Source organism: Pipistrellus hanaki, assembly GCF_964339955.1.
Source record: "Pipistrellus hanaki genome assembly, chromosome: 3".
NCBI lineage: Eukaryota > Metazoa > Chordata > Mammalia > Chiroptera > Vespertilionidae > Pipistrellus > Pipistrellus hanaki.
The window spans coordinates 17,591,621-17,663,709 of NC_140505.1; positions in this window are offsets into that span (position 1 = coordinate 17,591,621).

The window sequence follows — 72,089 nt, forward strand, 5'->3', positions numbered from 1 at the left end:
TACGATTTGACATCATCATCATTATTGAAATTTTTACCATTCAAGGAGTTTTGTAAAGATCGAAACAAAAAGTAATCAGATGGTGCAAGGTCAGGACTATATGGTGGATGTGGCAAAACATCCCAACCAAGCTCCATTAATTTTTGCCGAGTGACCAAAGATGTGTGTGGCCTTGCATTGTCATGATGGAATACAACACCTTTTCGATTTGTCAATTCGGGCCGCTTTTCTTCAACTGCATTGTTTAATTTCGTTAGTTGTTCAATGTAGACATCAGAATTGATCGTTTGGTTGGGTGGTAAGAGTTCAAAGTAGACAATTCCTTTGTAATCCCACCAAACTGATAACAAAACCTTCTTTTGATGAATATCAGCTTTTGATGTTTGAGTTGGTTCACCTGGCCTGCTCCATGATCTTTTCCGCTTGATATTGTTGTAAACAACCCATTTTTCATTGCCAGTTATCAGTCGTTTTAAAAATGGATCATTTTCATTACGTTTCTTTAGCAAATCGCAGCTGCTAATGCGTTGCGTTAACTGTGATTCTTTCAGTTCGTGAGGAACCCATGTATCGAGTTTTTGAACATAGCCAAGTTGTTTTAAGTGATTTTCAATGCATGTATGTGATACATGAAGCTTCTCTGCAATCTCATGTGTTGTACTGTGACAGTCCGAATTGATTATTGCTTTGATTAGGGCGTCATCAACTTCAACTGGACGACCAGAGCGTTTTTCATCTTTGAGTGAAAAATCACCAGAACGAAATTTGGCAAACCAATTTTGACACTGCCGTTCTTTTAAGGCCTCGTCACCATAAACAGCACATAACTTTTTATGAGCTTGCGATGCGTTTTCCCTTTGCGGAAATAAAAAAGCAAAATATGACGAAAATGTTCCTTTTGATTTTCCATTTTTCAACGAACGCCAAACGAAAACTACAAAACAGATCAAAAAACTTTTTTTACTGATTAACAGCTGAATAGCCAACTATCAAATAACAAAATGTGTTTTACATTTGTACTACGTCTGCAAACCTAAAAATTCAACTGAAGCCATATATGTGTGAAACCCGCAATTACTTAGCTGCCGACCCAATATATAGATACGCATATATAAGTATGTAACATACATATATATTTACCTAGAATGAGATCATACCATACACTTTAAAAAATAACATGGACATTTCTAACAGTCGTTCTTGCTCAAAATATTATATTTTCTACCTTATTCCTCATTCTATAGTCTTCTATAGTGAGAATGCACCATAATTTGTGAATCCATTACCTTTGAGTGAATTTTAAGCTTTATTTAACTTGTTATTATGAACAATTCTACAATGAGCAACTTTGTGCACCCTTTTAAGTGTATCTCTACAGGGATTTCTTAGAGTACAAATTGAAGTACTAGCTTAAAAACATTATATAGTTTTTAAAGAATAGACATACATGCATACATTTTCCATAAGTGCAATCAAATCACATGTTCTCTATCCTTTCTCCTGTGCTCTATATTCATACCTTACTCACCAATCTACCTTTCCATTCAAATTTATTTCAACCTTTGATAATGCCAACTATTGGCACTTTGTCACCTTCTAAGGAAGGCATATCTGCCACTTGGAAAAGGGACAAAGAGGCTAAGAGGCATATGAAGGTTTTGCTGGCTGTGTTCTGTATGTCTCTCCATATCAATCCCACCTTTTCATTCCAAACAGGACTTAAAATTACGGATAACTTTGACTGTAGATGTGAATGACAGGAGAAGTAGTTACATTTTTCTTTTTACATTAATGTCTCATTATTTCAGAAAAAACAAACACCTTTAAACCCTTTCTGCTCTCTCTACCCTTTCTTATGGATGGAAGAGGCAGGTTATTGGTTCTCTGTCATCAAATCTCAATCTCTTCACAGTGAGAATGAAGTGGCCCACTTTAGAGGAAAGCCTTGCTCAATTAGCATTAAAGAATGTTTCTGTTTCTAAAGGTAGAGTTTTTATTCCCTGCCATCACACTTTAATCAAACTACCAATTGCCATTCTATCCATTTAATCACAGGCTTCCTTTTGAAAGGTTTGCTGCTGAGAAATTACTTTCCAGGGTCACTGAACCCCTATGAGCAGCCCCACCTCAGGGAGGGCTCATTGTGAATTCAAAGCCTTGCCTGCTTACATCTCTGCTATAAACCTGAAGATGTAGTCAACCTGTGAAAACATTGCTCAGAAATAGTTATGAGGGCACAGCCAGCCCCCATGAAGGTATTGAATTCAGCTCTTATTTTTAATCATGTTTAAAGATGGGATCTCTTTTTTATTCTTTTTAATGAAACCTGTCTTTCATTATGAAAGGCAAACCCAGGCAAAAATAAAACAGTGCCATCCATTCTTTCCACAGTGTATGTGTAATATGGACATATTTTGGAATCATGAATATAAAAATGAATGTGTTTTAATCCTCACCCAAGGATATTTTCCATTGATTTTTAGAGAGAGTGGAACAGGGAAGTAAAAACAGAAATATTGATGTGAAAGAATAACATCAATTGGTTGTCCCCAGGGCTGAGCTAGGGAGGAGCCTGTCTTGATCAGAATCGAACCTGGGACTCTTTGGTTCACAGGCCAATGCTCTATCCACTAAGCCAAACTATCTAGGGCTGAACATTTTATTTATTTATTATTATTAGTGTGAAAATTGATCTCAATGAAAATTTATATCTTCCATTGTCAAGGAGAAGAAATTTAGTGAAAATAATTCCATGTCACTCAGAGGCAGGGGTAGCTTGTGTGTGTGTGTGTGTGTTTTAAACAGGTCTAAGTTGGTTTTAATATGTTTGTGATAGCCTCTGAAGATCCAGGTAGCTGGGAATAAACTGATCTGGATTCCATTTGATTTCACAAATCAGTGAACAAAGTGGTCTTCCTCAAAAACGATTGTAAACTCTTTAATACAAATGACAATGAAGGAAACTAGAAACCACAGATGGAGCTTCGCATCCCAAGGGGGTTTTCAACTATGTTTGACTTGCAAATCTGTTATGGAATAAATATGAAGTGCTTCAATGCCAGTCTTACCAGTCCCTCTTTTCTGAAATAATATCGCATATTTATTTAGCTTCTTTCCTCCTGAAAGATTTTCAAACATTCTATAAGCCATGGTTAGAGATATTCCCCAGGGAAATAGAAAAAAAAACTAGCAGAAAGGAGCAGTGAATATTACCCATTCTTCAATAATGATGGAAACTATTTGAATTCAGGCTAGGAACCATCTATATTCCTCCAACATCAGGCAGTTTTCCAGCTTTTAAGTTAAACATTTGACATTGTATTAGTAAACTACCACATAATAAAGTCTATTTTATAAAACTTCTTTATAAAAATGGAGAGAAAGAAAGCTTTAAAAACATTTATGACAGAAAAACCCCAATTTATTTAAAGTGACTACTAATTAATATGTTCTAATTTGAAAAAGAGTTTTGCAACATTTTGATGCATTTTAATATTTCAATAGAGTTTGGGAAGACAGCCTTCAAGGAGTGAGTATATTTATTTTAATTTCTATCCCAAGAGAAAGAATTGCTACTTTGCTCTCTTTTTCTTTAAAAATCTTAGGGACTAAAGTATCTTGTTTGCTCTAATCTCAGTTGATCCAAATTCACAAACATTCAGTCTCTGGAATTCAGGACTGTGTTTTGTGCCTTGTTCAAGTTGGATTACAGTGAGCTTTCTTAGAAAAAAATACTATCAACTACAGTGTTCTGTGAAACCATGGAATTAATTTAGTTTTGGTATGCTTTCATTTAATAATTTATCAACTTTAGACATAATATGAGAAAGACACTCTCTGACCCACTGTGTTTACACACTATTGGACAACAATTTAATAAATGATTTTAATAGAATTATTTTCAAGAATATCCATAATATGTCCATAAGCAAAGCAACGTAGGGAAACCATTCTGATCAAGGTAATTAAGAGTTCACATTTCAGCTAGATATTATTTTGTGGTTGGGTTGTCTAATTACAATCCTAAATTTAGACATGATAGACCAGGTGCTTCTGGAAATATGTAGCTGTGAAGAACTTGTTTATTGATCAAGATTATATAACTCTGAAATCTAAATTTTCTTCCATAAATTCATGTGAGAGTACCACAAGAGATTGCTACATAGAGCATTCCAGCTTTTCATTTTGATATTTAATAATCATATAAAGTACATTTTTAGGCTAGAAACTTTATATATGTATGTATATATGTATGCATGTATGTATGTATTAAAAATCCTTATTGTTGAGAGTATTACAAATATCTTCCCTTATTCCCCCATTGCCCCCTCCCCGGTTCCTGCCCTGCCACAGGCCTTCACCGCCCTATTTAGAGTAGACATAGGTTGGCAGTGGCCTTAGTTTACCATACGTCTGCACTAGATACTATGCAACAAATCAAATAAAGCTGTTCCTCTAATCCCACAAAGCTATTGTAAAATGCAAATGCAATAACACGAATGAAGTGCTTTATAAACTGTTGAATATCATGCAAGTTCAAGATAATTTATATACCTTGAATAAAGTCCTAATCTCTGTTAGAGATTGTTAATCTAGGTAAATTAATTATTATATTCTTTAATTTAGGAAACCATATGAGTCTGTGAGTGTAATATGTATCAAAAAGGGGGTAAAATTGAAAGAATAAACACAAATAGTTAGAATTCAAATTGGTATATTTACTATTAAATTTTTGTGTGAAATGGTAACATAACATTTATTCAGCTATGTCATTTTCAAAGTCTTTCCTTCTATAGTAACCCAAACAACTTTTTCTTTAACAAGTGTAAAACATTTTCAAGTAAAAAATGATACTACTGAGGCATTATTTAAATCAGCTGGAAAATTACTAACAAACTTTATCACTAAACTGGAATTTTTCTAAAATTCCTTTACAAGAGAGACTCATGAACATTACATAACAGGATTGTCATGTAGTATAGAAATCTAATTGTTATAATGTGTATTCTGCCAATAAAATAGAAATTTGACCTTATATTTGGATAAAATCTCTTAAGTCCAAGGTGAATCAGCTACAGTGTCTTGAAACATACATACGTATATGTGTTTATACATATATAACGGAGAGAAGTTCAGAAACCTTTTGTTCATTTTATCATTGCAAACCATGGTGTAGACCACATGTGTCAAACACAAGGCCCGCGGGCCAAATCCAGCCCGCCAGGCCTTGCAATGTGGCCCGCACCGCGCTGTCATCACTGCACTCCTCTGTCAGTTTATGACATTGTCAGTTTATGACTGTTCAGTAAACCATTCGGCCTGCGATTTAGGCTGGATTTTAGATTTTGGCCCCTTCTCTGATTGAGTTCGACACCCCTAGTGTAGACTATGACAGGACCATCACATTTGACACTGATGATTTTTTTGTGTAGGTAGAATCAGAGAAAACTTACTAGTTTGCAAAGAAAAAATAAAAATAGAGAAGGGGCTTGTAGAATAATGAGAGGTAATTACTTCTTTTTTTCAGTGGGCAAAATATTAAGTCTGAGAAGCTCCTTGAGTGACAAAGCTGAAAGGCTAACAAAACTCAGCCTTGCAGGTAAGGATAAAATCAAGACTTTAGCCATCACAAACATATTAAAACCTTAAAAAATTGGTTAATGTAGTGCAAAGTAAATCCGTCAGGTAAAGAATATGTATCAGGGAATCAAGGCTAACGATGTGGTTCTCCCCACAAAGTTTGATTAGCTCCAAATGCTTACTAGGAAGTCCATAGAAAGAGGTATGCTTTTTAGGAAAACTGCAATCTTGGCTATTGGGTGTGAATCTTACTACAATCCAATAGAAAATAAGACATTTCTTTTTGAGAATTATAGTATCTGGTAAAGTATGGAACAATACTAAAAACTTTCTTATTCTTTTGAGTCTTCAGAAGAAAAGTATCCTTGGAACCTTAGACCTCCATGAATAAGTTGAAAGAGCTGCTCTGCATTCCAACAGGGTATATTTTCCACTATCCTCTTCAGATGTGTCAAGGAGGATAAAAAACAAAGATGTTTTCAAAAGTCAGTGCCAATTACCATAGAAATCACTGGGTTGTGGTATCTTTTCCATGGATCAGAACTGGGGTTTAATCAAGGACTATTAGCTTTGTCAGGGCAAAGGGTCCACCCAAAATCTGCCTGTGGCTTTAGAATTGCTATTAAACAAGCAATGACAGCATGTTTCCTATCCTCCTTTCTACCCTTTTCTGAAGGAAAATGTTAAGGTTGTCCTGTTTATGTTCTACCATTTTATGTTGTATACTCAGTGTAAGGAGGTGAGGACATGGGAAAATAACATGTCTATACTTCATAAGTGTCTGGATCAAGAAGAGTCATATCTGGCCCTGATAGAAAGGTTTTAAACATTATCCTTGATACAGAGACTACCATTTACACATAGATCCTAGACTGTAACTCCTTTCTTTGACTAAGTAGGACTTTGGGGTTTTCTTCCTTGGGAAAGAGGTGAGTCTATTTTGTGTGTGAAAGAAGAATAAACCAAATATTTAGAGGTAAGGAGGGAGAACTATGAGAGTTTATAGGACTATTCACAAATATGCTGTATTTAATTTTTTCTTTTCTTTTCGTATAATAGGATCAAACTTCTCTGCATCCTTAAGTTTACCTTTGACCATCTGGCTTGTTCTTCTCAGTATAATGTGAGAGGAACTGATGTGTCATTGCTGGTGAGAAGTTTAACAGCCAGGGTGTGTTTCTCCAAGCCCCCTTCCATTGCCACAGCTATCCATGGTGCTCCAAATATTGGCTATTCCATCAGTTTGAGTCCTTGAGTGAGATGCAAGTTAGGCCCATTCTTGAGGTTGACCATACTAGAAATGTTGTCTGGACCAAAAATAAATCTGGATTATACAGTAGCCTGCTCTTTTCCCTACTTTTTGGAAGCAATCTTACCCATAGTGTGTATGTATTTGCTTCTGCTTTTACAATCATACACTTATAGGTTTAATGATGCCTTAGGAGAGGTATATCAATAAGCTCATTTGTCTACAGATGCTTAGTTAAGTCTTCAAGTTTTGCCTTTGTAAGTAATAAAAGTGACTTTGGCCCCTATCGGTGAATTCTTTGTCTTATTTTTAATGACACTATTTTAAGTGCTTTATGTATAGTATCTTACTTAATCTTCAAAATTACATTATGAGGGATGTTTTATTATTATTACTATTATACCTTTATAACTTGTACTGCTATTAAGGAAGAGGGAATGAGATGCAGAAAAATTGATCTTGTCCAACAAATTTGTTTCATTTCCTTTACCTCATGATTACCAATTTTATTAAATATAAGGAAATGCCATCAAAAGTAAAAAAAAAAATCATTCTTTTTTATTTCTACAATCCTCTTGGACTTTTTGTTTTTAAAATTCAGCATTACATTTTCAGGAGAGAAAGATTTAGCTCTTTGGAATAAGTAATCATTGTTCCACAAATAAATAATTCACTAAAAAGAATTCTAAGCAAGTAAACAAATCTGAGAATTTATTTTTAAAATGTATTTATTAAGATGACATCAGAACAGAAAAACGAGAAACTCTACAATGCTTCATATTGTCCATTATGAGCAGTATATTGTGAAAATTTGATTTCACATTATAAACAGGGTAGTGAATCATTAAAGTGTAATTTTTAAAAATAATTGCCTTGACGATATGCATAGATAAAGATAGAGATACATAATGGTTGTACAAGAACATATTTTTAAATGCACCTAAATCTGGGGCTGAGCATTTCAGCACAGTCCCATGGATGCTGACACTGATTTCCCTGGTTGTCCACAGGATGCTGGTGTATGCCTGTTGCCCTTGAACTCCCAAAGGTGTCCTAGTATGAGCAATAATTTAGTGATCATCCTAACTATATGCCATCTCTTGATTTGCTTGCAGTTTATATGTTTTTGTACTCAATATACTGTAGAAAATGAGATACTAATTATCAGCTAAGAAAGATAAAATTTCAAATCACAAACTTTCTATCAAGACAAAAATTAAATGTGCAATATAGATGTGGTTCTTGTAACAGAACTAGCGAAAGTATTAGGATTATCTTTTGTGTAGTTTTCAAGGTTGATATTCTAATGTATTTGATTAACTGAATGAATGTTGATAGAAGGGTAGTGTGTTGTGGATGGAGTAAGGGGTTCTTTATCCCTGCTGTCCTCTGTATTTTCAGTAAGAAAAAGAAAAGCTTAATTACCTTATCAACCAAAGCAATCTCCAATCTAGTTTGGATATATAGTTGATTAAGGTTTTTATGAGCACTTAAGCACTCAAAACAATCATGTATTATCACATTTTCATATAAAATAGTTTTAGCCACCAGTCTCTTTCAAATCTGTAAGCTTATTTCCCAGTGTAAATTTACCATGAATTGGTCTGGAGCCAGAATTCCTGACAGGTAGAGTCAAGCAACTAATGAAGTTAGTGCTTCCTCTGCACTTGCTCCTCAGGATATAACCCCATTAAGTTATGTTAGATGGAGGAATAGTCTCAACATAAATGAATTATGAAAAGAAATTCAATTAACTAGGTGGATAGAAGCTCACTATATTGTAAGAGTTCTCAATGTTGGAAATTCTATTGTTTATACAAATTTGTCCTAGAGCTATCTAAATAAATGTTTAAGTAACATTTTATTGTTAATCAGAATAAAATCTATTGATCTTGACCGCTTTTTAATCAATGTTGGCTTGGTGGATCAGTCCTGAAGATAGACCCAATAATTTTGCACATTTCATATATTCTCATTATCATTTATATAAATATTTTAAAGGTCAAGAGGTCTCATTTGTATTTCAGCTCTAAAATTATGTGGTATATATAATTTATTCCTTCAAGAATGAAGGTATAAATGTTAAAGAATTTCACCATTAAAAAGCATATTCAAAAATTTTTTTTTTGATAATTCAGAAACAACTAATCTCAGTAAATTTATAATTGTTTTTCAGTTTATTTAAGGTCACATCATTGAAGGTGATCTGAGGTTAGGTAAAGAAATAGGTCTCTAATTCAGCCATTGCTAATCTCTCACACTTATATAATGCTTAATTTTTTCCAAACATCTTTTCTAGGCATTAATTCTTTCACTTTGTGATATAAAACCTGATTTAGGTATTGCTGTCTTCACTTTTTATGAGAATATTCAGGCCTGAAATCATAGTCCAAATCACATAGTTATGAAATGACATGGCTCAGATTCAAAATCAAATCTTCTGCTTCCAAATACAATGTTCTTTTCAGATCAGTGATGTGCTGGTTTTGTTGTAATTGGAAAACTCAATGTGTGTTAATGTTTGTTTGATTTTATTTTTTAACCAGGGGTTTGATGTTTTCTCTATATCCATACAAGAGATTTGAATAACCACCACAAATAGATTTAAAAGTAATCTATTTGTAGTTCATATGGATTGATTACTAGGATACATTAAAATCAATGTACTTTCAGCACATTAAACAAAGGAGATTCCACACTAAGAGAAAAAAAAATCATTAACCTACCTCATACTATTATATCCATTTAAGTAGATGAGTTCATTATCCATGCAATCAGGTCACAGAATGGGCACTCTTGTAGTCAAGCACTATAGTGAAAGCAACCAATAGAGTCCTCCGTGCTCATGCTTTGGTGTTCATGGCTGGCATACTAAACTCTGCCCTCCCTGACCTACTGCACATGCAAGTTTCAGACTTCGTTTCTTTTCCAGGCTTGATCCTTGCCTGCCCTGTCCTCCTTATGGTTGGTACTCTTCTATAGTTTAAAATTCTTGCCTTGCTTCTCAACTTTCACTCTTTTGAATATCTGATGACATTGCTTTTGGATGTTCTGGGTAAAAATTCTTGCTGTCTAATCCAGCATTTTTTAAAGTGTCAGTTGACGCCCAAGAATGGAACAACAACAACAACAACAAAAAAGGGAAATACCAACCTCAGTGGCTTCACCTTTTATAAATAAAGAAATATTGCTCACAGTGACCTGTTTTAATCTTCACTTAAAAGTGAGAGCAGGTTTCAGAAGCCAAATTCAGTTCATATTAAATATGATGTCTGTCTCTGGCCTCTGACAAGAGTAGTGGCTACCCTGCTGGCGCATTCCACCTTAGGAATGGCTGTCATTGCAGCAGTGGAGAGATTCCCACTTCCTGCATACATATTACTTTCAGACTGAGATGAAAATGCTCTGTGTGAACGTAAGTTATTAATAATCATCGGTAGGATTAAAGACTTCCAAAATATAGGCTGATGCCAAATACATTAATAGTTCTGAAGAAGCCATTACAGTTGATGGTGCCAGTGATCTGATGAGAGACTATAATAGGGACATCATCTCTGTGACCCAGCAAAATACCACTTATACTTTCAGTGTGATGAAATGAAAGACATTAAACTTATGGGACTCCTTAGGGCACATAGAATGGTAGGAGAATGTTAGGTGACCTTGTGAATCAAGTCTCACCGTTTCCAGGAATAGTAATAAAGGCTAAAATGGCATACATACTCACTTATTTATGAAGTCTTTCCAACATATTTTTGAAGCTGCATTGATAATTAAAATAAATAATCATAATCTGTAGTATGATATAAACCAACCACAGCTTTAATAACCACAAAACAGAATTTCTTCAAATCCCTGAGCTAACTATCCAGCCATGTTATTTTTTTGTTGTTGTAACTTTACTCCTCCAATTTCCAGTCTCAGCAGATTAAATATAAAAACATCTATTTTGTATAATGTAAGTTTCAAATTTATTTGTATATTAGTTTAATGTATGTTTATTAAACATCATCAACATATTTACATTTCCATATGTCTACCCATTCATTGAGCAGAATTCATGAAGTTAGGGCTCACGAGGGACAGTTCATTGTTTCCCTACTTCAACTGTGTTTATTTTAGTTATTTTCCTCCCACCAGCTCTCTTTTTACTGCTGTGAGTGTTTTGCTGATTTCACTTTTGGGAATCGTTTTTGCATTTCTCTTGATCTGTTGGAGCAATATCTCAAGTAGACACCAGAGGAGAGTCAGAATCAATATACTTAAGCAGCAATACTGGTAGGGAAATTAGGTCTTAGTGTAAGTGAGAAACAATTTAAAAGAAAATAGAAAACAACAAGAAATTTAGGGGGAAAAATCCTTCCCATAGCTACATGTTTTCTACTTCATTTATATTTATTTCAACAGAAGCAGGAAATAGAGCATGAAATTCCCTGTCAGCACATAGGGGTTTTCAATGGGGCAGGTTCAGATATATCCTAAATAGTAAGCAGAAATTATAATCTAAAATCTGTCAAATGGCAATGCTATGCCCAGTCATGTGATGCTATTGTCATCATAATATCTGAGCTCCTTGGTCTATCAAAACTGTATATTTCTGTAGAAGATTACAAACACTTTCTTGGATATAAATGCTTTAGAATCTGAAAATAACTGTGAAAGGTAGACAGAGGTTATTGTTTATATCATACAAATAAGAATATTAAAACCCAAATATATTATGTAACTTGTCCATTGTCGCATAATTTATAGGTAGCAGAACAGAGATTTGAAATCTAGTTTTATTCCAGAGCACTGATTTTTCACTATTCTCTTACTCTGCCTCCAAAGACCTTGCATGATTAAGAGGTGGTAAAGAAGTCATATGCTATTTGAAAAATGCTGTCTCTTACTTAAGACACCTGAATGAGCCATGCTGGACTTTACCTAAGCTTGCGGAGTGCTACAGAAGCTAACACCTTGATCAATAAGAATATTCTAGAGATAAAAAGTTATGATTAGAGAAGATGCAAATGTATAGAACCAAGAAGTAGTTCATTGGAAAAGCTTAGGTCATCATTACATGATCACATTCTACTGTTTCCACATAGTTTATATTAATGCATATAGCTTCCATTGATGATAGGAGAAGGAATAAATTGCTTTTTTTCTAAGGTTGTTTTCCTACTAGGGGATACTGGTGGAATTGGGGTGGGAATCTTGGTAGAGAGAAAATTAATTGCTACGTTGATATATCAGTGCTATACAATGTTTCTCCATAAGTACACATAGGTTGTACAGGTTTGCATATGTACATGCATATCTACACATAAATGTGGGTGGGTGTTAGGATAGAATTTCCTTAGGATTCCCTCTCCTTTTAGACACTCTTTTGAAAAGCCATCTCTGTTTTCACATAAGGGCAGAACTGACTAATAAGAGTCATTATCTTTGGTTAGGCAGACAGGAACCTGGAAAGTGGCTGAAGGTGGAAGCTTATCAGAGCAAAAAGATGATTCTGCCAAATGATATATAAAAAAACCAAATTTGAAATCCACGTGCCTCCTAAATCCCATCTTACTCGTACTCTTAATCACCACGGTAAAGGTAGGGAGCTCTTCTCTTACCCACATTCCCTGTAATTATGGGCAAGAAGCATACAAATTTACCTTAGATCAATGGTTCCCAACCTTTTTTTGGCCATGCCCCACCTAAACATCTCTAGAATACTAATGCCCCTCCACCCATAACATATAATTCTCATTATTCAAAAAATGAATTTCTATTCATGTGGAGGAAGCCTAAAAGGCCATTAACGTGGTCTAAACAAATTTCCAAAGAACATGGCATCCATGAAAAATAAAAATAAAAGGATGAAAGAACAGTTGAAGTACTGAGAAAGAAATCACTAAGAAATTGTTAAAAAAAATAATGAAGTAATATGAAAGTAAAATGAAGTAATATGAAGAATAGCAAATAAAGTTTCAAAACATATAATAGAGAACTGAAATACATCAGTATGTCACAATATATTTATATACTGTATAGAGGCCCCTAGAATCATAAGAAATGCAAAAATTTCACTGTTAATTACTCATTCTCAAATTGCCCACCTCCTTAAAAATCAAATTGCCCCCTTGCGGGGCATGTGCCCCATGTTGGGAACCACTGTCTTAGATTTATAGCAAAGTTGTAAAGATAGTTTAGAGAGTTTTTGTATACTCATCATCTAGTTTCCCCTGTTGCTAATTTCTTATCTTATTTTTGATAACTTTATTGCTAATAAAAAACCAATTTTGATATCCTACCATTAATTAACTTTCATCACCTGGCCAAGGTAGTATTTTCTAGGTTTCTCCATTCTTTGCTAGGTTTCTTTAATACTCCTTTCCATAATTTAGTTTTTGGAGAAGAGTCACTTAGCACAACCCACACTCAAACTTGGGAAAGAGTATTAAGCTATTTACTGGATGTTAAGAGTATCTACCTAAATTGTTTCAAATTCTTTTAGTTTGAAGACGTTGTTTTAATATTTCTTGTAGTGCAAGGCTACTGGTGACAAAACATTTCAATTTTGCTTCTCAGAAACTGTCTTTGTTTTGCTTTCATTTAAAAAAAATATCTTTACAATTTATATTCTAGGTTAACAAGTTTTTACTTGCTTTCAGTATTTTTATACTTCATTCCATCTTATTCTAGGTTGCATTGGCTTTGATGAGAAGTTAGCAGTTATTATTATTTTCCTGTATATAATGGCTGCTTTCAATTTTTTTTTCTAGAAATTTGGATTTTAGCAATTTGACAGTGATGTGCACAGGAGTGGTTTTCTTTCTATGTATTTAGACTGATTTTCATTGAGCCTTTTGAATTTATACAGTAATAATTTTCATCAAGTTAAGAAAAATTTTGGCTATTATTTTTTCAAATGCTTTAAAAAAATCTTGTTTTACCTTACATCTTCTTCTGGGATTTGAATTACAAATATCATCAGACCACTTCTTGTGGTTCTGTTAGCAATTAGATTGTTGTTTTGTTGTTGCTGTGTATATTGTACATTTGTTTTCTATGTATTTAAATTTTAATCGTTTTATTTGACCTGTCTTTTAAATTTACTGATTTTTTTTATTGCAGCTTTCAATTTGCTATGAAGCTAATTTCACTATGGATAGTCTACTTCACCATTAGAATGTCCTTTTCCCTCTTCTGATTACTTAACTGTTCGGTTAAGGTTATATTTTCCTTTAAGACTGTAGATATTTACAATAGCTCTTTGAACATCTTGATATCTAATTTCAACATTTGTGTAATCTCTGCATTAACTGTTTATTTGTTTTTCCCTCCTGATTAAGAGTCACATTTTCTTACTTCTTCTTATAGTATTGTTTTTATTTTTTTTTTAATTTGGGGTAGGATATTGGGAATGTTACATTATTGAGAATTGATTGTCAACTTCAGCTTGTTCTAGTCAAAGCTTGGTTTTAGCTTTTGCTGGGGTAGGTCTAGACAGTATCCTTCACCCTCAAATGAGGCCTTTCTAAGGTCTCAATCTAAGGCTGGTGATGCTTAGTGAGGCCTTTCCACTCTGCATAGAAATAATTCCAATGCCTCCCAATGTCTCTACTTGATTCACAGGCCCCCTAGTAGTTTTCCTTTAAAGACCTTGCACAGTACTTCCTTGCATATGTATAGCTCTGTATTTGACCAAAAGCATTAGAGAAGTCCTTTTCAGATTTATGGCACTACTTATTTATGAAGCTCCCTCCTCTCCGGTGTCCAGACCATCTTCTCAGAAAACCTGAACTATATTTTTTTCCCTCCTGATTAACAAGATTGCTGCTCTCTATGATACTCCACTTCTTTGTGCTGTGATTTGAATATTAGCTCCAGGCAAAATGTCTGGTGAATATGAAGTTCAGATTATATATTTCCTTTATTTCAAGGGTTATATTCCTATACTGGATGCATGAGAAATTAGTCTGGTTATGTTTCAGGAAGGGGTTGATAAGTTTTGAAGCTTAACATACTGTTGGCCTGAGCAGGCCTAGAGTGATGAAGTGGCCTGAGAAGCAAGGAAAAGCATAAGGCAAAGATTGTCACTGAAAGTAGGGAAGAACCTTGATGCAAGAGCTGCTTCCTACACTTCAATTTAGAATCCACCTGACCTAGAAGTTAACAGGACTCGGCCCATTAATCTTTGCAACACTCCAAACTAAGAGTTAATAGTGGTACAAAAAAAGGGATATCAGAGAGTAGTACAGATAACTTAATTTTAATCTACACTAATAAAAGAGAAATATGCAAATTAGCCATGCCTTGGCATTGTCCGTAGCCAATCAGGAGTGCGTTTGCAAATTAAGCAACAAAGATGGAAGGTTAATTTGCATACATAGGTGTGGAGAGGCTGGGGGAGGGGTGGCCACTTGCACGTGAACCAGCACCAAGCTGCCTGTGTCCCTGGGACAGGCATCCTTGGGACCCAGACCGCTCTGAGCCTGTAGGCCTACACACAGGCCTGGAGCAGATGGGGCCCCAGAACGACCCCTCGGCCACTCTGGGCCTATATGTGCAGGTGCAGAGCAGCCAGGGGTGGGGCATGAACGTCCCACAGCAAGTCAGGAGATAGCAGACTATGGGGGACTGTTTGTCCCCGACCCTGGTGGCTAAGGGCAAGCAGGCCCCCACAGAGAGCAGACACTAGGACCTGCAATGGTGTCAAGCAGACAGATCTGCAGAGAGCAGAGAACCATGGGGAGGCCTAAGCCATCTGTAGGACATCTTGTGAGGGCTCCCAGATTGGAATGGGTGCAGATCAGGCTGAGAGACATCTCCCCCTGCATGAATTTCATGTACCGGGCCCCTAGTATTAATATACAATATTCACCCCTTGGTTTCAATTACCTGAGGTTAACCATGGCCTAAAATTTTTAAGTAAAAATTTGCAAAACTAAATAATTCATGTTTTTAGTATTATTTTTTAAAAAATATATTTTTATTAATTTCAGAGAGGAAAGGAGAGGGAGAGAAAAGATAGAAACATCAATGATGTGAGAAAATCATTGATTGGATGTCTCCTGCATGCCCCCTACTGGGGATTAAGCCACAGCCCAGGTATGTGCCCTTAACTGGAATTGAACCTGGGATCCTTCATTCCGCAGGCCGATGCTCTGTTTACTGAGCCAAACTGGGTAGGGCTTTTTAAATTATTTTTGTTCATCCTCACTCAAGGATTTCCCCCCCATTGATTTTTAGAAAGAATGGAAGGGAGGACTAGAGGTCAGAGGGAGAGAGGGAAAAAACACATTGATGTGAGAGGGCCACATTGATTGGTTGCCTCCCACATATGCTCAGACCAGGGACAGGGGTCAAACCTGCAACCCATGTACATGCCCTTGACAGAAAATTGAACCCAAATTATACTTTGGTGCTCAGGTGTACACTCTTGACAACTGAGCAACACCAGCTAGGGCAATAATTCATGTTTTCATTTCACACTGTTCTTATTAGTGTGATGAAATCTCACACATTTCCACTTAGTCACACCCAGGATATAAATCACCACTTGTCCAGGGTATCCATGCTTTATATGCTCCCCACCTGTTAGCCACTTAGTAGCCAGCCATCTTGGTTATTAGATGGGCTGTCCTGGTATTACAGTGCTTGTGTTTAAATCATCCCTTTTTTACTTAATAATGGCCTCAAAGCGATTCACATAACTTTTATTATAGTATAGTATTAAAAATTGTTCTATCTTTTATTAGTTATTAATGTTAATCTTTAACTGTGTCTAATTTATAAATGAAAATAATGTGAAATGATTTGATCTTCAACATAGAGCTTGGGACCAGAGCTCAATGCCTCTGGCTCTTGGCTCTGGGTTCTTTCCAGGCCTCCTCAGAGAACTTTATTTTTCTGGTATGGACACTCTGCCTGCAGCTACAGAACAACCCAAAGAAGCAAGATTAATATCTGCCAAGATTTTTGAATGCATGTTCATACTCTCAGGTGTTTCTAAAACTCTTTAAGCATGCTCTAGTAAAGTTTTAGACAGGAATATATATGCATATTTCTATCTACAGACACTGATCTATCCTTATAATATATATCATTGTTTTCCATAAATTGTGTTGGAAATGTTACTACCCAAGAGGTTGAAAAGATTGATATCTATCCTGGAGTTCTTTCCATTTCAAGAATAAATATATGTTGCAAAACTGTCTTCTGGTTTTAGTCATTGCCAACCCTGTGATTCCTGAGATTGTATAGGCACATCAATAAGCACCCTTAGAGGGACTTACATTCAACATTTTGTGGAATGAGTAATTGCATGTGTTAATGAGAAACCTGATACATGGAGTACCAACAATTCAGATTCATCTTCTCCTTGTCTAAAAGGAAGGCTATCCAAGAATTACTCCCAATTAATTATAGCTCTTCATAAACATAGACTAATGTGGTTTTAAAAGTTCAACTCTTCATTTTAAAAATGAGAAAATATTTATATAAAAGACTAAATGGGCCACCCGAGGCCACATAGATAGTTTGTAGCAAAGATACAATGGAAGCTGGACCTAAGGACTTAATTAAATTGTTAGGGCCTCTATAAAGATGTGTACTATTGCAATGAAAAAAAAAGAAAAAGAAAACAAGAAACAAGGAAAATATCTTAAAGAGCTAAGTTTTTAATATTTAAAAAAAGAATAAAACAATACAATATTTCATGATAGGCTGTCATAACATGTGTCTTTTATTAGATCCGACACTCACAATCAGACATACAACACAGAGACATATACATACTCATAAACCTATTCTGCATCAAAATTGTGTGAAATTCCCCCAGATGCTGCTATGTCAACCACTGGTATTATCAAATATTTTTAATCTCTTTTCTGAGTACAACTCAGATAGTCAACAGCTGGGAATAAATAAGCAATATAAATCTCTATTTCTTGAAAACAGGAATGAAGTCTATCCCTTTCAGATAACTTAATAACCTCTAGCATCGATTATAAATATCCAGCTTTCTGTATAAATTACATTGGGTTTGAATATTGTACTCAGTCCTGAGTTATTTGTTTCATGTATTGCATTTCTAGGTATACAAATTAAAAAGAAATGCTTTGAAATGTGATTAAATCATGATTGGAAGGAGGTGTGTATTGTCTACATAACTCTAAAAAGTATTCTTTTCTCTGGGTTTCCTGGTTCTTTGTTCTAATTGCATTTAATTAAATAACTGCTCTAGAATTTCAAAATACATCATGAATTTTCAGTATAAGGGAAACTACCTAGTAACTCTGATATTGAAACTGTTTAATTTTGCCCTGGACAGTGAGAACTCAACATCTGATAGTCACAAGCTTTTATTAGCTGTTCTTATCTGATACAAGCATGGCAAAGTTTTAGCAGTTTTATGGTTCAGGTTGAGCTGTGGTACTTTGTTTAGGTTTGAACAGGCCTGTTGTATAACCAATCTGACCTTTGTATCTGTCAGCAATGCTTAATACTGATCAGCGAAGTCATGCTGAATCAGGACAGATCTTAATCAGGGCCCATTCATCTATGGCTCTCTATCAGCACTGAACAACATGTTACAGGTGGTGGATGGGCCTCCTTCTCAGAAAGACTTTGAAAAATTCAAATAGATCTTTATTATGAAGTCAATAAGGTGAAGCACTGAATAAATGGAAGCCCTCTGTTCTGGTATGGACATTCTGCCTGCAGCCACAGAACAATCCAAAGAAGCAAGATTAATATCTGCCAAGATTTTTGAATGCATGTTCATACTCTCAGGTGTTTCTAAAACTCTTTAAGCATGCTGGTGATGGTTATTTGGACAGTTCATTAATTGTCAGTTCAACACTTCATTTTTAAAAAAAATATATTTTATTGATTTTGTACAGAGAGGAAGGGAGAAAGATAGAGAGTTAGAAACATCGATGAGAGAGAATCATTGATCAGCTGCCTCTTGCACACCCCCTACTGGGGATATGCCCGCAACCAAGGTACATGCCCTTGACCGGAATCGAACCCGGGACCTTTCAGTCCCCAAGCCGACGCTCTATCTATTGAGCCAAACCGGTTTCGGCTCAACACTTCATTTTAATCAAAATGCATTCTCAAAGAAGCTCATATCTGGTATGCAGAACAATGAATTTATATCTGCCTGTATATAGAGATCCACACATAAAAGGAAAGTATCCACAGAATAAGATGCATCAGTCTCAATATCTACAAATTAGTCTCCTGAAGTCACAGATTTCATTATGTAAAATTTCATTACAAATGTTGCTTGGGTCCCTGAGTTCTTGACCTTTTTTGTTGTTTTATAACAAAGCAATATTAAGTTCAACACATTAATATTTTACACAATATGTAAAATGTGTTTGAAAGAAAATGAAATCCATGTCATATAGATGTATATCCATACAAATTTGTTGTTTCTCCCCCCCACCCCAGTAGATTTTTATCTCTGAAGTTTGCAACAATAACATGACAATAGCACTGTGTGGCTTAATCTATACTCAATACTGTCTGGGCATATCAGGCGCACTGAAGGAGGAGGCATGGCAAAATTACATTTGCATGAGGTCCTAAATGCACTTGGGCAAACTCATATGTGGGGAAGGAAAAAGCTATCCATCGCTTGCCCTTTCCCTGATACATCATGATATTAAGAACAGACACAATTTGTAAGAGGAATTAAATGACGTCTTCTTAATCTTTGTATCACATTGAGACACAAGTGTATTATCTGGAGACCACTTCTCTTCCTCAGTGTAATCATAGATCACCTTTTACCTTTGAAGCCCACAGCTTTCAGGGACAAGCTGGGATGTCCAGTGGTAGATGTCATAACAGTAGTCATTTCACCATAGCACATTTCTTGTCCTCAGAGGACTACTAAATTAACAGAAACAGATTAGGAACAGAGAAGACCAATGTCGAGTTACAGTTTAGCCACCAATTTTCCAAACCATAGACTCTTGGAGCTTGGATTATGCATTTTCATTAATTCATTTTACCAATATAGAAACTAAGATTCATTTTAATTCTTTTGTTCTCATGTTTTTTTGTTTTGTTTGTTTGTGTTTTTTTAATTTTTATTTCAGAGAGGGAGAAGGAGAGATAGAAGCAGCAATGATGAGAGAGAATCATTGATTGGCTGCCTCTTAAATGCCCCCCACTGGGGATTGAGTGCAACCCAGACATGTGACCTTAACTGGATTTAAACCTAGAACCCTTCAATCTGCAAGCTGATGCTCTTTCCACTGAGCTAACCTAGCTAGGGCTATTCTCGGGTTTTTATATCCCTCCTAGTGTGACTATGATTTCAGAGGATTAACATGCATATACAGACCTATGATTAATATCACCATAACAACTTATAATGATCTTTCAAGATTCCTATGGTTCCTATAAACATGTCAAAAAGCCTATATTATGTTGTGGTTTAATAAATATTATGTAACATTAGTGGTTAATAGTGTACTCTATGAAACCAGGCAACCTTGGATTATAATTAAGCTTTTAAATTTATTAGCTATATGATTTTAGGCAAGTAAAGTAACCCCTCGATGGCAGTTTCATTAACTGTAAAAATGTTTATAAAAATAATTCCATCTTAAGAATTGCTATGAGGTTGAATGATTAACACATATAAAGCAATTAAAATAATACTTGACATACAGCAAGATTTCAAAAATATTAACTCAATACCATTTTATTTTTACAAAAAGAGAATATATGAAAATAAAATTCTGAACATTATGCTTGCCTAGAAAATTTCATTAATTCCATGTAGGTCCTGAATTACTCTTTATGTGATCCTTCTTTCCAAGGCCGCAGAACCAAGTTAAGTTCCTTAATTATAATATAAATTTAATAAATATCACTGTGAATATTTTTCCCTTTGGCATCTGTTAGTACTTGGAGGAAAAGGGGAAAAATTCCCACTAGAAAATAAATGGCTGTGACCAGTTTTGTGGAGTGTTTTTTTAGTTTGAATAGTGTCAAATATTTCTTGTAATCCCCTAAGAATCACGGAAGATGAAGACATTTCGTCCCAGGTTGTCAAATACAGACAAAAAATACAGTAAACACTATAGAGTTTTCACGTCTTTATCAGTTCTAAAACATTACACACACAAATTATAAATTAAAATTTGATTCATTCAATATTAAGCTCAAATTGGAGGAAGGACTATATTATTCAATTAAGCAACTCAGTTTGAGATCATTGTATGTTTATGTGCAATTAATACAGAGAAATAATACAGAGACATATCATGTACCCTGTAAGGTTTCTCAATGTCAAGTAACATCTTACAAGACTATGGTACAACAATATCACACCACAATATTGATATTGACACAGTCAAGATTCAGGGGGCAGACAGGATTTCCCCCACTTACCTTTTATTTTTTTACTAGAGGCCTGGTGCATGAATTTGTGCACAAATGGGGTCCCTCTGGGTGGCCTGCAGGGATCAGGCTGAAACCTGCAGTCCAACATCATCTGCAGCTCCTACCTGCTGCTCCAGCTTTTCCTGGCCCCACTGTGCCTGCCATGGGTGCACCAAATCAGTCCATATCAGGAGAGGCTCGTGCTGCTGCAGCAGTGCTCACCAGTGATGCGGCCTACATCTGGTACCCTCTGAAGGAAAGTGGTCTGTAGGATCAGGTTAAAACCCACACTCCAATATCCCCCAAGGGGTTTCAGATTGCAGGCCAAGCTGAGGTTCCCACTGGTGCATGGTCAGGCCAGGGAGGGACTGTGGGAAAGCTTCAGGCATGTCTGGCCCATCTTGCTCAGTCCCAATAAACTTGACCCCAGCAACAAGCTAACCTACTGGTCAGAGCATCTGTCCCCTGATGGTCAGTGCACATCATAGCTACTGGTTGACCAGTGGACTGTCTGCCCCCTGGTGGCCAATGTACATCATAGCAAGCAATTGAGCAGCCTTAGCATATCATTACCATATTATGCTTTGACTGGTTGTTTGGCCGTTCAGTCTATTTGCATATTACCCTTTTAAAATATAGGATTATTTAAAAAAAAAAATCCCCAGCTGAAGATATTTTTCCATTGATTTTTAGAGAAAGTGGCAGAGAGAGGAAAAGACAGAGAGAAATATCAGTGTGAGAAAAACACATGGATTGGTTACCCTCTGCACACTTTCTGACCAGGACCAAGACCAGGGCCAGAGCCCAGGCCAGAGAGGAGCTTGCAACTGAGGTACATGCTCTTGACAGGGGAATTAATCCTGGGACCCTTCACTCCACAAGCCAAACCTCTAACCACTAAGCCAAGCCAGGTAGGGTCCCCCATTGCCTTTTAAGGCCACATCCATTTTCCTCCAACTCACTCCACCTTCTTAAATCATGCAACCACTACTCTTCATTTATATAACTTTTTTTTTGTGTGTGTGAAATCTGTACTAATAAAAGCCTAAGTGGTCCTGGGCCCTTGCACGATGACCTCATATAATCACAAGATGGTCGCCACAAGATGGTCGCTACAAGATGGCTGACAGGGGAAAGCAGTTGGGGGGTGAATAGGCCAGCAGAGGAGGGAAGTTGGGGGCAATTGGGCTGGCAGGGGAGCAGTTAGGGGGCAATCAGGCTGACAGGCAGAAGCAATAGGGGCAATCAGGCAGGCAGGAAAGTGGTTAGGAGCCAAAGGTCATGTATTATGAGTGGGATGTCCCACTGCCAGTTTAGGGATTGGGCCTAAACCGGCAGTTGGACATTCCTCGAGGGGTGCCAGATTGGAAAGGGTGCAGGCCGGGCTAAGGGACACACCCTAAGGGACACACCTTCACTAATTTCATGCACTGGGCCTCTAGTATTATATAATGAAGTCATACAATATGTAAACGTTTAAGGTTTTTTTCAACTCTGTTATTCTCTAGAGTCTCATCCACTTTGTATGTATCAATAGCTTGCTCTTTTTTTTAAATTAGTGATTAGTATTCTATAGTATGAATGAATATAATACTATTTAAATATTTACCCTCCAAAGAATTTCTGAATTCTTTCCAGTTTGGGGGGATTTTCATGTACAATTTTTATATGTGCATGAGCATTCGTTTTTATCTGAAAAAAAAAATGACTAGGTGTACAATTACTGGATTATATCATAGTTCTATTTTTAACAAACTGCCAACTGTTTCCAGACTGTCTATACTGTTACATTCCCAATAGCAATGCATTAAGTGATCCAGTTTCTCCAATTCTTATAATTTGTGTCAGCACCATTTTCTACTTTAAGTATTTTGATAAGTGGGTAGTGATGTCTTCCTATAGTTTTAAATTGTATTTCCCTCAAGAATAATGAAAATGAGCATCTTTTCAGGTGTCTATTGCCACGGGCATTTGTATACCTTCTGTAGTAAAATGTCTGTTTATGTCTTTTCCATATAGTCTAATTGGATTGCTTGATTTTTACTGTTGTTGTTGTGTTGTTTTATTTTTTATATAGTTCTTTATGTATTTTAGATGCTTTCTGTGTTGGATATGCATTACTAACAGCACATGTTTTTTTATTACTATAGCCATATAATAAGTCTTGAAATTAGATTAATTGATTCCTCTAACTTTATTCTTCCTTTTACAATTATTTTAGAAATTCTATTTTATTTGCTTTTTCATATAAAATTTAGAATAATCTCTATAATTACCAAAAATTATTCTAAGATTTTGACAGGATTTTTGTTAAACTTGCATATCAATTTGGAAAAAATTGGAATTTTTATTATATTAAATCTACTAATCCATGAATTCATTATATCTCCATTTATTTTGGTGTTCTTTATTTTATCAGCATTTTGTAGTTTTAGCATACAAGTGCTATACATATTTTACTATAATTATATTGAAGTGTTTTAAGTGATTGTAAATGATTTTTCGGTGTACAAGAACATATGCTAATATAAAAAGTACAAGTTGTTTTTGCATATTTATCTTGTATCCTGCAACCTTCTATTAATAGTTCTAGGGTTTTACTTGGCCTTTCTGATAGCATATAGGGGGTACATGGGTTGTTTCATTACTGTTTGGCAAGTGTGAATGTTTAGACTCTTTACTGGCCTTTCTTGGTGTGGTTGGAAGTAAGATCACAGTTAGGTTTCCTGTGATATTTGACTATAGAAGTTATTGTATCAAAGTTTCTTGTCTTGTTTGGCTATCCATCTCCTGATCCTCTGGCTTAGGAATTAGCCTCTGTTTTGTCTCTTTGGTCTGTGCCTGTTGACATTTCTACCTGCTGACTTACTTAGCTTCAGGCTGGGATATACAAGACAAAAATAAAACCCAAGAATTCATCATTGCACTATTTTTTCAATTCCCGAGTCCTCTATTTGATTTTCCTTATCCTCTTTACCATTCAGAGTATTCTAAAAACAAAGATTTTAGTTGTACTTAGTGGGAGGAATAAGGAAAAGTACATCTATCTTCCTGGAAGAGGATGTTGGATATGTTTTAAGGGCTATAAGCTGTTTCATTGTTAATGCAATTAATTAAGAAATGTCAAACTCAATTTTATTACCATGACTTGGTTATTAAAATTCCCATTACCTGTTTTGTTCAGTGGTTGAGCATCGACCCATGAACCAGGAGGTCATGGTTTAATTCCTGGGTTGCAGGCTCAATTCCCAGTAGGGGGGATGCAGAAGTCAGTAAATCAATGATTCTCTCTCACCGTTGCTGTTTTTATCTCCCTCTCTCCCTTTCTCTCTGAAATCAATAAAAAAATTCCCATTGCCTTCTATATTAAATAATATGTCTGAGTTGTGTGTTAGAGTAAGAAGCAATATTGACTCTTGCTTTTCTTTCCTAAAGGTAATTTGATATTTTTTTTTTGCATTAAGAATTATTGAATATGAAATTACTGTAATAGTAATCAAAGCCTCAATTCAATGAACTCCAACTAGTCAGCAGTCTTCTGAGACCACAATTTGTCAATAAAAGCAAACATCAAGGGTGTTTAGTCTGGAAGTATCTTTTAGAAGCTAGAGATAGGCTTAGAGTCATAACAGATAGCTAAACAAACTGACATGGAATAATTTAAAAGAGATGGAGCATGACTATTAATGCAAACAGGATTAGGCATTAGAGGACCTGGGAATCTATCTGATGATGATAGAATGGAAACAGAACTAATTCAAAAATGTGAAGAACTACATTGGAGTCCCAGCTTGACTTCTAGTCAACTATGAAAGCTTCCTCAAATCAGTTAAACTTCCTAAACCATAGACACTGTTGTTATTTGGAGAGTTCAATGAGCTTATTCACTACACAGATAAAAACTACTATTATTATTATTATGCATATTGATAAATGCATTTATTTATATGATAATTATTATTTTGGAGATTTATATTTGCTTGGTTTTGAAATGCCATAAGTCACAGATTTATAGATTAAAAAAGAACATTTAAGGTTATCTAGCTAAGATTCTATAGATCATTGATTCTCCAGTGTGATGCACATTAGAATTACCTGGGGAGCATTTTAGCAGCCTCAATGTCCTGGCCCATCTCCCAGAAATTTTGATTTAGCTGATCTGGGGTTAGGTCCAATCATTACTACTTTTGAATAGCTCCCCAGGTGACTTAATGTTTACAGGACTGAGACTCACCAATCTTGACAAATGTCTTCAGTCCTGACTCAGGATGTCACTCAGCCTGAGTAATTCAAAATTATTATTGGTCTAGTAATTTTCAAAACAGGGGGAGAGAGTTAGTTTGTCTTCCAACTCCTTCTTCCTGCCCCTCAAGAGGAGGCCGTCACATGTTCATTTTAAAAACATTCCATAGTAATTCTGATACCTGTCTTGCATTTTCGAACTGCACACCCTACCTCCATTTTTCTAATTTTGTTCTACCCTCCCAGTTGGGAGTTGACCTGTTTGAAAACTTTCTATGATTGGAACCTCACCATCTAATTTTGTTTCAATAAGAAGAGTCTTCAATAAAGTAAGATGGAAGGATGACAAGGAGTTAGATCTCAGATAATTATAAAGAAGATAGTGTGTGGTAATTTAAAATTAAATCACAACATAAATTATAATATCTCCTGGAAATTGCAAACTCTTTTAATACTTACTATACTTCATTTACTAAGCTTTTTTACCTCAAATCTGTCCTGTGGAGATTGTATGATCACCTCTAATTTTCAAATAAAAAGGCTAATTTCCTAATTTTCACAGAAGAGATAGCTAAGGCATATGGAAGATAAATAAATTGACCGAGGCAGCCAACAAATGGGATTGGAACTATAGCAATCACTCCTACAGTTACATTCTGACACAAGATTTCTATCCTTGGCAAGATTCTTTAAAAAAATGAAGTGGTGCTCTTTCAATATGTTCACAATATGTTTTCAATACCACCACTGTCTATGAAGAAAGGTTTGATATACAAAAGAGGCAAAGGGTTGCTGTTTTGGCCAACATTCAAAAAAGGATTGGAGAAAGGAATTGAAGAATCAGTCTAGGAGTTGTTTTATGGAAGACAGCACGAGTGAGGGCAAGGTAGACTAGCTCAGCTGACTTTTCCATTGGTCCCAGCTAAGTGTGAACTCATCACTCCTTGCATTTAAAGCCCTCTGTAGTGGCTAGCTCACCAATTCACTGCTGACTGGGCATGTGTAAGAGAACACATTAAATATTTAAACCTTGTTCTTTCTCATATGCAGAGCAGCAAAGATGATTTTCTGGGGAATTTAGCATTAAACTCGGGCAATTTGTACAGCTGTGCATATAGATGGCTTTTCACGTAATCTCTAGAGGCCAGGGTCAATGTTCTCGTACATTTTAATACTGTAGATGACACAGTGAGATCCTTCCAATTTATATTTTTTCATAATTGGAAGGGGCAGTATGTACACAGAGACATTGATTTCTGCTGACAGTTGAGCGGAAGTTAATTGTAATTTTAATGTAATTTGTTCTATGGGTGGCATTGAGCCCTGGAACACAACTAAATCAATTTTAAAAGAAATAGAGGGGTGTGTGTGTGTGTGTGTGTGATAATATTAGAATGAGCCAATTATACAGTTGTCTTGAAGACATCAAATGTAACTTTCCCAGATGAATACTTTATTTCCCCACAGATATATTTGTTTAAGTGAATGGAAACCTGACCTTTATTATCAACACAGAGTTTTACTTAGTCAGGCTTTGGGGTGACACAGATGTCACCTTGATTGAAATAAGTGCAGACATTATTTACCAAAGTACGATGTAATGTCATTTAATTGTTAAAGTTAAGCTTATCTACATGAACTGTAGTTAATATTTAGTCTGGGTGAAGCAGTTCTTTATTAAGATATTTTTCAGTTAGTAGAGCAAGAACATGCTAATAGTTGTGTTGGTAATTCAAACATTTCCTGCTGTGGTAGAAACAAATGTAAAACTGAAGAATGATGGTGTTCTCTGGCTCTGAAATTTGCTAATTGCAGAGCTATTCAATTATAGGTAATATCCTTTTATTGCTAATAAGATTACCGTGTGTCAACACAACTGCAATTCTGAAATGGAATTTGCTCAATTTGCCTTGTATGGAATTTAAAACTGTTCTGTGTAAAAGATTTTAGAAAATTAGCACTGAAATATGAATGACAAGAAAAGGAAATCAGCAAACTGCCTAATATAAAATCTCTTTCCATCCAGATGATTTTTCTTTTGGGACAGTTTCAAAATGTATTTTGCCACCAAAACAATAACAGCAAACCCAACAACACACAAAAAGAGGCACGTGATTGAACCTACTGCTATCTAGGTGAAAAATTTCTGTAACTATATCGCAGTCTGCTTTGATAAAATTTGTTATTAGCCAAACCCTCCACTTCAGCCAGTGTGTATTATCATGCTAGGTACAGAACAAGCAAAGAATAAATGCAAGGTTATAGTTTAGATAAGGCAATTAACAAAGCATTAGAATCAATTAGTTGAGAGGAAAGGGCACATAAAATATATATTCCTGAATGTATTAATCAAGGTTCTCTGATGAATCAGAATCAATTGAATAGAGTGTTAGATAGATGGATGATAGATAGGAAGATATATATGGATATAAATGTATATATATTGAATAATTGGTAAAGAAACATATATTGTATGTAATTTATATATAGAGAGAATGAAGATTATTATAAGGAATAGGTTCATGTTATGAAGTCTAAGAAATCCCCTGATCTGCCATGTACAGGCTGGAGAACCAGGAAAGCCAATGTGTCAATTATAGTCCCTGTCCCAGGAGCAATGACAGTGTAAGTCCCAGTTCAAGGGCAGAAGTCTGAAGTCTCAGGCCATGCAAATTCTTTCCTCTGCCTTATGTTCTACCCAGGTCCTCCATGGAGGGGATGAGGCTCACCCACATGGAGGGTGGGGGCTGTCCACTTTGCTCAGATTACAGATTCAAATCCTAATCTCATCCAGAGACACTCTCACAGAAACACCCATGGGGCCCAGTCAATTGCCACATAAAAGACACCATCACACTGGGCCTTACCTCAGATCAATGAAATCAGACTCTCAGACTGTAGAGCACAAGAATGTGCATGCTGTATTTGATCCCCCGTATACTTGTACGCATCACCTTTGAGAACTAGTGGCTCGAAGTAATCATTCAGATACCTGGTTACTGGCTTTTGTGCGTATCCCATGTCCCTCAATCTTGGCTGCAAAGACCATAGAACAACTTTTCATCTTTTCCCAAGAAGACTGTATTTATACCCTACTGCCACACATAGCTGGAGCAGAGGCTTCCATGATGATGATTTTTAAATCAAGTGTTTCTAATGATGCGAGCAAATACAGGTGTCTGGCTCCTCTGCACGTGATAGGATCCATAAGAGTATAAAGGACAGATTGCTTGGGAAGCCTTATTTTTGTCCTAAAATGTTATTTCTAAAAATGTGATCTATGGCTCTATGGATCAGAATAATTGAGGATTACAGGCCCAATCAATCAAAGTCACAGAGAATGAGTTGAGAAATCTGTATGTTTTCACATGCTACATTACAACACCCATTTGTCCCACCCTTCCCCCAATTGAGTTACTGGCATTTGGTGATCTTTGGAAAGAAACTTCTTTTTCCAGAGGATTTTGGACTAACTAGGGAGAGCAAGCATCTCAGTTTGCATGTAAATTCTTCAGCTTTAGCATTGAATACATGTAAATTCTTCAGCTTTAGCATTGAATACCCATGTTCTGGGACACTCCCCTGTACTGAGCAAATTGGAACATTTTGTCCCTCTAACTAAGACCTAATTTCAAACCTTGTTCTACAATATATTACCTACAGGGCATTTAATTTGGCAGTAAACTATTTGAGATACAATTTCCTCATCTGTAAAATGGCTTTAACAGCTATTTCACAGAGACATTGTGTGGATTAAATAAAATTTGATGTGATTGCATATGTGAAGCACCTACCAAGCAGACATTGCGCAAATGTTATTTTACTTCTATGCCATTGAAAAAAATTGTATTCTCAGGCCCAAGGGGAGGATACTGTTACACACAACAAGAGGGTGGATGCCATTTAATTTGTTCCACCTGCCAAAAAAGAGAGAGGCTTCTTTGTCAGTAAATAACGGGTTGTCATAAGCTGTTTTCAGGCAGATTTGTTTTTTGTGTTGCTATGGTTTTTTTTTTCCCAATTTGCCGATATGCAAATTGAGTCATGATTCATTTCATTTCCATGTAAAATTAATTAACTTTAAAATTTTGAATATAAACAAAAATAGGAAAAGGATGAATTCAAAATATGAAGTTATTAGTCTTGGAACTTACAGAATATATTTAACTCATATAAACTAAAGCAAGTAACAATTCTATAATTTAAGGAGATATTGAACAAAGCCCTTAGGCCAGATTCTGTTCTTACTGCTAGTTTTAATAAGCTATATAGACTTAGGCAGATCTCAATTTTTATAGCATTAGATTCCACACTTATGTATAAAAGGACAAGGTTGGAATAGTGTATTAAATTGATCTCTAAAGTTCCTTCAGGGTTTATGATTCTATTCTAGATAAATTATTGTTTTGCTTCTATATGCACTATCTTAGTAGGAGAAGCTGGCTACTTTAAGAAGTTAAATGTTGATGGTGTAATAGGGAGATTAATTTTAGATTGCTCTCCTTCATTTCGAATCAAAATCTTCCTTTTATAACGTATTCTCAATAGTCTTAATTCAGACCTTAGCAAATTTAGAATAACTCTATTTTTCCTTCTCAGGAGTTAATTCTTCAACTATTTGAAGCAAAACACCCCCATGAAGCCTTGACAAATTTTATTTCCACTTTTGCTAGAAGTGGCCATGATATGGTCATGTTTAACTGTGGCAGGTTCCATTAAAGTCCTGAGGATTTCTTAGGTCAGGTGAGACTGTTCTGACCAATTTATGACTGAATAGATAAAATTCAGCCTGTTGATTTGGATGGGCATGTATAAGCATCAAGTTTGGATATATGAATGAAACAGCTGACCCTTTCTTAGGTTAGAATAAGATGTTTAGAAATCAGCGATAAAAGTGGATTGAGAGAAAGTTAAGTTGGCTGAAGCTTGGAAAGAAATCTCTGTAGAGATTGATAAAAAGGTATTTAATCAATATTTATATCTCAAGTTGGAGTTGAAAGGGCAGAGGGCTTAAATCAGACAATAATCATTCCTTCAGCTATTAATTCACCAAATATTTATTGTATGCCCCCTCAGTGCCAAGCACTACTTGGGCCATAGGTGTATTAGTGAGCCGAGATAAGCCCAGCTCTTATTTGATGCAGCATAGGTTCCAAACCTACCAACTGTCAAGCATCTCCTTTTAGCACATTAATTATCTAAGTGAGTGTTTCTGTGATTAAGTTTGGGGAGTGACTGTGATCAATAGCATTGTAAAACAAAGTTCTGAATTTATTCTGTGATTTTGATTAAATAGGTCTGACATAAGTCCCAGGAACACATGCTTTTAATAATCTTCTTAGGTTATTCTGAAATTCAAGGCCCATAGGTTATATTTTTAGAACTGTTATTTTAGAAGGTAAGATCATATTTTCCAAGAATTCTGTCCTTTATATTCTTAAGGGATCTTTTAAGTCCAGAGGAGCCTAGATACCTGTTTCTGCTGAGGTAGTGCTTTCTATTTATTGACATATGGCTTTTTCTACACCTTGACAACATCTGCAACATTCATCTTCACTACCACTTCCTGCTTTCCACCAAAACTTAGGGATCTGGGGATACATTTTCATTTGCCAATGTTATTCTTTAAGGACAAGGCCCAGAATTATTTGTGTTGCTCTGGATACATTTTATTTCCAGTGGGAATGTTCACTTTTTCTGGATAGTAAATTTTTACTGATGTAGTCAAATAATATATTTTTTAAAAATCCCCACCCAAAGATATGTTTTTATTTCTATTTAGAGAGAGGCAGGGAGATGGAAAGAAATAAACATTAATGTGAGAGAGAAGCATTGATTGTTGCCTCCCATATGTTCCCTACCCAGGAATCCAACCTGCAATCTAAGTATGTGTCCTAATCAGGGTTCGAACCCTCAACTTTTTGATGTATGGTCTGATGCTCCAACTAACCAAGCCAACTGGCCCTGGGAAATGATACATTTTTTTTCTCTCTGTACTGAAGTCATGTTTTCACTTTTTATTGACTTGGTAGTCAATTAAAACCTTTACATCTTTTGCATATTTCTCAAGTAAAATAGTATTATTGATTGTAATCTGCTCTGAGCATCCATGAGTCAGCCCCTTTAAACAGGGACAAAGCCAGATTCTCATGTTTTACTGAATTGATCTCTCCCATCCTCACCTATAAACAAGGGCCATGAGCAACTCTTCAAAGTCTTCAATCCATTTCCTGATTTTCAGGATTAATCCACTATACCTATAATCTTGGATGTCAGCAGAAATGCAACTTTTTGTACCACACATCATAATATACATGGTTATCCCCTTGCAGTTGTTTATACTCAGTGATCTGATTCTAATTCCCAAACCTCCCACTTGCTCAAATTCTTCAGTACCTTTTGGAACCATAATACAATTACATTACATTCTGTTCTCAACCCCTGTTTTGATCAGTCTTTTTATCCTCTTGCTTAACTGAAATGTGGCTGCACTGAAGATACTACATCTTTTTGACCCTTTGAGTGAGGACTGTTTTTACTTCTATACTTCACGTAACTCAAGTGTTTTTTCTCATTCCTTACCACTACTTGAAATCCACTTCTTCCTACTCCTTAAAAAGAATAGCCTTTTTCAAGTTCAACGCATTAGCCATTTTTAGTTCTCACTTCCATGACTGTCATCTAGTGAAATTTGTTTACTCCTCCCCATCCATAGAGCACCTAGGTCTTGTCTCCTCCATAGCAAATGGATAAGGCATCCAACCACTAGATTCTTAGAACCTTCATCTACTTGTTTCTCACATTTCCTTCAATCTCACTTGGCCAAATATCATTGCCTATAACTATACTACTTCCAAAATATTAATTTCAAACGTTTATATAACCTGATTATTAACTTCTTTTTTTCCAATTCACTCTAATATTTGTATTCCAATAATTTTCCAAACTCAAATTGAAAACCTGCAATTTATTTATTCAATTTTTCACTATCTATCAATCACTCCAGGTTATCATGCTCCCTAGAAATCTAGATTTTATTTATTCCAGCCCTTTGTGCTTTTATAAATCTTGTAAGTTTTCTATGCTCTTTTGCTCAATATTTTACTCACCTGAAATATCTCCAACCCTGACTCGTTCAACTATCCTCTTACTTTGCACCTATAAATAAGTAGCTCAATAATCAGAGAAAATTCATTAATTGAACTTCTTTTAAATTTATGTCCACAGTATCAAAAGTAATCTGAACATTGACAGTCCTGCAAAATTTACCTATTCAATTTACTTAGCTACTCTTGGAAGTGACAGTTTTATGCCTTCTTCTCAAATCGTTAATACCCACACCCTATATACTGTCTTAGCTAATGACCTTGCACACAACTAATGGAATTAGATAAAAATTAATTCATCTTGAGCAAAAATTTTATTGCTTTACTTTATTGTTTCCCTGATAGTTTTCCTGATTGTAGTTTCTCTTGTTATAATAAAAATGATGTTCTTACTTAAGACCAAGTTAGAAAAAAAAAAGTTAGTTTGTGCCACAAAATACCATCTACCATCTTAAGGTTTTAATTTCTATAATTAATTTTTTTCTCCTGAATCATCAAATTTTCACTCTTTACTGGTTCTTTCAAAACACCTTTAAAATATTGTATTTTACCATTTATAGCTTTATAGTTATGATACTATTTCTCTGCTTCTATTCAAAGGGAAAATTAATGAAATTAGTTCCTCATATTTGTGTTCTCCATTTACTCAACTCTCATTTTGCTTCCCACTTACTCCAATTGGACTCTGCACTTCATAATTTTATGTAAAGAGTTCTGAGTATATCTTCCCTTGGCTATTAGTTAGTTTTCATCATATTACTTATTACTGGTACTAACATGATTGATTATTAGATCCATGCTGAAACATTTTGTTTGTTTGCTTGTTTGTGTCTAGGATACCATGCTTTCCTAGTTTTCCTCTTGCTTCACTAACTATAATTTTCAATCTTCTTTAATAGCTCCATGTTACCTATGAAAATCTCTAATTATAGAATGACCCAGGACTCTGATCTCAGCTATCAGCCATCTGATCCTCTTTACTATACTTCCTCATTATGTGATTGCAGAGAATTCCATGGACTTAAGTACTATTTGTATTCCACTGAACTTTTAAAATATCTCCATTCAAACATCTTGTTAGCACTCAAATATAATATATCCAATGAATATAGCCAAGTCATTATGACTAGAATATTTTATAGGCATCTCAAGTTGAATATAGCCAAAATATAACTGTAAATTGCAATTCTCCCCTTCAGTCCACACTATTCTAGTCTATTAGTTAAGTTCGGCTAGCTCTTCTGCCAAAATATAAGTAAAATTCAACAACTACTCATCTCTACTGCAGTATATAGTCTCAGAAACCATCATCCTAACAGAAGCCTCCCTACTTATGTTCCCCCATCTACCCTTGTCTCCCTGTGGATCAAACAACCACAGTGATATTTTTAAAAGTAAACCAATGCATGTCCTTACTCAGCACAAAACCCTACAATAGATTTTTATTTTGTCTATGATAGAATAAAATCTTACTGTGACCTACAAGACCTTACATGATCTGTCCTCTGTATAGTGTCCAAATTCATTCTCTCAGTTTCTTCTGATACAATATCCACACTGACATACTTTCTGTCCTTTGTGATTACCAAAGTCCTTCCCATTTCAGAGCCACTATACTTTCTGTTTCTTGTGCTTTGGCCATCATTTTCCTTGCATATTCTTGTATAGATGCCTGCATCTGATTCAGGACCCAATAAAGATACTACCTCCTCATCAAAGGTCTCCCCTGATCATGCTAGCTAAAGGGATTCTCTCAGTCACTTGTTACCATACTTCCCTATTTTATTTATATATTGACCTTGTTCCTGAAATTAGTTTGTTGTTTTGTTCTAGGTCTGGATCATATTTTTTATTCCCACACTCCCCATTGACATGTAAGTTTTATAAATATTAGGTGCTATAATCCCAGGGCCTGTAAATGCATCTGACAAGTCATAAGCACCCAATACTTCTGATCAACAGTCATGGTAGCACTTCTAGCATTTTGCAACTGCTGTGCAGCTACCTAAATGTAGACTTCTTATAGTAAGTCAACATTTCCCTCTGTTCATTCTGGTCACTGCTCTGGCCCATTGAGCTGTCTTTAATATGTATCTCTTACCCTTTACCAAAGACCTTTTCTATTAGTTCTAAGCTTTCTGCACAAATGCACTGTTATCTGCTATATATCTGTTTCAATTTTTTTTAAAAGCATTTATACAAGTGGAGCTGTAAGGTGACAACTACTTGAAAAGGGGCTAAAATTCTGGAATTTTAAAAAATCTAAATGTGAATTTTTTTCTCCAGCCTATTCTAGTTTGTGCAAAATATAACAGGCATTTAACCTGTGAGTCAGTTTTGTCATAAATCAATTGGAAATTGCAATATTTAGTTTGCAAGGTTGTTTTGAGGTTCAGTAAAATATAATTTATATAAAATGTTTAGTGCAAGCTTTGGCATGAAGAAGTTGTACAAAAATGACAATGCATTATTTCCTGGTCTACATGGGATAGGAAAAGGAGAGTCCAGATTAGGCAAGGGACAAAGAAAGGCATTATATTCTCAAACATATTACTTTATACATTTGAGTTTCACAATTTTATTTTAATTATAGCATTACCTTTCAGCATTTGAGTTTCCTTTCTCATGAAATAAGGAGCTTGATCAGATGGTCTAAGTTCTTCTAGCTCTAGAATCTCTGATCTTAATAGAAGTAATTTACATGAAAAAAAAATGCAATGCTGTGAAATGTTTTGCCTTACTCCACCACAAGTAAAAGTTTCTAACTCTAGAAAGGTGGGGTGAAAGCAGGCTTACAGTTGTGAATGTGCAAAACAGAGTGTATTCTTATATTATTATTTATTAATGACAAGAGGCCTTGCCAGCAATCAGGGCCTATCAGGGCCATCTTGTCCAGTCCTGATTGGTGCCAGGCTGGCCGGGGTCTGCTGTCTGCTGGCCAGGGACTGGGTGTCTGCTGGCTAGGGCCTGCTGAATGCCAGCCGGGGCCTGCCGGCCAGATAGAGGAATAGGAGAGGGACCATGGGAGGTTTACTGGCCAGCAGGAGGGACCAGGGAAGTTGGCAGGCAGTGGGAAGTTGACTGTGGGAGCACACTAACCACTAGGGGGCAATACCTTCATTGAACATTTGCCCCCCTGGTGGTCAGTGTGCGTCATAGCAACTGGTAGACTGGTCATTCTGGTCATTAAGTCATACCGGTTGCTTAGGCTTTCATATATCTACTAGAGACCTGGTGCATGAAATTCGTGCATGGGGGTCCCTCAGACCAGCCTGCACCCTCTCCAATCCAGGACCCCGCTCGCAATCCTGGACCACTGGCTCCTGAAAGCTTACCTGCCTGCCTGCCTGTCACCCCTAACCACCTCTTCTGGCCTGATCACTACCTAACTGCTCCCCTGCCAGCCTCCATAGAGCTACTTGAGCAGCCTCACAATGTGGTACCAGAGTGATACAATGGACAGCATGGTAGAAGCCATATGTCTTTTATGATTCAGCCTTAGAAATCATACATTATCATTTCGACCATATCTTAGTGGTTTTATTGGTTGGCTTCATTTAATGAAGAAATAGCCACACAAGGCTATGAACACCTTGGAGTCATCTTGGAGGCTGCTACAATAAGGCATTCAGATATATGCACTATAGTGAAAGAATATCAAACTGACATCCTCACCCTCCAAAAATATTACATGGATAGCAGATTAGATAAGACTTTTTCTTACATTTATTTCATTGATACTCATGATCACTCTTTTGTAGATTCCTGATTTTAAAAAAGGAGCTGACATTTTCAAAAGTTTTAATAACTTATCCAATATTATACAACTAGTAAACTGCAAGACTAGATTTGAACACAAGTAGAGCAAGCTGATCCTCTTTGAATTTCTATAGAATAACATACACTTTTTTTTTCTTCATCTTGACTTTCCTGATGGAACAATGTGCATAACAGCATGCATCTTTATCATAATGGTTATTCATTCCTCTTGGCTTCTGCACTAAATCAGGCTGCAAATTATGTTCAATATGCTGCCATCTAGATATATTAACTCCTCTTCCCACAATTTCTTTTCCACTGATCATTTAGTAGATAAGGAAACTTTGTAGTTGAAAGTCACTACTATGGATTATTTCATTTTTAAAGGGAAAAATACATCCTATTTGCCATTAGTAAACCATAAGCTTTAATGTCATCATCACATATGCTTATAGTTCTATAGTTATTGTGATTAGCATTCATCTTGAAGATCTTTAGTCTGAACATCAACTTTCATCTTGTAGATGAAAAAGGACATTTTTATCTTCTAATCATGAGTCTTGGTGGCAGCTTTTGCTCGTCCAGATACAGATTCCCTTGAGGAATAAATGTGTATAATAACTGCAATTTTCATTCCCATCACATGTCTTCAGGCACAGAGCCCTCAAGATATGCTCTGCCTTAACATTGATTCATGACTGCTTTTAATACCTACTGTTACCATTTGGCACACAAGGTTTCAACTCCAGTTAAAATACCGAAACTACTGCCAAACAAATAGAATAGTAGAGCTGGCTACTTTAACAAGAGAGGCTGCTAGATTCATTTTGGAAAAAAAAAAAAATCTAAGGTTTGTATTGTGTTTTATTTAAGCAGCTGAATTATAAAGCTTAGAATTTCATGTGCAAGTGTCAGTTTCACAGATGGTCAATGTTTTAGCTTTCTTCCTGCTTCACAAGCTTGTTCAGAACATATGTCTTTGTCTTGCTTCATTTCTTAGTCTCTGGAATGCCAGTGATGATGCTGAATTCTGATTCCTCACCTCAAAATAAAATTAGGGTTTGTTCTTTAAAATCTTCAAGGTCTTGAATGACAATGAAAAAGGAGACTGCTCAAGGTCACTACTACACAAAACTATTACTGGGAATGAACATAACATAGGATTATAAGAATCATTCTCAGAAGGAGCACTCTATGTGGCTGAGGACAACTTTGAATGTTTTGAGTTAATGTTACAGAGTAACATTCCAAACTGCAGGTTTGATAAATAACATATGATCCATCTCTAAGCCACCATTTAGAAAAGCTGGTTAACTGTAGGCTGTTAGATGTTATTTAAATATATTTTTAATATTTTTTTAAAAATTTAAATATCACCTCAGATTGTAATAATGATTTTATGCTTACAAAGGACAATTTTCTTATTTTCTGAAGACATTTTGAAATACATAGGACTATAATGATCTATTGCTTGTGTAATTTACTTTAAAATACATCAGCAAATAAAACCAATGATGCATATGTGATAAAATATTAACAACTGTTAAATGTAAACAATTTATATCTGGACATTTGATCCATCTTTCTTCTCTGTCATAAAAAAAGTAAAAATCTGCTGAATGAGGTACAAAAATTATGGAAAGAATGGAATAGTTCAGGATAAAAGAAGAAAGTGCTCATGGTCATGCTCTTTCTCTTTCCTTCCTTACAACATGAGTCTGACTGCTGTCTAAATAAATATTGTACAAATATAATACTTAAGGAATATATTTTAAGAGATATTAAATTATGTACCTATCTGGGAACTTGGTCTATACAATAATTCTTCATATGTCTATAGGTCAGAGACTCAACACCTGGCAGAGGACCAAGACCTATGAAGTAAAGTAGTTGGGGGAAAAAATCTGCCATATGATTTAAAAGAGCTTTTCCTAGAATGAGTTTAAATGGAATACTATCTCTATATATTTCAAATTTGATAAATCTGAAATACAGCAGTGTGGATCCATTTTTAAATATTCCCAAAAGGTAGTACTACTGTTTCATGGAATGTTTGCAGTGATCACTTACTTGTTTTTTAAAAAGTCATTATTCACAGAATAATTTGTTTAAAAAATAGAAGAGTACATTTTTGTATGGGTTTTATGGAAAATGATTGGGGATTTTTTAAGTGTAGTAATCAGGAAGTCAGTTATCTGAAAAATGTTAATGACCGTATCACATAAATTATGTAAAGCGATACCATAAACCAAGAAGACTTTTTTAAAAAACATTGTTGAGGAGTTGACCAGCTCTTTTAAATGCCTACATTTTTTTTTTTCAGTGATGTGGAATGTGGGTCTATCCTTCAGAATTTCATTTTGATTTCTCCTATTACTCTTTTTCCTAATCCTCCTTCTCCCTCCCAACCCCACCTTGCTTTTTCCTCCACCACCTTCTCTTTCATTGTTAGGTAATTTAGCAGAGCATTCTTTTTGTTTTTAAAGGCTAACTGAAAACATAAGGTATTTCCTTGTAGATTAATCTGTATGTGCTAAGGGAAGCAACAAAACTGAAAAATACCTCTCTCTCTCTCTCTGTCTCTCTCTCTCAATTTCAAGGGAGTAATGATGACAAGGATGCCAGTAGAAAATGAGCTAATCAATTATACAACTGAGATTCAGCAGATAATCCAAAGAGAGGTTGGGAAAACTCAGGCCAGCTAGATAATTTGACATTGTCATTAGTGATGATAAATGCTTCCTATTTATAAAAATTGTCTTAAATGAAATAAAAAAGAAAGTTCATGATCTTTATTAGTATTGATTCAGATTAGTATTTTCTTGAGTAGCTTCAAAGTTAATGCAATTTAAAAATTAAAAGGTAAAACTAGGAATAATACTTCAAATATAGATTATTTAAAACAGAATATTAAACTTGAATCCTGGTAAAACAAGCTTAATAAATATCCTTCCTTTATTAATTATAAATTTGAGTTTCTTCTCCAAGCACTCTTTTACTGTTTCAAATGGAATTTGAGTTGTGAGCACTTGAATCTTTAAAGAAAAAATAATAAGACAAATGTATATTTTCTCATCAATGAAAACATGTCTTTTTCATTGTGTTTGGGGGAAGAAAACAGAAAGTCTAGCTACCACACTCTCCTGATCCAATATAATTTTCAGCATGTACCTGATAACAACTTCTGTTTTGTTATTAATTTTATAACATTGAATTGAAACATATTTTTGTAGAATTGGCTCAACAACACTTAACATCATTTTTGGTTGAAATACTCCTAGATAAAGAATTCAGTTTTCAGTTCTCACAAGATTAGAAAAAAGAAAGAAAGAAAAACAACAATATCCTTGAGCTAGCATTCTGACCTTACAGCATTGTATCAGAGTATCTTTAGTGAAATTAAGTTTAAACTGTTTTATCACATACAAGCAACAAAGGAAAGAAAGGCAATAGTGTCCTCTATCTTTCTATCTACCTGCCTTTCTCTTTATATCTATCTTTAGATATGCTTATAAGCACACATTTTTTTAAAGAGTGAGGCAAGATTAGAAATGTAGGAAATTATAAGAAACTGTACCAGATGGCAAAAGCTCTAAAGGAGACAAGTTCTCTCACCTTCGATGGTGAGATTATATGTATCAACAAATCCCCAACACATATGCTTTTTTAAAAATGTAAGACCATAAATAGACTTTTGAATTTAGGAAATAAAATTTCATGGTAATTAAGATGAGAAATAGTCATTATCCATTTGGATTCATTCCAGTTCTCACAAGGGCAAATTCCTAACTGCCATTTTCTTTTCCCATTATAGATTCTGGCACCAGGGCAAGATATTAGGATTTTAATGCCTTAATATATTCTATGAAATATACTAGTGTACTTTACTATTTTGACCTTTTTGGCACATCATATTTTGATTCGAATGGCCATTTCACTCTTTGCTCTCCAGCTCAAGGAGGCCATAAAAGAGCCAAATGAATGGATTGACTATAGCTAGTCACAATACAGAATACTGAAAAGGTCATTGGATCTCATCGGCTATACTATTACTCATGGAACATACAGGAACTTAAATAGTTGATACCATAATCTTGTGACAAAGAAATCCAAGAAAAAAATTGAACCAAGAATCACTTTCCATGGCAAAATTGCACCATAATTCAAGAATGAGAAATAGCAGAAGCCTAGTACAAGGAAAAGAAATAATTTTTGCTTTGCTCATCTCTCCCTTTTTTGGTAAGATATACCTATGAGCACATATTCTCAAAAGAAAAAGAAATTATAAAGGCAATCCTAAAAATGTTAAGGGAGCAGCCTGAAACTAGCATAACTCAGGAACTGAGATTTCAGCAGTATTTTCCAAGTTTCTAGGTCATCTTCACTTATTTTCTGGAGAAGAGATTAGAGAGCCACACTTCAATAGAAATATAAGAAAATTTGTTCAATTTAAGGTAATATGGTGGAATTCAGAAGAGGATACTTTCTCTAATAGAAACTTAAAACATTTTTTCACATATATATCATATTAAATAGCCAGAGAAGCTCCAAGTCCCTTATTCACAAGGTAAATTCTTAGGTGGTTCACTAACCACCATGTCTGATAAAGCAACATTTATTGCTGCCAATATTTTGTTATTTTAGTTAAATAAAATCAACCATTAAAAATAAAGGAACTGTGCATCACGTTGAAGAGATGAAGCAATTCATCAAAGAAGAAATACAAATCAACAATGACATTTTTAACAAAAAGCTCAATCTCACTAGCAATTCTTTAAATGCATTTTAACAGCAATTGTATTAATTTTTCACTGTCAATTATTTAAGTACTAAAAAAGAAGACACTGCCTTGTATTTGTGAGAGTGAGAAAAATGGCATTGTAATCTTTGTTAGGAACATATTTAATAAATCTTTGTTCAAAAACATTCAAAATATGCAGTTTTAATCAGCAATCCAGCCTCTGGATTTCATCATAAGGAATGTTAGATGTGTACCAATGACTTCTATATAATAAAAGCCTAATATGCTAAGTGTTCAGCTGTTGTTCAACTGTTTGACCAGTCCCTATGACACACATTGACCATCAGGAGGCAGATGTTCTGACCAGTAGGTTAGCTTGTTGCTGGGGTCTGGCCTATCAGCACTGGGCAAGAGGGGCAGACACGCCTTGATCATTCACCATTCAGGTCCCTCTTGCAATCAGAAACCCCTCAGGGGATGTCAGAGAGAGCTGGTTTAGGCCAAATCCTGCCAGGCCAGGCCAAGGGACCCCACAGTGCATGACTTCATGCACCAGGCCTCTATTATTTAATGTTAATCTCAATGTTATTAAGTAAAAAGCTGAAGACAACAAGAGATGAAATAAAGTGTATTCTGTTTACATCATTTAACTTAAAGAAATTCTTAAGGGCTTTACAACCTCATCATGATATGTTGGTTATGGGAAAAATAAGTAGCAACTTAATGTTTTAAGTACGTTTCAAAATTTGTAAAGTGTTTATGTATGCATGTAGAGTTGTATTATTGTATGAAAATCTATAATTTTAACAGTGGCTAAGTAGGTGATTACATGATGATATATATACTGGGTGATTTTGTGTATACGTGTTCATATGTAGGTAAAAGTCTGGTAGAATAAATGCCAAAATGTCCACAGTAATTAATTCGGAGAGATAAAATTATAATTAGGGGTAATTTGTGTATGTATATGTGTGAGTGCCTGCTTTTCTGAATTTTCTCAATACTCTATAATTAATGTATTACTTCTTTGAAAACTGAAGAAAACAACTGTAAAAAAAAAAACTACAGCAATGAGAAGAGATTTATTCAAATAGTGATTAAAAAAAATCAGTAAAGGAGATGGGAATCACAGTAATTCTTTAGAGAAACATCAGAATATTTCCTGGGCAAATGTGCCACTCCCTTTACTGAATTGCCTTGTTTCCACCTAGAACTAATTTTCTAATGTGTGTGGGAGAAGGATGGGAAGATACAAGTAGAAAAACAAAACACCCATGTTTTTAAAAATTAAGAAGGAAAATTTGCTGGTTGTTCTAAAACTAAATTTAATAAAAAATATTTATCCCTTTTAAAATTTCTAAAGAGGACCAGAAAATATGAAGCATCCCGAATGTGAAGGTTTAGTGCTTAGCAAGTGTGATCCGTGTCTAATGGCATGAATCTCCCTTTCGCAAAACTGCATAAACTTCACACATGGCAGAGTTTTCTTCCAAAAGCAAACCTTCTGTATCTTGCCAAGAGTTTCTTTTACAAAAAATAAGGCTGTATCCCCAAAGTATGGTGTAGCTTCTATTGATGTCAGGAGAAAACTCGGTTAGCTGCCCATTTCCTGGAATGTTTTAGCGTGTAGTGCCTTAAAGGTGGTTTGAGTTGGGTTAGAGTAATTCAGTTGTGGGGTTCTTACCAGCACAGCATCTTTATTTATTACAAAGCTATGAAGCCGTAGAGAAAACTTTCTATTTCACAGATTCTTCTTTGAATTTTGAAAATAACGGTCCTTTGGAATATGTGGCCCTATCTTGACTTCATTTTGGCTAATACCATTATGCACTCTGAATATCAAAAAGAGCTCAGTTCCACTGATCCTGGTCTAGAAAATATGACTGCATTCATTTGTATTTTTTTCTCTGTATTTTTTTCTCCCATCTTTTTCTGAAGCCAGCCGTCACAGGACCTACTCACAGTTAACCTTAACCTCCTCTCTGTGTTTGAAATTGCATAGGGTGATCCAAACAGGATGGAGTATTTTGAAAGGCAGTAAAAGAGAGGCAATTCTTCTTTGGATTTGCATGAGATAGAAGTTAACACATGCCTAGATCAGAAGAAACATACATCCTACTTTCTTGACAATTTCCTCCTATCTGAGGGAGACTGATGCTACCCACTGGAGTTCCCAGTCCTAGCAAAGACGTTTCTGCTCTATGGGGCATAGACACCAGAAAACCATCAGACTTAAAAGAAAGAAACTGGACTTGGTTTTTTGTTTGTTTGTTTTAGAATACTCAATGTGTCTCAATATTGCTTGAATCTTTGCCCATCCTTGGGGGAAGGGGATAGTGACATATATAAGCAAGTTTACTGAAACTTGCCAGTCTAGCAGAATGGAAGCTTGGAGTCAAGAATGGCTTGCTTTAAAAGGGTAAAAATGTAATATTTCTCATGTATCCAATTTGCTATGGAAAATTTATACTGGCTGCAGAAGTCTCAGAAATATACATAGTCTTCCTTAACAAAATTCTGAATTTTGTGTGGACATAACTGGTTTTTTTTGTTTGTTTGTTTGTTTTTGTTTTTGTTTTTTTTTGCCTAACTATATACTCTTCCCATACCTCCGAAGAAAATACTTTTCTGTACCTACTTGATTTGTATTTTTTGTATTCTTTAGCATTCTCCAACTCTCCAGTGAATGTACTCTTAAGAGCCCTGTGAAATGTACTTTTCCTTTGTAACACTTTCCTGGTCTTTCCAGGCAAAGTGACTTACTTTTACTTCTAAGTAGAATTCTACTCAGTAGTTCTAATTCCTATTATAAACAAATTATTTCAGGATCTCTAAATATGCTGGAGTATTTCCCTATTAAGCCATGAGTTTTTCAGGTCAGGACAGAGATCATCTTTTAAACCATCTTAATTCATGAACACCTACTGTGTGCCAAGCATCATGCAGTTCAGAGATACAGACTAATATACTTTTTCAGGTTTAAAATGTGAGAAAATCAACACGTAAGATACATCTAAACTATGATTTATAAATTCCCTCATTCACAGATTAGGGACCCGAATCACAGGAAAATTTATTGCTGAAAACAGCAGTTTTCGTACTTCAGGTTTTAGCAGATTTTAAACTGTTAGACTCAAGTTGTTGGACCAGACCCCTGGAGTAACTTTCCATAGTTCTTTGTGACAGCATAGTCATTCATGACCATGACATGAACATATATAAATAATGAAAAGACCATGGAGATGAATGGTTGGTTGGGTTTTAGAATTGCATTTAACAAATGAAAAATCCAAGGCAAAAGTGAGGGTAAAAATGTACCCTCAACCACTGTTAAGGATATTCTTTGGGTCAGGGAAGCTGACCAGCTTACTTGTCTGGCGGGGTATAGACAGATCTCTCCCACTTCTCTCTTATATTAACTCAGTTCCTTTCTTATTTTTCCCCGGAAGACTTTGCAACGCCCTCAGGTTTCTGGTCCTGACCTGCTGCCTCAGGGCTGGAGAGTGAGGATTCCGTGGCTGCCGGCTTCCTGTCTGCCTTTCTCCCGTGCACAGGATTTAGGAAAACTCTCTGTGTACTCCCTTCTCGCTGGTGTTCTGAAACAGAACAGCTATCAGAAGGGAGCACATTTCTAACATTTAAAGACATCTTATACTGATTTCATTTCCCATGTACATCAGGGCTGAATGTTAACATACTCCCTGCCAGGCCGTACAGCATAAGCTGGCATTTGATGAATCCAGGGAGTCAAAAAGCAATAATGCTTTAACACTTACATAAAACCACCTTTTGTTTAATAGGAATAAATAATGTCCCAATCATAATAATGCCAACTATCTGCACACCGAGCTGTAGCATCTAATGAGATGGGCCCTCCGGACGTGAGGCGGGTACGTCAGTGAGGAGAATGCAATGGAGCAGCAAGAAAAAATAGTTCTCTTCCTATGCACTGCTAAAGCAAACTGCTGAAGAAAACACCACGTAATTAAACTAATTTTCTCATGCTTCTTAAAGAAACAGATTGGCAGTGCTCTGCAATTAGGGACAGGTGATATGGATTTTTAAAATAGAATTTCAATAGAGTCACTCAGAGCTGCTGAAATTAAAACAAAACCATACAACAAGCCCAGAACAGAGAAAAGAAAAACAGGGGAAAATATATCACCTCCTGTCTCCACGTTTCTGCATTTTCTACATACTCCCAATATGGCCATTTAGCTCCCAGAGTATGGAGTCCAATGTGATTATTTATAGCTTGTTTGTCTTCTTTATAATTGCTTCCCTAGCACTGAGCACCATGTCTGGCAAATGGCATATTCTCAATAAATGCATGTAGAGTTTATATGTTAAACGTTGGTTCTTCACGTGACGTTATCTTCCTGGGCTGCCTCGCTGTCCCCTTTCAATGGGCACTCCATCTAGGCTTCTATTGCAGGGGCACACCCCTCAATGTTGACTTCTGGCTGCCAACAGTCCCACTGAACATACCCCATCAGAATGGCCTTGTGCTCTCTACTTCTTAACACGTACTTTCCCTTCCCAAACTGTGTTGCCCTAGTCCTAGCAAGCCTCTTCAATGTAAGAAACAGTTATTTTCTGAATTCCTCATGACCTTTCATGGATGTTGATAGTCAGAAACATCAATGAGAGAGAGTCATTGATCAGCTGCCTCTTGCACACCCCCTACTGGGGATATGCCCGCAACCAAGGTACATGCCCTTGACCGGAATCGAACCCGAGGCCCTTCAGTCCCCAAGCCGACGCTCTATCCACTGAGCCAAACCGGTCCCCTTTCATGGATGTTGAAACGCTGAAGGATTTTTCAAGTAAGGAAATCCAAAATAAATCCATCATAAATAAACAGCTATAGGAGTTTTGGTCTATGGTACAGGCAGAAGATAAATAGAAAGCAATGTGAGGTCAAACTGAGCCCAATGACATCACAAAATGGCTATGTATGCCATCTGAAAAGGGACCCTGGGAGCTCTCTTGAAGCTCACTGGGTGAGGTGTACTACTTTCAATCTTCTACTTTCCCCTCAAACATATTATTTTTTTTTCTTTTTGTTGGATTGTCTGAAATCTCAGTCTGCTTCTTCCTTTACATCTCTGCCTACATACAGTTTTTACTGAAATGACAGAAAGTCCTTCCTAACCGATACCTTTATTACCATTGATGCTACGAGTATATCAGGCACCCAACCCTTAGAGCTTGGGTGCTATATAGATCAGGAAACCGATGAGCATGGAATGACATAAATCATAGAAATATAATATCTGGAAGTAGTGCAGTTTAGAGAGCTTCATGGGTCACTATGTGAGCTGGGCAAGCCACTTACTTCCATTCATAGGTGAGAAAACCAAAGCCAGGGAGGTTAAAACTCTCTTTTACTCCTCAGAGATTTGTAATAAGAAAAACTGAGATAATATATATGAACCTTGGATAAATTTTAAAATAGTATCATTGGTTATTGGCTAAAATATACAGTGCCCTCCCCTTCTATAAACTATAGAGAAAGGGTCCCAGTGTTAGCTTTCTAAATCATTGATAATATTTTTTGACACCAAATTTCATCAAAGCAAGTTGGTCATGGTTGACTTATTACTTGATCTGTTTAGATTTGCACAATGCTTGAATCTCAGTTGTTCCCATATTAGCTAATTGGTCCATCTAGTAACTGCAAGAATAGACTACATATATTGATGTGAGTGCAAATAGTAATGACATTTTTCTTTGTGTTACAATTGGATGAAAGGAGTTGGAACTGTTCCAGGAAGGTTTTTCTCTACCTTGTAGGTTAAATTGGCCCAAGTGTTGTTTAAGCTTATGGAGAAGGTGGTGCTTGCATCTGAGGATTGTGCAAACCAGTATGTTCACAAAAGACCATCTGACTGCTACACTCTGGTAAGCTTGGCCACCTGAGGAAACACTGACTGCTCTTTTCTGAAGCCTGTGCCACTTGCCATCTCTCATATACCTAACAGATCTTCTCACACTCATTTTCCTCGTCTCCGATTCACAGCCTGTTTTTGTCTCATTGTCTTAAACCGAAAATAAACACAGCCGCTCACAAGGCTGTCTGTACAATATGCTCTCCCACTGCAAGCCTCCCACAGAGCAGATGAATGTTTATATGTGAAAGTTCACTTTTCCACAGGGTGGTATGAATAATATTATCTGTGGGCCTCACTACTCCAGAACTTCTTCAATTTGATCACTCATTTTTTCCCTTCATGTTTATTTATCTATTTGTATTTGCGGAGATATAATTCCCCTACCATAAAATGCACAGATAATAAACATTAAGTTTGATAATTTTGACAACTGTATACCATAAGTATATACCCATGAAGTGACTACACCAAATAAGCTATAGAATGTTTTCATCGTTTTGTGCCCCTTTTCAGTTAATTAGCCTAATATTTGTCTTTCCTTACTCTCAATCCATCCCAGAGGCAACCACATTCTGGTTTTGCCATAAATTGGTTTCCCTGCTTTTGGTCATTATATAAACAGATTCATACAGGTATATGCTCTTTTGTCTTTGGGTGTGTTGCTCAAACATATAATATTTGCAGATTCATCAATGTTGTGTTGAACAAGCAGTTATGTTTCCTGTTTTTGCTGAGTAGTACTTCACTCTGATTATACAGTAATTTTTCAATCTATTTCTTCATCAGTAGACATATATTAGGTTGTTTACAGTTTGGAACTCTTATAAATGAAGTTTATATACAAGATGATTGTATACGAAACACATTTCACTTCTCTTATATTTACCTAAGAGTCAAATTGCTGGGTCATACGGTAGCTATTTGTTTATGAGAAACTGCTGAACAATTTTCACTTGGTTGAATGATTTTGCACTCTCACTAGCAATGAGAGCTGAGATTCCCTTCCCCCTTTACCCCCCCTGCTATTGATAAAGTTCATTAGAAGAATGTGACTGCTGGTTGACTTAAGAGCTGGACACGGCAATTGGAGGCTCCTCACCTCCTCCTTTGTCCTTGGAATGTGTGTTCTGCCCCACTGTTTCTTCAGTTTGGACCATTTTCGAGGACACGGCCTTGAAAGGACAATGTGTTTATTAAGACCATCTGAACCCCTGTAAGGTCTCTATATAAACATTTAAGATTCTAGTGGGCAGGTATGAAGAACTATGCATCTTGTGGTCCCCAAAGAAAAACTTTGTAGATAAATCGCCTTGCTTATTAAACCTGCCACCTTCCAGTCTGGAGTGACCTCATTTTTGGGGGAGTAGTATATGAATCAACATTTACATTTAAGCCAAAGTTTGGTATTGTCTTTATCTAAAATAATAAAAGCTTAATATGCTAATTAGACCAGACATCTTTCCAGATGAAACTGGGGCTGTGAGGGAAGCCCAGGTCCCGGGTGCCCAAAGGAAGCCAGTGCTGCCAGCCAGGGGAAGGAATGACTACTCTTACATGAATTTTGTGCATTGGGCCTCTAGTTTTGTTTTTTTTTTTTATAATAGAAATTCTAATAGAGTGAAATTGTATTTTATTGTGGTTTTAGATTGGATTTCTTTGATGATTCATGATGTTGAGCACATTTTCATGTGTCTATTAACCATTCCTGTATCTTCTTTTATAAAGTGTCTGTTGAAATCATTTTAATTATGTCTTTTTTGTTGTTGATTTGTGGAGTTCTTTATATATTCTAGATACAAGTTCTTTGTCCAATACATGTATTGTCAATAAATTCTCCCATCTAGGGCTTATTTTTTCAGCAATGTCTTTTGATGAGGAGATTTTTTTTTTAATTTTGGAGAAGTCCAAATTATTATTTGTGTGTGTGTGGTTAGTATTTTGTGATTCACCTACAGAATATTTTCCCAGCCAAAGGTCGCAGAGGTATTCTATGTCTTTTTTTTCTGAAAGGCTTGTGATCCTAGTTGTTATTTTAGGTCTATAATTCTATATAATAAAATCCTAATATGCAATTGTTTGACCAGGAGTTTGACTGCTCACTATCACATGCACTGATTACCAGGGGATGACATACAACATGGTGGGCATAAGTGATGCAGCGCTGGCAGCAGGTGGCAGTGGCAGTGCTGCCAGCCCCAATGGGCCCCAACAAGAGGGAGGGACCACATGGGATTGTGGAGCAGTTGAGTGTGTGGTGCCTGGCCAAGGCAGGTGCAAGCAGGGGCCCGATCATCCTGCTGATTGCACTGTAGATGGCAACCAGCAGCAGCAGTGGGAGGCAGGGCTGCCACCTGGTTCCCAGGCACTGAGGGAGCCAGGTGGGGGGCCTGGCCCTGATCAATCGCCCCATAAGCAGAATGGTGGAGTAGGTGAGGAGGTGGTACCAGGCCATTATGGAGTACTAGGAGGGGCTGTAGGGCTGCAAGGTTCAAGGCACGAGTTGGAGCTGTGAGATTGGGAGTGTGAGCTGGGACCCAATCCCTGCAGGCCACCCTGAGGGACCCCACCAGTGCACGAATTCATGCACCAGGCCTCTAGTCTTTTATAAATTAACTAGAGATCCAGTGCACTGGAGTGGGAGGGTCCCTCAACCCAGCCTTCCCCCTCTCACAGCACTCGGGGGTGGGAGGTGATCCAGCGAACAGGGAAAGACGACTCCCCATCACACTTCTGCTGCTGCCACTGCCAGCAGCACAAGCCTCTGCGGGACCTAGTTACCTGAGCCTCAGGTGGCCCTGGGCAGCTGGGGATCTGAGGGGACTGGAGGACTCCAGAGGCAGGAATGCTGAGCTGAGAAGTAGAGAAGGACTTTGTGACAGGAGTCCCCCATCTCCTCAGGTGACCAGCCTTGCCGCCTGCCTGCTGCCCCATTGAGCTGAGGGGACTGGGCACCTCCATCTTGTGGCTGTGGGCACTGCCACCTTTGTGACAGTGTGAGGTTCAATTAGCATATTCCCTCTTTAGTAAATAGGATTGTACTTAGTTGAAATATGTTTCAAGTCTATATTTCCATATGAATGTTCCATTATTCTTGCACTACTGCTTGAATACTATACTGTTCCCACTAAACTGATTTGATACTTTGTCTATAATCTATAATAATAATAATTATTTGCTAATAATTATTATTATTGTGCTAATAATTATTATTATTGTGCTAATAATAATTATTAATATGCTAATTATACCAGACATCTTTTGTACGTCATTCTGGACTTCCTTCCTGACCAAGCCAGGGCCATAGGGAAGCCAGCTCAGGTTCCTAGTGCCTGCGGGTGGCTTGAAGGAAGCAGCCTGGGACCTGGGTACCTAAGGGAAGCAGCCCAGGTGCCTGCTGGTGGCTGGAGGAGGGAAGGCCTATTCTTGCACAAATTTTCATTAATCAAGCCTCTAGTAAAGTAATAATATCACTGTACCTATCTGGATCCTCTATTGTTTTCTTCAGGCTAATCTGTCTAAAAGATGCTAATACAACACTGTTTTAATTGCTGTAGCTTTACAGAAAGTCATGAAATTAAATATCAAACTTCCTCTGACTCTATACTTTAGTGATATTGTGTTGGCTAATATAGAATTTTAATTGGAATTGCACTTATTCTAAAGATTATTTTGATAAGAATGAACATTTTGATAATACTGAGTCTTCTAAAATATGACATATCTCTTTATTCATGGAAGATTTTTTTATTTCCTGGTAGCCATGTTTGAGAGTTTAAGTGTGGAGGTAATAAACATTTTTATTATATTTATATTCAAGAGTGTTTAATATTCTTTTGTGATATTATAAGCAGTATTATTTTTAAAATTTTACTTCCAGTTTTGCCAAGATATAAAAATATTAACTTTACTTAATATGGCCTTTGTATCTGTTTACTTGCTAAATTTTTGTATGTTCTAGGTAAAGTTTTTGTAATTAAATTCCATAATGGTGTTCATGTATGTAACAATTGGTTAAAGATAATTTCACTTCTTTTCAATCTTTATGACTTTTATTCCCTAACTTGTCTTATTGTACTTATTAGGACCTAGCAGCAGAGTATACATCTTTGTCTTATTCTCAATCTTAAAAATAAAATTGTTGATTGTTTCACTATTAACAATGGTATTAACTATAAGTTTTTCATCATTACAGTATATAAGATTAAATAAATTATCTTCTATCTTTAGTTGGCTGGGCTTTTATCATGAATGGTAATTGAATTTAGCTGAATGTTTTTTGCTTCATCACTTCTGAAGATCACAATCTCCTTTATTCTTTTAGAGTGGTAATTTACATTGATTAATTTTCAAGTGTTAAACAAAATAAACATCCCAATGGTACATCTCATTGATCATGATGCATTAGCTTTTCAATAATTGTTGGGATTTATTTTCTAATATTTAATTAGGGATATTTATCAGCATCTTTTCTTCTAATGGCATTAGAGTTATGCTTGCCTTGTTAAATAAGTCAGAAACTGTATCCTCAATGTCTCTTCTCTAAGTTTGTAAAATTATTTCTCACCTAATTATTTTCCAGAGTTTAACCAGTGAAGTTATCTAAAATTTTACTCTATTTCTATGAGTTTGGCTTCTATAGATTCGACTTCTAAGTGAAATCATATAGGTAAACTCTTTGAAATTCTAATTTAATTTCCTTCGGATGATATGCTAGTTGTTTTTTGTTTTGTTTTCTTTCTGAGGAACTTCTATACTGTTTTTGCAGTGGCTGCATCAATTTATTGTACATTCCCACCAACAATGCACATTGATTCCCTTTTTTCCATATCCTTGTCAATATTTATTATTTCTTGTGTTTTTAATAGTCATTCTAACTGCTGTGAGGTGATAGCTCATTGGGTTTTGAGTCACATTTCCCTGATGATTGTATGTTCAACTTTCTAATGGGGTTAAAAAATCTATAGTTTTTGTACCTTATCTGGATTGTTGTACATTTCTTGTGATTTTTCCCTTCCATTATGTAGAGAAGCAGAAGTTTGATAAGTAGTTCTTATTTAGGACACACTAAGCCAATTCTTTTTCTCTTATGAGCTCATTTTTATTATTTTTAGTTCAATGAATAAGCACATCTGACTTATAAGAATATTTTACAAAACTGTGAAATATTTTATGACCCTGAATATATATACATTACTTAATAATTGTAGTCAAGACAATATATAAACTTGCAAATTTAAAATATATTTTTATCTTATGAAGAGGAATTGAGGATAGAGAGTTAGAAACATAGGTGAGAGAGAAACACCAATCAGCTGCCTTCTGCATGCTCCCTGCTGGGGATCAAGCCCATAACCAAACTACATGCCTTTGACTGCCATTTAATCCAGGACTCTTCAGTCTGCAGACCAATACTCTCCACTGAGCCAAACCAGTTAGAGCATAAACATGTAAAATTAAAAAAAAGTTGCTGTGATATTTTTAAAAGTTAAGAGAAAAGATTTTACATGTCTATGGGGTAGTTGGTTGTTTTAGTGCCATACTCTAAGTTTTAAATAACACTAGCCAGAACCACGTGATTTCATGTCAACATTTAATTTGTATAGCATGACAAGGTTGCTGACAAGATATCCATCTCCAGAGGGCTCTAGGGACTCTCCTGAAGTCATTTCATGTCTCATCTTGTCTCATAATTCCTATAGATTAGAAACGAGAGGAAATTATTATTCCTTCTTTGCTGCTGAGAAGCAAGATAAAATCACAGAGGTGTCAGGTGTTTTTGTCCAAGTCTGTATAGTAGTCATTCAAAATCAGCAGAAGGAAGAGATCACAGGAGGGCAACAAAGATCTATCCTGGTCAGTCAACACCTAAATCCTACAAGACAAAATTGTCTATTACACTTTTAAAGGTCTCTTGAGACAGTGATGACCGCTATGGTATTTAATAACCTTTTAGATCAAGGATATTAGTTATGTTTGACTAAACTCTGACAATCTTCCCATGGCCTCAAGACCAAGCATAGGAAACAGTCTTAAGCTGAATTAAATTGTCAGTTTCATACATATTTTGGTACCTAAAAATGGTAATGATACATCTAAGTTATCTTTTCTTTTATGCTTCTATCTCCCTAAAATTGGAGTTTAGTAATATTTATATGAAATGTTCCTTACATAACTCAGATAATTTCTCTACTTATTAGTAATATCTATCTTTAATCAAGCATTTGTCTAAAAGCTTAAATATCTAATTTACTTTTCATTAAAACTATATAAAATATTTCCTCATTTAATTTTTATAAAAATTATTTGGATGGTCTTGTTCACAAATCTGTGTATGGCAAAACAAGTATATGGTATATGTTTGTATGTTTCTATTGCCTCTACTTTTCATTCTTTCTGCAATCACTTTCTATTTTTTCTGTAATTATTAAATCAAATTTGGAAATAATTTTTATAAGTTAAAATGATTTATTATGGGCTTTTATTAAATTATGAGTGCCATTGATACTCTTAGAATTTATATATGTAAATATATATAATAAAAGAATATTAATAAAAGAAACTAATAAAAGAAACATGGAAATTAACCATCACTCCACTACACCCACCAGCCAATCAGGATCGAGTATACAAATTAACTAAGATGGCCACCGCCATGGAGCTGGAGTGAGCAGTTTGCCCCCAGCAATGGAGGAAGCCAAGCTTCCTGCCTGCCCTGGCTGGCCCTGGACTCTACTCAAGGCTACAAAGTTTCAATTATAGAAGATAAATAAATCCCAGGTGCCTGCTTCCAGCCCACCCTGGCCTCCACTCAAGAAGACATTAAAAAAAAGAAAAGAAAAAGAAAAAAGCCCCTTATCCAGGCTGGCCACACCCCATGGGGTGAAGGTCCCCCTGGAGGTTTGGCCAGCCTGCAAACAGCCATCAGTCCTCAGTCATGCTGGCCAATCCCTGAAGGGGGTGTGGCCAGCCCCTATGGCCTGATCTGTGTAAACGGGCAGTCAGAAATCCCTCAAGAGGTGCCAGATTGGAGATGGTGCAAGCTGGGCTGAGGGACATCCCCCCACACACACACACGCCCCTGCACAAATTTCTTGCACTGGGCCTCTAATACAGTGGCTGGCAAACTCATTAGTCAACATAGCCAAATATCAACAGTACAATGATTGAAATTTCTTTTGAGACCCAAACTTTTTAAACTTAGACTTCTTCAAATGCCACTTCTTCAGAATAGACTCGCCCATGCCATGGTAGTTTGTGGTAGAGCCACACTGACAGGGCCAAAGAGTCTCATGTGGCTCTTGAGCCGCAGTTTGCCTACCATGGCTCTCGTATATATATGTTCTATACACTCTTTTTTAGGCAAACACACATTGTGAAAAGCACTACTGCACATAAAATTGTCATTCCTGGTTTTTGTCCTTATTTTAAGTAAACTTTGGAACAGAGATCAGATTTTTGTTTTCATAGGGGTTAAAAAAATACTAAGCAGTTGTCATGTTTTCAAACTGATAGATTTTACCAAAAATGAGGAATTTTCAGTTCCTGTTGAGAAATCAGAAGAATGGACTCTTGACTCCCATTCTCATAGAGCACAAAACAACAATATCCTTCAGAAAGGGCATGTATTCTTTTGCTTTACTTGCTTTGTCCTTGAATGTATTAAATTTTCCGTCCTTTTAACATGAAGACACAATGCTTTAATCAAAGAACTGACATGCTAGTTGCAAGCTAACAAACGGGAAAATTAGAGTCTTCACTGGTAAAGTGGGCACAGCTCTCATTTAAAAGGATGTTATAAACAAGCATCTACTGAAGCCTTGTATATTTTTGCAGTTGGCATTTTGTTGTTCTTAATGCTGAGGCTACTTGGTTGCCCTGTGAAACAGCTTTTCGATTCAGTCTAGAAAATTGGTGATTGTATCATTTATCTGGCTGTTTTTTTGAAATCTTATTTCAGCTTTCTGGATACTAAGTAGAAGGACTCATGCTTTTTTAATATATATAAATTTTAATAAACATCAGTGATCCCACTATATAAAATAAAGACAAAAGCAATGACAATGTCCAAAAGCATAGTAAGAAGAAGCATTAGTATGCAACTATTAAGGCTATTTTTTAAACCAATATATATATATATATATATATATATATATATATATATATATATATATATATATATATATATATATATATATATAAAATTTTAAAAAATATCTAACATCTCTCTATCATCTATCTATCCATCTATCTATCATCTACCATCTACCTACCTACCAATATGATGTTATATTATTATATTCCATACCAGTGTATAACTTAAACATTTTAAATTCCATATTACATATATCCTGATGTTAGGTATCTATCTATCTTGTATAATTTCAGTTTGGGTATATGAAGAAATATATTTGACGATCACTTACCGAATCCTAGCCTGTTTGCTATCAGAGATGCTCCTTGAGTTAGTTATCAGAGTGTGCAGAAACAAGGTATAGTAAGTGAAGAATTGGTTATAGAGGCAGCAGAAAACTGAATCAGCCAAAGGTTTATCTATTAAGAATTACGCACATCTTACCCTTTAGGTGATGAAGAGTCATTTATAGCTATAAGCAGGGAATTAACCTGGTAAACATTTTTATATTCAGAAATGTGTTTATGACATAATAGCTTTAATGACAAAGTCATTGAAAAAAATTTTACAGGGAAAATGGATAAAAGAGCAACAACCTAAAAGCCATTGTAGACCTTAGCTAATGCTTTGTAGACAAAAGGAGGGTCTAGACTCAAGACAAAATTCAGAAACATGATCAATTAGATTGAGGAAGGAAGACGTGAGAAAGAGTGAGAAACTGTGGGAAATCCCAATCTGGACATCTGAATGAGGTATTCATATTTTAAATGACAAGGTAAATTCAGGAGGAAGTGGAAGCGGAATGGTGTTTACATATCTGGGCAACTCAGAAATTATTTTAAATGTGACATATTTTCTCAATCAGAAACATTTATTTGGGAAGTTATGCCTTCCATAACCCGCCCACCCCCGTTTTGTGTGATTTCTTTACCCTCTCTGCCTGGAATTCAACCTCACCATGCTCATTTAAGAAACATTTGTTAATCAAGTTCTTTCTTCCTTCAGCTGACTGTGCTGAGATTAAGCTTCATTATGGAAAGAATAATCAATATTTTATAGTACCTTTCACCAGAGGCTATCAAATGTAATGGCAATCAAATATTTTTGTTCTTTTTAAAATTGGGAATCAGTCAATATTACCCATTTCCCCCACTGCCATTTATCTGAGGTTCATCAACTATTTATGCAAATGATTTAATCGCAGCAAGGAACATTTCAATGCCATTGACAATCTCCTCTTGGGTGCTTAGTTTTCTACAGGCTAAATTGACACATGTGATAGATGAAGTTTATAGTAAAATGGAGCCCTTTCCCCAAGATCTTTACTAAATAACTACATTATATTACAATATCCAAGCAAAGGTATTTTATAGCTGAAAAATAATTTCATAGACTCGATTTTAGGTAGTAGAGCCGTACCTATTTAGATGGGGAAACTGAAGATCAGCTATCAGAGATGCTTAGTGACCTGCCTACGTTTGCTTTGTAGTTAGCAGCCAGGTTCAAATGAGAAAGTTAGATCTTCTGTTTCATTCTATCTTTTGACTCTGTATGTTCCCTTACATGCACAAATGATCCTGGAGCCTCACCCCTAAGCTGAGCATCTATTGGGAGGTCTTTGTTCACAATGACAAGTGACAGATGCATAGAACTTCTATTTAGCTATAGAGATCCATTTAAGTTCTCAAGACACAGATAGGTGGCTGGGCTTGTGAACTCTTCTTATTTGACATATTTTAATGCCATGATAAGCTGGACAAGTCAACTAAATCTTAGGTGTTCTGTAGTGATTGAAACAATTATATTAACTTTATTTTATTCAAAATCCTTTGGCAGATTTATATCTCTGATACCTAAAATATGGAAAGTCGATGCATATAACAAGTCCATTTGCTATGTAAACTGAAATCTTACATAATATGGAGTCTATCAAATATATCCAGAGAACAGACTGATGGTTACCAGAGGGAGGGAGGTTAGTGAAAAAGGTTAAGTGATTAAGAAGTACAATTGGTAATGACAAAATAGCCATGGGGATGTAAAGTACAGCATAGGAAACATAGTAAATAATATGATAACTATATACAGTGCCAGGTGGGTACTTAAAATATTGGGGGAGATACTTTGTAATATATATGATTATCACATCACTATACTGTAGTGATGTGATAATCATATATAAGACCTAAACAAAATAATATTGAATATAAATTGCAATTAAAAAAGAAATAGTATACAATACAGGTTGGGTGATATGAAAATGCTCAGATCTGTGTTTTTTTCAGGAAGAAAAAAAAATTTATATTTATTCAATAAATATTGATTGGATTCTTTCTAATTACCAGAGACTATATGAGCAATTAAAATGTGGCAAAAAGAGCTTTTTCATATGAATGTTGTGATTTCAAATAGTGTGTAAATTCAGTGTCCCTGTGCCATAGCTTGTTGACCAGCTAACTCAGAGGAGGCTTACGATCTGCCCGTTACAAGCCCACTTTCTGAATCACTCAGCTCCACAGTTGTGAACACAGCAGAGTCTAGCATACTGCAGAAAGGATTCATGTGATGGTTCATTTCACTGAGTCACCAGGGGGACTGGGACAGGCTGGTTAGAACCCAGACAGTTCTGTTCACACAGAAGTATCCTGCTAATCAGTGATGACAAGGGAGGAAATATAGGCAAATGCCTATTAAAATGGAATTAGAAGTTTGTTTGTTTTTGTAAAATACATTTGGCAAAGCTTGCCAGAGTGTGGCAGTGGTTCTTTAATTATGCAGAAAGAAATCTTTAGAAATGAAATGGCTGCAGGCTATGTTGAAGGGAATACTTTTATAACATGTTGTCAGAGGAAGTGGAAGTCTTAAAAAGTAAACTTCTCTTTTATTATTTCTAAAAAGACAGCCTTTAAACAAGTATATTTTTATCTTTGTTAGTGTGTGTGCAGAGAGAGAGAGAGTTGGAGGGGGGTGTGGAGAGAAAGAGAACAGATACAGAAAAAAGGGAGGTCTGTGATTAACTGCGAAGAAAAGACCTTTATTTAATGGAGTAATTGTAGGCTCAGTCTCAGATTTGCTCTTTTAGTGCCATTTCGGGAAGCTGTTCTTTTTAACATGCCCTCGCATTGTGGGTGCCATTTCAGGCCCTGGCATTTATAAGGTATATTCGGCATTTATGAATGTTATGGTGTACCTTTCTCCTTCTCAAATGGACTGTTGAGTTCATGAGAGGAACCCTCTCAGGGAAAGTGACCCTAAAGCATTTTATCATTTAGAATCTAGCTTTGCTAATATTTTGGAATAAAACTATCAGAAATAAAGAATACATTGTCTGAAATAAAAAAAAAATATTATACAGAGTTCTAAAAACAGAATGAAAGCCGAAACCGGTTTGGCTCAGCAGTAGAGCGTCTGTCTGTGGACTGAAAGGTCCCAGGTTCGATTCTGGTCAAGGGCATGTACATTGGTTGCTGGCACATCCCCGGTAGGGGGTGTGCAAGAAGCAACTGGTTGATGTTTTTCTCTCATCGACATTTCTAGCTCTCTATCTCTCTCCTTTCTTCTCTGTAAGAAAAATCAATAAAATATATTTTTAAAAAAGGAAATACAAAAAAGATAGAAATTGGTTGTCCTCTACCAACAGATTACAGTGCATTAACCATTATAAGCCAAATTGCCCATATTTATGGGAGCCTTCATGATGGCATGTGACTCAGTCAAGAGAGTGAGACTAATACTTTAAATCATAGGCACTATAATAGTCCTTGTAAAAAATATTTTCTTGTTAAATGGGACTTTTGGATGACATTCCTCAAATCACTACACAGAGGAGAAAGCCTTTCTAATGACTCAGAGTCTGCTCTCTCCTTATACCACTGTCTTTATCATAGAAACCTAAAATCATATTGTTACCATTTGTTTCAATCTGACCATCCATATTCATGAATCTCATAAGAAAAACAACAACTCTACACAACAGCTACAAACCCCACCTTTCTAGTAGCTACAGCTCTGATGAAGATGTCATGGAAATCTGTCCTTTGCTTTACCAATTCCAAGGCATTGTCACATAGATCACATGTGTCAAACACAAGGCCCGCGGGCCAAATCCAGCCCGCCAGGCCTTGCAATGTGGCCCGCACCGTGCTGTCATCACTGCACTCCGCTGTCAGTTTATGACATTGTCAGTTTATGACTGTTCAGTAAACCATTCGGCCCGCGATTTAGGCTGGATTTTAGATTTTGGCCCCTTCTCTGATTGAGTTCGACACCCCTAACATAGATTAACTCGGTTGAGCCTCACAGTGGATTTACAGAACATGCATAAGAATTTCCATTTTTGCAGATGTGGGATAGAAAGTCCAACAATGGTAAGCCACTATCTAATACCCATACATCTCCTAGATGGCTGAGCTGTTATTTAAGTTCATGCATACTGGCTCTAAAATAGCCAACATTTCCACAAACCATATTGTCTCTTCTTACCCAAGTGGTGCTATCCTCATTGTGATCTCAAATCACAAATCTCAGAGAAAGTCCTTTTTCTTCCCAATATTTTTTCTTTAATGTTATCATCTCACCACCCCTAAATTTACTTTTTTCTTTTTTGCTATAACATGAGTCACCTTTTTAGTATCTTTTTAATGATGTTTTTCATCCTTCATGTTTCTTGAGGACAGGGCTATTCCCCCCCCCCCCCCCCCGTTTTTATTTTGGCCTTGGGGTTCTGGTTAAGTGCCTGGAATAAGGATCACCAAACTATTGTTCACAGTCAATAGTTTTTGCACGACCTCCCAAACTAGGAATTATTTTTACAGGGTTCTTAAAATATAAAAAAGTTGTTGGAAACACTGAAGAAGAACATGTGACAGAGACCATATGTAGCCCACAAAGCCTAAAATAGTTACTATCTGGCCCCTTATAGAAAAAGTTTGCTGGGTCGTGGCCTAGAAATTTGCCCATACATGGTAGGGACTCCACATGTTCACTGAATGAATATATGCATGCACACGTGTGTTGAAGTGGGTCTAGGTCCTTGGAGTTAATTGCTGGCAATAAGAAACAAGCAAAGAGAGAACCTGGGCTCCTTGTCTTCCCACTGTGAGCCATTGGCACCTGGCAAATAGGACAGTGTTTTCTGTCCCGTTGTCATTTCCATCTCCATAGCACAGATGTAGGGTAGGCATCTCAAAATCAGGAGCTATTCATCAGCTAGTGGAGAACAGTCATTGTTATTTGGGCTGTCAGTGTAATTAGCTCATCTTTTAGAAGCCTTTGCACTAAGGCTTGCTTGTTATTGGAAACTTTGCCTCATCACCACCATTCACATGCATATTAGTGTTTCAAAGTGCATGTTGCTATTTTGATTTTTTTTAAAGGAGTTAAGATAAATTATCAAGTATCTTTCTCTCGCCCCCTCCCTCTCATAGCCCTTGAAGATAAAGCCCTTTGGTCTACATAGAGCTAATGGCCAATATTCCAGGAAGCCTTTGATAATGGCCCAGATAAGAGTGAAGAGCAGCCAAGCACAAAGTACACTATAATAAGGTCACTAAAGCTGTAAATTACTGGTTTTCATCCGTAGATATGTCTTGCAGTGGCCTGGGAGAGTTTCGCTTCATTAAATGTAAGAAGTCGCAACTCAAGCTAAATCTCCCTAGAGATATTAAATGCTGAACATATGCAATTACACCGAATGATGCTCCCAACTTGAACAGCCCAAGCTTGTTTTTAATACCATTATCTCAATTTCTAACCCATGTTCCCTCTGTCCTCCCTGTCCTCTCCCCACAGCCCTCCATGTCCTCCCTTACAAATAGCATATGAAATACCAGCCAGGGCTCCGGTGCAGGAATGCTGGCTGCTTCTCAGATCTTGCTATAGATTCCCACAGGTTTTTAGCATCAAATCCTGCCTCTGTAGTTCACAGCAGCCTTTCCTGTCCACATTTTATTTATGGTACAACAATAATAATTTGGCTTAAAATAAAAGTGAGCCTGAGTTAATGCTGTTATCATTAGAAATATTTAATGTATGGAGACAATTAAGAAGTTCTCCTGGAAGTATTGTGGAGCCTGAATGGAAAAAAGATGGAAATGGTGCCATAATCTCATTTATCATATTAACAAACAAGCGAGCATAAGGCCCTAGGTGGGTTCTCCCCTGAGTCTCTTCCTTGTCTGCATCTGCCAGTAAATTCTGTTGAACATCAGCACAACCTACGTTTTAATTATTACAGATTTCTACTGATACCAGACTCACAAAATCCAGGGGCAGAGATGGAAAACCTTTTGGAGACAGGCCTTGATCGAACTGCATGCCTTTTCCCAGCGATGCCCTCTTCCGTTGCAACATATTTTTATTATAGTTCTTCTTCAAAGTGGGATGATTAAAAGCCAAAGTTGTGGTGCCATTTATGTTTATAAGTGTTCTTGCTCATTTGTGTTTTTTTTTTTGCTGTTGTTCTATCTCTGGTTGCTGGCCCACACATCTTTCTCTCATTCTGTTATCAGAGAATTGTGTGGATGGTCTTTCTCTGTTGCCAGTGGGAGTGGGGTTGGTGGGGTACCACTGGAATACACATTTCTGAAGATCACTACAGGGATATGAGATATGATAGAAAGTTTTATTTTTGTGGAATTACATCCTGCATTTCTAAAGTCTTATTTCCCTTAATCAAGTTTTGGAAGATGTGCAGCTGGGGATTTGGTAGAGCTGAATGTATGTAGAATTAAAATGTATTTTAACAATAACATAAAAAGACGGAGAATCATAAATGAATATTCCAAGATGCTAGCATTGTCTAAAAAGTGATAAAAATCCTAATTTATGTTAGTTTTTAATAAATCAAATATGCATGTTTTAAACTCTTATAGGTAAAATATATATAATTAACAAGCAGATATAGAAGAAAAATTGAAAAACAAAATGACTAACCCAAAACCAGGCAAAAAAGGAGAGCAAAGAGAAACAGAAAGCAAGAGGGAAGATAATAGTTATATACCCACATATATCACTAATTTTAGTATATAAAAATTAACTCTACTAGATGACAAAAATGTTACACTGCAAAAATAACACCCCAGCTAGAGTGTAAATTGGTACAATCATTTTGGAAAACTGTTTGTCAGTGTCTGCTAAAGCTAAATATTTGCAAAAACACACAAGCAAACAAATAGAAAACACACCCAACAATTCCGCTCCTAAGTATATACCATTATAAACAGAAATATATGTACCAGAAGACATGACATATGTTTATAACCATACTGCTATTCATTTCCTCAACCTGGCAAAAACCCAAGTATTTACCATGGGTAGAATAGTTAAATATTATTATTGTACATTCACACAGTGAAATATATGGCAATAAGGATGAATGAGCTACAACTATATACATCAGTATGAATTAATTTTACAAATACAAAAAAAAACAGCAACACAAAACTATAGATACAAAAGAACATTTATAATATGGTTCAATTTATGCAAAATTCAAAAGTAAGCAAAACGAATCCATAATGATTGAAGTCAAAATATTATCTTAAGGTGTTTGTTGACTTGGAAAAAGGCATGGGCTTCTCTTTTGGAATTTTGGTTCTGAATATATCATTGTGTTTACTTGAGGAAAATTTATGACTTAGAGTATTATATTTCAATTAAAACATTTCTTAACAAATAACAAAGTTTGTTCAATAAATCTAACTATTCCTGTAAATTTTGGGGTGGGGTTAGAAGCCAGGGTGAGGGGATATAGGCATAAAAAACAATCTTAACTCCAGCATCTCTGCTGAAAATGTCAAATTTCTAAAAACATCAAGTAAATTTATGTGGACTGAGGATATAGATTGAGAATCTGATAATTAGTCACTGAGTTGGACATTTTAAATAAATCCTTTTGGGAAATGTGCAAGCACTTCTTGATATTGTTTGCAAAGTACTGTGAGAGAAAATGTGAGACACATACAAAATAATACTCTTTTTATTAAACAATAGAACTGCACTAACAATGCTTCCTGGTTTGTATCTAACTAAACTGATGGAACTGTGGAAATTACTTCATGCCATTGTTTTGTCTTAGAAAACTGGATCTTAGTTCTCAATGATTTGAGAAAATAAACTCCATGTTTCTAAGAAGCCTTTGGGATAAAGTATCTTTCCTGCTTGTTTTTTTGTTTTGTTTTTGCTCCCCCTCCCCCGCTCCCAGACAACCAGTTAATACTCTTTAAAAGCTAAAATCCTCTTAGCTTTGGGAAGGCTATTCTGGTCACTATGGATCACAAAATATTATGGCTTCTTTAAAAGTCTGACTTAATAATTTAATTCTGGCCAATAAATGTAATAAGTTCCTTCAGCCCAACCCTGACCTTACTTGTGGGACAGATTAATAAAGGTGAAAAGTGAGTCACATAAGTGGTGCATTGATTCTTTTTGAAGCCATTGAAATACCTGACCACTAGGGAAATCATAGGGATAAAATTTGGCTGCACTCTACAGCCCATCAGGGATAGGCTCGTGAATATACTGCCACAGTTGTCTTCTCCAGATTCCAACTGAATATCTCTACTTTTAAAAGTTGACTGAATTATTTCAGTATCCAACCTTAAAGATGATTTTTGGTTGGGCAGAATGATCAGGTCATGGAGGAGTGGTGGGACATGGGGAGAAATGAAGGGCATAGAGTTTATCAAACAGTGTGTAACATGTGGTTTCATACCAAGCAAATTCTTCGCATGGTTTTTTAAGGACCCTAAAGGCAGGAGTTGAGACACTAATACAAGTCAACAGTTTTCATCACATTAAACAATATTCCTCACAAATGGACACTCAATAAAGATAGGGGATAAGATCAAATGAATTTCCCCTGATTTTTCCAGAAAAGAAGTGATTTTGACATTTCTAATTCATATTCTATAAAATTTATATTCTCCTATGTTTCTTTTATTACTTACGCTCATTACTTTTGACAGACCTGGGCAGCAACTGTGTGTGTGTGTGTGTGTGTGTGTGTGTGTGTGTGTGTGTGTGTGTGTTTCCACACACCAAGCAATTCTGTGACACCAGCTGAGTGTCCTACAATTTAACACAGTTCTGACACTGTTTATCTGTAGTAACATCAGATCCCGCAGATTAAGGGCTCAGTCTTATAATGCCCCCCACCCCCCCAACACACACATTCAGATGCCAGTCCAGGTTGTCACCTGTGCTTATGACTATAGGCAAGGTATAAATTAAAGTTTCCCTGGACCTCATCCTTGGGTTCAATTAATTTGCTAGAGCTGCTCATACAACTCAGGAAAATACTAGATTACCAGTTTATCACTAAAGGGTAGAACTCAGCAACAGCCAGATGGAAGAGATTCATAGGGTAAGATATAGGGAAAGGATGTGGAACTTCCATGCTGTGCTCCACTCTCCAAACCTTGTTTTGCTTTTTATGGGGTTTGGGAGAAGGCACTGATGAGGCTTTGTTACATAGTCATAGTTAACTAACTCATTGGCCATTGGTGACAGAATTAAATCTCCAGCCCCTCTGTCCTCCTAGGAGGTCTGGGTCTTGGAACCGATCATTTAGTCCCCTGGTTAGTGCCCCTGGCATCCAGCACCCATACTTATGGGCTTCCAAATGTCTCCTTACCAACATAAACTCAGGAGTGGTTGAAAGGAGCTTGTCATGCCTAGCAACAAGATACCTTTATAGCTCTTACCACTTAAGACACTTCAAGGTCTTAGAGACCCTGCTCCAGATATGGGACTAAGACCAAGTACATATTTCTTATTATAAGCCACAAAATCACATGCCCCTATTTTCCACCCCCATTAATATAGACAGAAGCACAAACATATGAAACCAAAACAAAACACCAGAATTCCTTCAACTATCAAGAATTCTAATCAAAGGGAACTGTAAAAATCTCTAGTATATTCAATGCAAAAAGTATCTATGACCTCTGGTTATTTCTCTCATTCTATGAGACCCCTTCAATGTATATGAGTAGTTTACAAACCACTGATTTATCTTCCTAAGAACTTGAAAGACTAATTACTTGTTAATTACCAACTATTTTATAGTTGCATTGAGGTCTAAAATAATAATTACCATTAACATATTGCATTCACTTTCTGAGGAACCCCCTGTGCATGCACATTTTTATTAACAGAACTGACATGATTGATACTTAGCTTGTATGTTTTATTTATTTCCGTATAGGTTTGATTTCATTGCCTTTTCTCATTTCTGCCTGTTGTATAATTCATGCAATATTGTTCTAGGTGTATGACACTGTCACTTTATTAGCTACACTATAATTCCTATAATCAGGTAAAAATGAAGTTTGGTCTTAGGATGTTTATTTATTTATTTACTAGAGGCCTGATGTATGAAATTTGTGCAAGGAGCTTGGCCCTTGCAGCAGCCCCAGCTTTGTCTGGAAGGTTGTCCAGTCTAATTATCATATTATGCTTTTATTATTATTATAGACTACTGTTTATGATAAATCATATTTCTAAACCACTTTCTCTAGACACTTTGAATTTGCAACCATGTTTTAAAGTTTCTTTTAATTTCCTTAAATATCAAATAATATTTTTAAAGGCCCAACAGCTGGAATAATTGCTGAAACTCGTAAGTCATAATGGTACCTACTAAGGAATTAGAAAATTATAATAACCTTACAGCAGCAAAAGCTGAGACAGTAATCTCAGATCATTCAGTGGGAATCTGATGTGCTAGAATGGGAAATGCAGTTACATTTCATTAATTTATTTATGACATTTAACCAGAATTAGCATTTTTAACAATTATACCAATTAGGATGCAAATAAATTTATGTATCCAATACAAACTACCATATGTAGCTCACTGAGATCAATTTTCAAAGGTTAAACATAGGGATTAAATTATCAAATATTTTTAACTTTCAGGAAAAGGATTCTTGATAGACTTGGCAAAAACTTAAATTAAGATGCTACTTTGGCTGTAAAATATCTGAAACCAATTTTAAAAGTATCTGGTCTTTTTTAAGAATCCTCTCCATTTGTAGTGAATATCCACTATAGTGAGCAAGGCCATAAAAGACTGTATGATCCAGGGTCTGGAGTTAGGAACACAGAATATGAGAGTAATGCTTCTAACATAGCCAGATAGTTTTTGATGGAAGAATAGTCTGTTGGAAAGAGGATACTGGGCAAAAAGTTGGGGAGGCAGGTTAGAGCCACAATGTGAGGTGTATTGACTGTTAGGCTAAGGAATTCATGGGAAGCAATGGTTATTAATTTCTACCTGGACTATTCTTATAATCTATTGATAACCTTGTTTCCAGGCTCATCTAACATCTACCCATCAGAGTAAGAGTGATTTTCTGAATTTCATATTACTCTGTTGTCTACCTTTCTATGGTTTCTTATTTATTTCAGAATAAAACCCAAAACCCTGAGCAAAACCCACAGGGCTGTCACCTGATTTTTCGGCAGCTCAATTTATTTATCCCTACCTATCTATAAGTTTCTTTTGTTTTCTAAAACCATAGTGCTTTCTCTTTGCAACAAATTCCCTCTGCCAAAAAGTCTCTCTGATACTGTTTTCACCAATCCTTCCTATCTTTCTAAATGGGGCCATAGAAGATCTTTATTGGGGTCATCCACCCTTATAATGACAGTGTTGTTAATGGAGGGATGAGGAAACATATGCAATATCTTAATCAATAAAGAAATAAAAAAATGCTTGACAAAAAAATAGAAGTTAGCACACACAAACAAAAAGATAGTACTTCTCTTCTGTGCTGTCACAGAACCTCTGTTTTAACAATGACACTATGTTGTTTTTTAAAAAATATATTTTATTGATTTTGTACAGAGAGGAAGGGAGAGAGTTAGAGAGTTAGAAACATTGATGAGAGAGAGAATCATCGATCAGCTGCCTCTTGCACACCCCCTACCGGAATCAAACCCAGGACCCTTCAGTCCCCAAGCCGACGCTCTATCCATTGAGCCAAACAGGTCCCAGCAATGACACTATGCTTTAAATTGCCATCTTACTTAAATGTTTTCCACAAATAGACTGTGACCTCCTTAAGGTTGGGTATTTTGACTTTTCTCTTTTTTCTAGAAAGCCTACAATAGATGTTTAAATATCTATTGAATAAATGGATGCTGAAGCCAGTGTGTGGTATGATTTGGACTGTGCTTTAAAAAGTTAATATAGTATTAGTGAGAATGGATTAGGAAAGAAGGAATAATACTGAAATATGGGGGACTGAAAAAGGCAAGGATGGCTATACCATAAACATTTTATTCTTACCTATAACTAACAATTACTAGGGTCACTCACTATATAGACTCTCTGTATGAACTCTTTTGATTCTTATGACCCCAACTACTACTTATAACTGGGTTATTCCTAAATCAATATTTTCAGACTTTACCTGTCTTCTAAATTTCAGTGAGGCACTGGAAGAGAGTAGAAATACCAGGTTTAGACTCAGGTAGATCTCAGTTCTTATTGTGACTTTGACATTCAAAATTACTTTTGCTCTGGTCTTAACTAAAATGTTTAAAAACTCAGAGGCTTGGCCTTGAGAGAATAATTCTTATCATGATTAATTATAAGATATAAATTAGGTAAGGTTTACACTAGGGTAATCCTTGGTGTCTGGTAGGTTTTCAATAAAGGTAGTCATTTCCACTTGCTCATTGGAGTGCAACACCTACATATCACACAGGTATATACTTAAGGTTCAGTTTACCACATATACCCTATATCTGATGCTTCTTATCTATTTTTTTTAGAATAATTGTAACTGTAGCCCCCAGTCATATATGCAATAAATCTAATGGTCATCCAAGACTTCCCCTCAGCCCTCAATTGTTTACATGTAAATGGTAACTAAATCTTTTTGTACTGACTCCTTAATATCTTTTGAAAACCTCTAATATTCAACTAAGGCTATCTTTAGTCAAGCTTACTCTTATCTCCTAAGAGTCTCCCTATGTCCAGTTTTAGTTTGTCCTTCCAATCTTAGAGTCCCAACAGTGATCTTTCTAAAGTGCAAGTGTAGTCATGGTAGCCGCTAGCTTAAAATATTTTAACTGTTATAAAATAGAGGTCAGGCTTTCTAATCTGACCTAAATGCTTAAGTTCTTGCTTTTATTTCCAGTCTCACCTTCAGGCTTTTCCTCACTACACACTGTGCTCAAGACATGATATCTTCCATAGTCCACATTGTGTCATTGTTTTCTTGAACTCATGCTTTTATATACCTGTATTCTTCTCTTGATGAACTCTTCATTTTTCAAAATTAACCTATATTTTTGGATGTAATTTCTTAATCTGTTATTAAAAATGCATCACTTTCCTCAAAGCATACAATAAAATGTATGTTACACTGATTCCATGTTTAAGTGATTACTCAACTGACATCTACATGGAAGCTTATCTATGGCTTATAAATTGCTGGGTACTGAGGGCTACAAAGATGAGCACGACACATGTGATCCCCTCCTTAAAACATGTCATGCAGAATGAGTTGAAATACATTCATTTGTTGTGTGTAACCTTCCCCCCTATTAGGTAGACATTCAACTGTAATGTATGAGGAAAATTCCATATGGCTCATGAAGTACTGGGTATTGAGGTTACATTGATGAGTAAGACACACATGATTCCCTCATCAAAGCAGTTGGTTGATCAGAGACATCTCAGCTAAATAAGCTGAACTAAATTTCTATTTAAATGAGGGCAGAGAATGACCTTCCAGATGTTTATATCTCTCCCTTGCAAAGGATTAGAATAGTGATGATCCTTATTGTGCTCCAAGATTTCAAGCTAGATAAAGGTATTTGCTATTCCCATTCCAGACCCTTAGGGGAGACAGATGAAGCAGCATTGTCTTCTGGGTAATATCAGCATAAATGTAGAACACACTGATGCAGATACATTGCAGCATTCCGACCAGAAGTCAGCTGCAAGCCTATCTTATAGGTGCAGAATCTCCTCTCTAATGCCTGAGGATTTCAGAGCCGTTAAGTCGTTGGTTAAGGTCCTGATTCTTCAATTCAATTGAAATAATGGTTCAGTTAAGATTATTAGGCAATCCAGAAAAACATAAATTTTAAAAAGAGACAAAAAAACACACAAAAGAAACAAGAAAGGCAGGTAGGTCTTAAATGACAACAGTTCACTTGAAATTAGATTCAGTTCCAGGATGGTTTGTCCATTCTCTCACCAAGTGAGAGAGTAGGTATCTCGCCGTAAGCTATTTGGAGAAAAATAAAACCTTACAATGCTAATGAATAATGAAAATTCTTCCCAAGAGTTTGAGCTATTCTTAAATGTATCTGTTTTTGAATATAAGTTCCTTTAGAGCAAATAGTATATTATATATAATGCCAATGAATGATATATGATTATAAACCCCAGGAACTAATTGCCAGGGGGTGGGGTTTATAAGTTATGGTTTCAACATAAGCCATCCTCAGTGCAGTAGTGAGTGCCCATGTGTAAGTGATTGAAACACATTCTTAGAGATAAACTAAGTCAAGTTCTTAATGTCTATGTCAGAATGGAAACAAGGAGCTGTTCTTCCTTTGCCAAAGCTATTCTTCAGTTAGTTTGTCCTATTTTACCTATGAAAATGTTTCTCAACTGTGGCTGCCTATTAAAATTACCTGCATAGCTTATAAAAGATATACTAATGGTCAGGCCTGAGTCCTAGAGATTCTAGAGTGTGGGGTCAGACATTCTGCGGAGTGTAACCACCACCCTATGGGGGTATTACTTAAATGTGATTGTTAGGTTAAAACATTTTACATATGAAGAAGTCATAGTGACAAAGTCAAAAATCATCTTTTCAGATCTGTGCTACTCTCAGTTTCCCACTTTATCATGGCATTAAATCACTGTAAGTCCATGCATCAATTTTCACTCAGTAAATATTAGCAAGCCCTAAAATTAGGATTATGCAGGGAAAAATTCTGCTGCTGCTGGTATTAAAATCCATAGATTGATTCCTGTACTCTATTAACCCAGATTTTCTTTTTAAACTTAGGATCTGAGGATTCATGAAAGCTTCTTTTTTGTGTGTGTTGAAAAAAATAACATACAATTTAATGTGAGGATTAGATGAGGTAATGCATGTGAAGCACTTTGCAAAATGTTGGACACAGTAACACTCAATACATGTTAGTTGTTACACACAAACTATTTTTTTTGAATCTATTTATAGGTGTTCCTGCTCTAGCCACAATATATATATATTTTTAGTGTTATTTGCTGAATTGTTTCCCCTCCCAAATTCATTGTTGAAGTCCCAATTCCCAGTGCCTCAGAATGCAACTACATTTGGAGAAAAGGATTTGAAGTAAATAATTAAGTTGAAGTGAGGATATTAGGGGGGGCCTTAATCTAATATGGCTGTTGTCCTTAGAGACAGAGGAAATTTGAGCACATACATGCACAGAGAGATGATATGAAGATCCAAGGTGAAGACAGCCATCTGTAAGTCAGAGAGGCCTCAGGAGAAACCAACCCTACTACCAATTTTGATCTGAGACTTTTAGTCTCTGAAACTGTGAGAAAATAAATTTCTGTTGTTTAAGTCAACCAGTCTGAGGTACTTGGTTATGGCAGCCAGAGCAAACAAATACAATTTGTTACTCCAAACATTATTCTGGTAGGCATTTGCTGGTATCCTCCACAATATTCTTTTTTGAGACTCTCTTTTTCCAATAAGAATAAACGAATTTACTGTTTGAGAATTAACCATTTCTCCATCCTTAGCCAAATCATTGGGTCTGACTCAATAACCTACTCCAAGAATAGGCTATGGTTATTGCAACCATAGCCCATCCTTCCATATATTGGGATGGGCCTTTAAAATTACCAAAGCCAGAGATATGCAATGATATTTGTAAATCCCATAGGTTAGGGAAGTTTCCTTGAGGGCTATATAAGAAATACTTTTAAAAAACTTATTTATTTTTATTGCTGACATTATTACAGCAATAAAATGCCCCCCTCACCCCCTTGCCACCTTCCATCTAGATCCTTCCCTCTGGCCCTCACCATATTGTTATCTGTGTCCATGGGCTATGCATATGTTCTTTGGCTATTCTCTTCACCTTCTTTCATCTTGTCCACTCCATTCACCTTCCCTCTGACATGTGTCAGTCTGTTTCATTTATCCATAGATCTTTGGTTCTATATTGTTTGTCAGTTTATTTTGTTCTATAGTTTCTACATATAACTGAGATCATATGGTATCTGTCTTTCTCTGACTTGCTTATTTTGCCTAGCATAATAATATCCAGACCCATCCAAGTTGTCACAAAAGTTACAGTTCCTTTATTTTTATAGTTGTGTAGTAATCAATTGTGTAAATGTACCACAGCTGTCTCATCCACTGATTGGCATTTGGGCTGTTTTGAAGCACCAATCAGAAAGACTATATGCACCCTTATATTCATAGCAGCATTGTTTACAATAACCAAGATCTGGAAACATCCCAAAACATTGTCTATCTATTGGACATGCCTTGGAAATGGTGGTGCTCTGGGTGCTCCAGGAAGATCTTGCATTAACAAGAGAGAAAATCTTAACTGAGGATGTGGCCACAGGCAATCAGTACAGAAACATACAGGGAATCTGGACCTCAGGTACATATTTTAAATCCTTGATCATGCTTTACCTGATTGGACAACCTCTGGACTCTTCTGTTTTGTGAACAAATAAGTTCCCTTTGATGGTTAAGCCAGGTTGAATTGTGCTTTCTTTTATTTATATCCAGATAAAGTCTCCATATTGTGCGTTATGTTAATTATAAGGTTCTGGCCTATACTCTCAGATAATCAATGACCATGTTGTAACATTATGATTGCACAAAATCCAAAGTCTTTACTATGGTCCCCAAAGTCCCGCATTGCTTGCCATCTTTCCTGCTTCTCTGATTCCATCTTTTATTACTCATAGCCAGGTCCATTCTGCTGCAGACACATTGGCCTTCGTAATAGG